General features: G+C 63.3%; 1 protein-coding gene across 5 annotated transcripts; it reads left to right on the top strand.

Moving 5' to 3' along the window:
* Positions 1–20,940: 20,940 nt before the first annotated feature.
* Positions 20,941–47,584, top strand: CTBP1 (C-terminal binding protein 1). Of its 5 annotated transcripts, XM_030314403.1 has the most exons (11): positions 27,671–29,436; positions 29,932–30,077; positions 30,225–30,392; positions 31,834–31,988; positions 39,586–39,730; positions 40,861–41,067; positions 42,759–42,973; positions 44,753–44,883; positions 45,521–45,648; positions 46,175–46,292; positions 46,657–47,584. In XM_030314403.1, exons 3-11 carry the CDS (start codon positions 30,386–30,388, stop codon positions 46,841–46,843), a joined length of 1,293 nt encoding a protein of 430 aa, XP_030170263.1. In that variant the 5' UTR covers positions 27,671–29,436; positions 29,932–30,077; positions 30,225–30,385; the 3' UTR covers positions 46,844–47,584. The 5 variants fall into 5 exon arrangements, with proteins under 5 accessions (XP_030170258.1, XP_030170259.1, XP_030170261.1 ...); XM_030314401.1 differs by lacking the exons at positions 27,671–29,436; positions 29,932–30,077 and adding an exon at positions 20,957–21,045; XM_030314402.1 differs by lacking the exon at positions 27,671–29,436 and having other exon boundaries at positions 29,847–30,077.
* Positions 47,585–54,785: the final 7,201 nt, after the last annotated feature.

The raw sequence follows: 54,785 nt of genomic DNA on the forward strand, positions 1-54,785 counted from the left end.
GCTCAAAGCTTCCCCACGGGTCCAAGGGCTCTGACCTGCTGGTGCCGAGCAACAGTGGAGGAAGCAGGAGAGGTCTGGTGCTGTGGCCCGTGACCCGCGAGCCATGACCAAGAAGGCAGAGGAGGCCCCCGGGAGCCGGTGCGGAGGCTGGTGGAGTGAGACACCAGCCGTGTGAGACAAAGGCAGCACCCGGGGTGCTCTCCTCCCAGAGCTGTTGCTCCGGCTTCAGCAAGGAAGGGCCGGGACCCTCCCTCCGTGTCTCCTTCCTCGGGTCTCCATCTGTGTCCTGCCCCTGCCAATCCCCTCCCACCTCCGCCATCTCCTGCCTCCCGCCCACCCCATCCAGAGTTGTTTGCATTTTACAGATGAAGGAACTGGGGACTCACCGGGTGAACAGCTCTGGATCACACCCCCAAGGTGAGGTGCCGGCCCCCGCCCCAGGACCCGGGGTAGGGTGAGCAGGGTCAGATCAGCTGAGCAGAGGAGACCCCCAGCCCTGGGATCACACAAACGTTCCACTGTCCTCTCAGGCTGGAGCGATCTGGACTCCACCAGCCTCCCCACCGGCTCCCGAGAACAGCCGCCCTCGAATCAGCTCAGACACCATCCATCCTGGAGGCAAGCCTCCCTCGTCCCACGTCCATCTCGAGTTCGCCTCACCCCCAAAAAGCCAGCTTCCTCATGGCTCCCACCAGTTCGTGCCCAGGTCCCCTAAGCGTGCTGCCTCCAGCTCTGCCTAGGGGCCCCAGCGCTGGGCTGTCCTCCTCCTCCTCGGCTGCAGCCACAGGCGGCCCTGGCTCTCAGGGACCCGCACGTCCTCTCAGCTCCCACCACACATCCCTGGAGCTAAGAGGACATCGTCCACGTCCACAGGCACCCTACAGTCTCTGAGATGCACCCATTCCCACCTGTCCCCTGTTCCGCCTTACTCCGCCCACCCACCCCTGCACCTAGAGCAGCTGGCATAAATCCCACATGTCTCCTCCAATCCCACAGTGCTTCCTTGTCAGGGCAGAGCCACCCTCCAGCCCCTCACTCCCATGTCTGCCTGCTGCCCTGAGCCCACAACCCCTGGCCCAGAGGCAGGGAGGGCCCCAGGCCTGCAGCTGAGATGCTCCTACTCTTGTGGCCAGAGTTTGGAACTGTAACGTCTGGGTCCAAACCCAAGTTTTACCACGATCCAGCTGGGAGGTCTCGGGCAAGAAATGGTTCATGCAGAAACACCTGCTTCCCTTCCCTTCCCTTCCCTTCCCTTCCCTTCCCTTCCCTTCCCTTCCCTTCCCTTCCCTTTCCTATCCTATCCTATCCTATCCTATCCTATCCTAACAGGATGGTGCTGACCTCAGCGGTGGCCTGTGTTCTACAGGAGTCAATGGGCGTGAAAGGGCTGACGGGACAGACAGGTCGTGCTCAATGTCAGCTCCCCACACTTTCTCAGAGCCACGGAGGCCCCTGTCCCCCATCTGGAGGAGGCTGGGACACATGAGGTGTGGTGGGGACCTCAGTCCTGGGCTACCCCAGGACCGTTTATCTTAAATTATTTTGAAATGATTATGTGAAATTCTTTATTTAAAAGTCATATACATCCCAGAGGTGGCCCTCACCCAGCCCCGGCTCCCCCTCTACGCCCTCCTGGTTGGGGGTGTGCAGGTCTCACCCCTCTGAGAACTTTCCCTGAAAGGCAGACTTCCAGGAAAGCCCTGTGTGTTGCCAAGGAAGCCGTCCATCTCCCGGCACGGGGCCTGCCTCTGCCCGTGCTGCCGGGCCCATTCTTCTAAGACCTCATCCTCTCCTCCAGGAGGAGCTTAGCCAGGACTCCTCCCCCAAGCTCAGGGCCTGGGTCTCCACAGCTCGCTCCCAGTCCCTTTCCTCATCTCGTGCTGCGTCCGGGGAGGCCTGGGTCTCTGGCAAGGCCTTTAAACTGTGTCCCCCTTGTGACACCAAGTGACAAAGCAGATTTCTCAACTTGATTTTCTTCTTCACACATGAGAAGTGAAACCTCTAGCTTAGACTCCTTCTGAAAGAGACATCAATTCCTTTCCCTGCTTGCATTAAAAGCCGCTTTCTGGGGCGCCTGGGTGGCTCAGTCGGCGAAGCGTCCGACTTTGGCTCAGGTCATGATCTCACGGTTCGTGAGTTCAAGCCCCACATCTGGCTCCGTGCTGACGGCTCGGAGCCCGGAGCCTGCTTCGGATCCTGTGTCTCCCTCTCTCTCTGCCCTGGCTCCCTGGCTCACTCTCTGTCTCTGTCTCTGTCTTTCAAAATAAACGAACATTAAAAAAAATTTTTAAAAAGCTGTTTTCATAAATTCAAGCTTTCTGCCAAAATTGGTCAGAGATGTATCAACGAGTTTCATTCCCGTGGACGGCTCTTCCAACTTCTGCTCTGTCTCTTAGTTTATGGCTGGTACCCTTTGCTTCCTCTGAAGACAACTCCCCAAAAGATAAAGGCTCCCAAAATGGCATGGCACCGGGACACCAGATTGAAGTCGGTCCCAGGCCGAGGACTACTGGCCATGTGCCCACCAGCAAGTCCACACAGCAACCCAACAGGACTGCGCTTGAAAGGGCTCCAACAGCCAGGCTTTGGCATCCAGCCATGACTGAGTGACACACAGGAGCCAGACTCCAACAGAGGAAGGGACCTCTGCCTTCATAGACGGCGCCTGACCTGGCTCCTCCACGGGAACACAGATGTTCACGGGACTCCTATGCCCTGCACTAAGCTGTGTTGAAGGGCTCCTGGTTGGCCAAGTGTCCAGGAGGATCTTTGGCCCTGTGCTATGCTGGGTCAAATTCCTGATCAGTAGAGGGTCTGGGAGACACATTCACTCCATGTTGAGCTGCCTCAGAGGGCTCTCAGACAGCCACGTGTCCTGTGCATGCATTCGCCCTGTGCTGAGTTGGGTCGGAGGGTTCCCTGTCAGCCATGTTTCCTGGGGACTCGTTCAACCTGTACTGAGCCGGGTCAGAGGGCTCAGTCTGGCCAGGTGTCCTGTGAATGCATTCTACCCGTGCTGGGCTGGGTCCACCCCCTGGGCTGCGTTTCCAGGGACTCGTTCACCCTGTGCTGAGCTGGGTTGCAGGGTGCCTGGTCTGGGAGTCCTTGAGACTCACTTTCCCTGAACTGAGTTGTGTTGGAGGCTCCTGGCCAGCTGGGGGTCCTGGAGACTTGTTCTCCTTGGGCTGGGCTGGGTCAGAGGGCTCCCAGCCAGAGGATTCCTGATTAGCTGGACGTCAGTGGGACTCTTCACCCTGTGCTGATCTGGGTGGTAGGTGTCGAGTCCCCTAGGGGACTCGTTCACCCTGTGCCGAGCCAGGTTGTGGCCTTGGAAGTCAAGAAGGGCTCTCCCTGGATGGGTGAGGGTCCCTTGTACTCTGATTTTCAGTGCCCTACTCCCAACTGCTGAATGACAACACATAACTGAGCAATCTGGCCAGCCCCTTGTTGGGCTTGGGTCCAGGAGGTGCCAGGTGTAGGTATGTGGGACTGCAAGGCGGCATGAAGGTGGGCACCAGCCTTGAGGTGGAGCACAGAGTCCGCGAGAAGCCGGGGGGGGGGGGGGGGGGGGGCAGGACGAGTGGGCGGGGCCTCGCCATCAGCAGGGACAGGAACGGAGAAGCAAGGAGGAGCTAAGAGAAGCTGCAGGAAACGTGCCATCTCTCTATTCAGTGCGGCTCTGCAGGTGACTGGCTTTTCTAACAGCCAGGGTTTCACAACGCCTCCTCCTGATGTCGCCACAGCACCCTCCACAATCACCAGGGGTCTCTCACTGGGTCTTGTCTGGGAGGCCCAATTGCCAGGCAGTTTTCACCCAGGCCCTCCTTCCCTCATCACCTGGACGCCATCCTGGGTCCCCTACCAGCTGGACCAGCGCCCACGCTGGCCTTTTCTCCGGGCAGCACCACCCCCGGGTACGGGGTGTAGCAGGGACTTGCCCACGTGAAAATTAGTGAGAGGAAACCTCATTTAGAATGGAGTCGGGTGGCCAGCAGGGGGAGCTCTCAGCCCTACCGCTCCCGGTCAATTGCAGACGCACCTTGCAGGTGGATTCCACTGTAGCCACCACTTTACAAGCTCAGCAGGAGGATGGAAGGTTTCCTCCTCCCCCAGCAACAATCCAGCCAATGAGAGACTGCCACAGCCCAGCCAATGAGAGACAGCCACAGCCCAGCCAGTGAGAGATCATCACAGCTCAGCCAATGAGAGACTGCCACAGCCCAGCCAATGAGAAGGCACCACACTTCCAGCTCAGAGTTTGCTCCAATGAACTTTCTGTTTACAACAGCCCTCCCGCCCACTCCACCCTCCCTTCCTTATAAACGAGCCTCCTGAACCGTATCGTCGTGGCCGGTCTAGGGTTTTCCCTCCTAGAGTTGCTTGGCCTGTGTTGGCCTCTGCTGTTCCCGAATAAAGCCAGTCTTGCTGGGGAAATAACTGGCAGTTTTGTTTTTGAAGTTAACGCCCAGGCGGGGCAGCTCGGGAGTGCGGAGAAGGGGCTGGGCTGAGGTCCTCCCAGTTCTGGCCAAGGGGACCTGAAGGACACCTGCTGGTGGGGGCAGGCGGGGTCCGCGGAAGTCTTCTTCACCCAGGGAAGGCGGCCGGTAGGAGGCGGTCCAAGCTCTTGCCCCGGCTGGGTGATTTCGTGATGCCTTCCCAGAGGAGCTGCTGCAAAGGCCTGCCCTGTGACCGGATGCGCTCCGCACCCCTGCAGCCTTGTGACCTCCGACCCCTGTGGGCGAGGCACCTGCACTGAAGCCACTTCGGGCAGAGATTCCGTCACAGGAAGCCGAAGTCACCCTCGCGGGTCCGTTTCGGAACAACCTAAATATCTCACCCGAGTATGTCCCGTGCCTCCCCTCCCGTGGAGCCACGCACCCGTCCCACGGGGACCGGTTTTTGGCTTCCGCGGCCGCTGTGTTCCTGTGACTCCGGGCTGGGAAGAAGGGCCTCGTGGGATTTCTGAAGGGGTCGGGAGGTGATGCAGCAGCGCCTTGGCCGATGTGGAGGCCACATGTGATGGCCGGATCCCTCCGCCGCACCTCCAGGATGGAAACCTCCGGAAGGCCAGGGAGCAGAAAGGGGGACACAAAGCCCTAATCTTGTGGAGAATCCGGGCTTGTTTACATGAGAGAATTTCATTTTCCTTTTTCCCAGTCCCTACGGTGGCATTTTGTTCGTAGCGGATTCACCGATCCCCACCTGATCGGGGGTACACGCCGGCTGCACAGCTGCCTGGGGAGGGGGTCCCGGACACTTGTTCCCCCCGCCCCCGACAGCTGCCGACCTAGGAGTGGGGCCCCTCACGTGCCCACGCTGACCCCTTCTCCGGCTCCCTCCGCGTCGACTGCGCAGACTCCCCAGTTCCCAGAGCTGGTCAGTGTCCTCAGGCCCCGGGGCCTCTGCCCGTGCCCCTCCGTCCCGGAGTGTCGGCTGCCGGGCGTCGCTTCCTCCGGGGTGCCCTCCCGCCCGCTAGCCGAGACCCCCTGACTTCACTGTCCCCCACGGTTGCCGTCGCGTCTGGGCCCGGTCGCCCTTCCCCGTGACGCTGAGCTGCCCGAAGCGAGCGGCCGCGTTCGTGCTCCCGCCACCGGCAGCGCCGAGCAGAGGCCCTTTCCGCTGTGTGATCTCAGGCGGGCGCCGCGGCCACCACCAAAGCGGGGGAGACGGGACATGCAGCTGGCAGAGCCGCAGGGGACCCTCCTGAAGAGCACGGAGCCCGCGCGTGGCCTCCTCATTGTCACCGCCCCGAGGTGGGTACACCAGTAACACCGGACTCTCTCCGCCTCTGTCCTCGCCGGCGGCTGGAGGACGTTCTCCCGCTTGGGACGTTCTCGGAGGTGGCGGGTGACAGAGCTTGCGGCTGGTGCCCCAGCCCGTCCGGTGTCCAGCGGGGGCTCGGGACGCGCCCCCCCCGGCCGCCCCCCTCCCTGGCCGCTGGCTGGAGAAGCCCTTTCCCCCCGGAGAGGAACGGGTGGGGGTCCTGTGCGGCTGGAGCCCACGGGTGAGGTTGTCCGGAAGGCCGCAGGGGGAGGGGGCGGTGGTCAGGGTGGCTCAGTGGACGGACTGTGGGCACAGTCTGAGATGTACCTCAGGGGTCTGGGCCCGGCCCCCGAGGTCTTTTCCACAGCAAGGGGGACGGACCTCAGGGGTTGGTGGGTGGTTCCCAGATGCTGCTGGTGTGGGTAGACCCCGAGAGAGACACGGGGTCACTGGGAAGACTGGAGGCGCAGAGCGGGAGCCCTGGGGCACAGCCGGGACTGACCAGAAGGCAGAAGAGGGGCCGCCCGGGGCCGGCCGCGTGAGGGTGTAGGCGGGGTTCTCCTTGGCATTACAGGCCACCCTGTGTCTGGCCCGGAGGACGCCTGCTGCTCTTTGGGACCCCGCGGCCCTCCCAGCCGGGCACGCTCCGGGTGCGTCACTGCCCTGTTCGGACGCCCCTCGGGGCCTCGCACGGTGACGAGAACACGTCTTCTCACGGGGGCCACTCCCTGGCCTCGAGCACCCGGCTGGTGAGCCCGGCGTGGGGACCCCCAGCCTCCCGGGAGTTCTGCGCGGGGCACTCGAGGAATGGGCGCGGATGTGCTGCCGGAAATGCCCGATAATCATCCGGAGAAGAAGGTGGGAAATTATCCGAGCAAACCTCGGAGCTGGGGGCGGGAGCAGAAAGGGGAGGTAACCTGTTTCCAAGGACCTCACGGTGGCATGGGGACACCCAGAGGACAGAACGCTCCGGGGACGCCGTCTGGACACAGGCTCGGGTGAGGGAGGCTGTGTCATCTGCTGACGTCATCTGCTGGCTGTGCCCCGCCCCCCCCCTCGCGTTGACAAGGTGAAGGAAGGACCCTCTGCCTGAAGAAAGGGGGTGGGCACAGGTCCCACCCACACGGTGCCGCAGCCCCGGCCTTCCTCTTCCTCCGCTGGTGCCAGGCCCCGTGTTCCTGTGATCCGGGGCCCTTCCCCTGTCGCTGCGTCCCTTCCAGCACCTTCCCTCGTGTCTCCGGGTGGCGGTCACCGCCTGGCGCTGCTCGGTAGTCGGTTTGGCTCCTTTGTCTGTGCCCCTGGCTGGTCAGGTCGGGGAGCAGGGCTTTGCCCGCCCTGTTCACGGCTACGTGCTCAGCGCCTGGAGCCGTCCATACGATGGAGGCCAAAAAGTAATTTCTAATGAATGAATTGTCGCTTCACGTTCAGCCTAAGAAGCTGCTAGAGACCGGAGTTTCACGGCCCGCAAAGGAACGCCGATCCCGCCGACCACAGGCTTCCGACCGACGCTGGCCGCGGCGTGAGAGCGGTGTTCCCACGTGCTGGGGGCCGGACCGCTGTGGCCGGCCACGTGGCCATCCAGGGGACACCTGGTCCCCGCACGCACGGATTCTGGCAGATTATCCACATGCTCTCTGAAAGGTCGAGAAAGGGGCGGTCGGACAGAAGGAAACCGAACCCGGGCCCACGAAGCCGTGGTGAGCAGAGAAGTCACTGAAGTTTGCGGTCGAGTTTAGGGCACGTGGGTGACTTGGAGGGTTTTAAAAGTAAGGTTTTCCAACAGCCATCTATAACTTTAACGGTCACGATTTTGGTTTAACCACTATCCTGAGGGATCCCACACAGAAGGGGCCCGACGGCGGCGGAGCCCTTTCTTGACCCCTGCGGTGGCGAGGTGCCCGGAGGTCGGGGTGCCCACCAGCGTGCCCCCTAGACCTCTCCACACCCCTGTCCGCCAGCCCTGACGGGAGCTCTGGGGGGAGACGGGCGAGCTGTGGAAACTAGAAACGCCTGGCACGTCTCACCTCAAGCCGAGGGTGCGGGACTGGACTCTGTCCCGCAGTCTGTGGACATTATAACTCCCGGGGTCTCAGCGACCTTATGGGAGACAGGGTCATCGCAGCTGTAATTAGTTAAGGTAGGGTCCCGCTGGTACAGGGAGGGCCGTGACCCAGCGTGGCTGGTGTCCTTATGAGAAGGTGAGACGCAGGAGGCCCGGCCCTGGGCCTCAGATCCGGGCCCGGGGGGCACTCTGCCTCCAGCGGGGTCTGAGGGGACCCTTGGGTGCTTGTGGTGGGGCGGGGACTGGGGGGGGGCGCACTTTGAAAGGCAGAGCACCAGAAACTCGCCAGGCTCTGGGAAGAGGTCCTCCCCACCTCGGGCTGCCGTGGCCCGATGTCCTGTGTGCGGTTTTCCTTGTGTAGACTGCCCCAAACATCTCCGCTGAGCTGTTTCGATTTGTCCTGCTGGGGGAGACAGCAAATCGTTGTCGTGGTTCACGGTTCACGGTCACAGTCTGTCTGCCCCCCGGGGGTCTGCCACACTTTGACCCCCACCCTGCGGGTGCCCGCCAAATTGTGTTTCCAGAGACCGTGCTGGGGAGCTCTTACCTCTGAAACTCCTGCCACGGGGCAGTGGGGGGAGGAGGAAGAGGAGGAAGGGGTGGGGGACGGGCCGGGGGCGGGGGAGCGGTGACCCTGGGGGCTTGGCTCTGTCCTCCATCCATTTCTTGCTGGGCTGTCTGTCCTGGACTCCAGCGACCCTTCGTGGGTCAAGATTCGATGCGCAATGACTGAGGGGTGCCGCCAGAGGTCCCCCGTGCTCCCCTCCCCCACGTTGCCCGCGGCCCCGGGGGACCCTGGGGGAGCTGGACCCAGAGGACCCCCACAGGCACCGGGCGAGGCGAAGGCATCCAGTGCCCTGCCCTTGCTGCTGGGTCCCGCTGGGTCACCTTGGGTGGCTGGTTCTCATCCTCCGACAAAGGCCTGAGCCTCTCTCTGTCCAGGCAGCCGTCCCTCCAGCCATGGGCCCCCCCCCCCCCCCCCCCATTGCTGGCCCTGTAAGCTGTGCGTTGAAGGTCATTTATCATTGGAAAGTGATCAGTGATAATAGTTAGGCCAGGTTACGTTGTGGTCACCAAAGCCCCGGCGGCCGCGGCTCAAAACCACAGGCCGGGCGTCTTGCTGTTATGGCCGAATGCCCTCACCACCATGCCCCGTGGGCCAGCGTCCTGTCTGTCACTACTGTACGTACGTACTTACAGCGTGTGACAGTATTGCCACAGACTCAGGGACCTGAAACAACACCTATTTTGGCACGTGATTCTGACGGTTTCTGTGGGTCAGGAGTGGCCCGGCCGCGTCCTCCTCGGAGGACAGACTGGAAAGGACCCACTTCCAAGCCCACCTGGTGGTCGTGACAGCATCCTGCCCCGGCTAGAGCGAGGGCCTGTCCCTTGCTGGCCGTCGTCTGGAGGCCACCCTTAGCGACCGGCCACATGCAGGGGGGGAGAGTCGCTTCGCTAGGTGGGCATTAAAATCTCATCATGATAATTGTGGAAATGGCATCCCATCGAGTTTGCGTGTTCTGCTGGTTCACGCACATCGCAAGCTCCCCCTCGTGCTCAGGGAGGGGGGCGTGTGTGGGGACGGGAGGTGGGGACGTGCGGTGTGGCAGCCCCGGTCTGGCACCGCCACAGCGAGTGGCCCCGGGACCGCCTCGGTGGAAGAGGGCGCTGGGACAGCTGCGCGGGCAGCTCTGTGTTGTGCCTCCGAAGCGACGTGTCACCCGCGTCCAGCTCTTCGGCCAGGACTCCTCTCTCGGGCCGGCCCGGACACAAGGAGTTTGGGGAAGCGTCATCCTCCGTGCGATGGAAAGCAGGGAGAGATGGAAAGCAAATTTGTGGTTGTCAGGGTCTGAGGGGAGGGGAAAAGGGGAGGGGCTGCCATATAGGATGGGGTTTCTTCTGGGGGTGACGGAGATGGTCTAGAATTACCTAGTGGTGACGGCTGCACGACACAGTGGATATGTACGTCCACGTCTATATCTGATTCTGTGCCTATGTTTGTATCTATATTGCCTACATCTACATCTGGATATCTATCTGTATCTGTATCTGTATCTGTATCTGTATCTGTATTTGTATCTGTATCTATATCTGTATACTGGAAGCCACCGAATTGTACGCTTTAAAATGGTTAAATTTGATGTTATGTCCATTTTACCTCAATGAAAAAACAGCGTGCCAAGGAAAAGTGAGAATTTCCAGCAAGAAGAGGAGGGGAGACCATAGCCCCGCACATACCTTCATTTAGACTTCTAGCCTCCAAACGAGTGAGGACCCATTCTGTTGCTTCGAGCCATCTAGTCTGTGGTACTTTGTTTGCAGTGGCCTTAGTAAACAAATACATGTATAACCCTAATTTAAAATAAAAAAAATAGTGTGCACTAGATTTTATCAAGTAATGTTTCTTGTATATGTGGTGATGATTCTGTGGACAAGTTCCGCCGATAATGTGTTAAATGCTCATTTGTCTTCCTTTTTTCTTTTTTTAAATGTTTATTATTCTTGAGAGAGAGAGAGAGAGAGAGAGAGAGAGAGAGAGAGAGAGAGCGCGCATGAGCAGAAAGGGGCAGAGAGAGAGGAGGACGATCTGAAGCAGGCTCTGTGTGGACAGCAGTGAGCCCACCACGGGGCTTGAACTCACGAACCGTGCGATCATAACCTGAGCTAAAATCAGACGCTCAACCGGCTGAGCCCCCCAGGTGTCCCGAATCATGGGTTTTCTGATGATTCCTGGAATAAACCTAATTTGGCATAATTACTATTTTTGTGCATGTTGATGGATTCCGTTGCTCATATTTTATAACTTTGTATTTCTGTTTCTAAATGTATTAGGCTATACATTAAAAAAAATTTTTTTTAATGTTTACTTATTTTTGAGACAGAGAGAGACAGAGCATGAATGGGGGAGGATCAGAGAGAGGGAGACACAGAATCTGAAACAGGCTCCAGGCTCGGAGCTGTCGGCACAGAGCCCGACGCGGGGCTCGAACTCACGGACCGCGAGATCGTGACCTGAGCCGAAGTCGGCCGCTTAACCGACTGAGCCACCCAGGCGCCCCTAGGCTATACATTTTTTAAATTTCATTTTGGCATTCTCTGGGTTTGATCTCTCAAGATTACCTAGGTAGCTTTCCTACTTCTTACTCATATAAAACACTTTTTATTAGATTTGGATTTCCTGTTCTTTAAATAGTTGGTGGAACTTTTCTTTAAACCATCTGCATCCGTTTTGGGGGTAGGGGACTTCTGTAAACTACTGATTCATTTTCTTCGTGGTTATCGAGCTGTTTGGGTATTCTATTTTTTTCTTGAGTGATTTGGTAAGTTTAATTTCTAAAAATTCTTTTTAATGTTTATTTTTGAGAGAGAGGGAGAGAGAGAGAGAGAGAGAGAGCACAAGCAGGGGAGGGGCAGAGAGAGAGGAAGACACAGAATCCGAAGCAGGCTCCAGGCTCCGAGCTGTCAGCACAGAGCCCGATGCGGGGCTCGAACTCACAAACCACGAGGTCATGACCGGAGCCGAAGTCCGACACTTCACCGATGGAGCCACCCAGGCGCCCCGATAAGTTTAATTTTTAATAAAATATTGCTTATTTTACTTAAGCTTTGAATTTATTGACAAAAATTGTTATAATCTCTTTTTTTAATTTAAAATCTCTGTTCCATCTGTGGTTGTGTCACCGATACTGTTCAGTGGCGAGTTCTTCCCCCGAGTCTCCTTCAGTCTTGGACGTCGTGACCCTTCTAGTTTATTTGTGACGATTACCTGCTGCTGTGCAGCACAGGACATCACAGCCCAGCGGCCCGAACGGCGAACACGTGTTAGCTGGCCCTTTCTGCGCAGCCTGATCCGGTGTCCCTTTCTTGGGTCTTCGAGGCCGTGCAGCGGTGGCTGGGATGCGGCGTCGGGCCGGCCGGGGCGGGGTCCGCCTCCAAGCTCATTCACACGGCCAGCCCCCCCCCCCCCCCCCCCCGGTTCAGCCACGCGGGCTTCTGCACGGGGCAGCTTACCGCGTGCCAGCCGGTGTCCCCAGAGCAGGGGGGGACGCAGAAGCCACAGTGACCTTCTTGTCGCCCACTCTCGGCAGGGGCGTCCCGTCACTTCTGCCGTGTCTTGTTCTTTGGAAGGGCCGGCCAGCCCCGCGCTGGCTCTGGAAGGGCCGTCCTGGCGAGCGGGCGCCCGCAGGCGGGGTTAGACGCTTCCTGCCGCACGGTCATTGCAGGGAGCCAGCTGGGACTCTGTTCGATCCGCCTCACGTCCGCTCTTGTTTCCGGTTCTCGGTCCCACAGGTCACTGCTTTATCGTTCGCCGTGCTCCCCGGGTCTCCCTTTAGCCCTTCTCCGCCTTGGCTTCCTCGTGCCCACGCCTTCCGGATAGGGACTGCCTCCGAGGTCGAGGGGAGCTGCGCCCTAAAAAGGCTTGCACGTGGTCTTGCTTCGTGGCGGGGTTCTCCCTGTCTTAAGGCCCCACTCTGATTCGTTCCCGAGCCATCAGTCACATGTTATTTTACGGTTTTACGTTTCCAAATGTTTGGTGATTGTTTCTCTGTACTATTGTCGTTGCGTCCCCGTGGGTGTTCTGTTGAGATTTGGTTTTGTGGCCCTGCGGCGCGTCCCTTGCTGGCAAACATGCCACGTGCGCTTGAAGGTAAGGGATCTTATGGTGGCGCGTCTTGCTGGTGACCGTGTCCCCCGAGTGTTTGTGAGCGGGTTAATTCCAGGCCTGGTCTGTCGTCACCGTCCCTTCTGACCGCAGAGCCGATCGTTCTGGGGCTCTGCCGATGTCCGCCTTACGTATTCTCAAGCCGTGTGTGTGCTGCCTGCGAGTTCAGAGTCATTCAGCCTCCCCAGCGACCCGCTGCAGCGTTCCTGGCGTGCTCTCCGCGCATGACCGCGGTCTTCGGGTGGATTCCAGCTGCGCCGACAACGTGGTAACGGTTTTCTCGTGGTTCACACTTGCGGATACGTTTCCTTCCTTACTGCTTTGACTCTGCCCTTGGAATCAGGACACAGCTGCATTTTGTTTCTTCACCCAGTCTGATAAGCGATCGTTAAAAACTGGCTAGTTTAAATCCGTGGAACTTTATTGGGATGATGGTTACGGTTTGAGCTTTTCCCCATTTTAGTTTTTCTCTTTACCATACTTCATCCTTGCCTTTTTTCTCTCTTCCCGACTCCTATGAGACCGATCAGTGTTTTCCTTGCCCCCCACCACGGACTTGGAAGCTCTCAGTATTATTTTAGTGGCTGACTTCACTCTTCGAACACACATATCTGGGGGCACCTGGGGGGCTCAGTCGGTTGAGCCTCCAACTTCAGCTCGGAGATCATGATCTCACAGCTCGTGGGTTCAAGGCCCCAATCGGGCTCTGTGCTCACACCTCAGGGCCTGGAGCCTGCTTCCGATTCTGTGTCTCCCTCTCCTCTGCCCTCCCCCGCTCACACTCTCTGTCTCTCAAAAATGAATAGGGGCGCCTGGGTGGCGCAGTCGGTTAAGCGTCCGACTTCAGCCAGGTCACGATCTCACGGTCTGTGAGTTCGAGCCCCGCGTCAGGCTCTGGGCTGATGGCTCAGAGCCTGGAGCCTGTTTCCGATTCTGTGTCTCCCTCTCTCTCTGCCCCTCCCCTGTTCATGCTCTGTCTCTCTCTGTCCCAAAAATAAATAAACGTTGGAAAAAAAAAAATTAAAAAAAAAAATGAATAAAACGTCAACAGATTTTTTTTAAACGCACGTACTTAAGGGCAGGGATGTACCCGGCACCGCTGGCCTCCGCCGAGTAGCGCAAGGCCCCGCACCACTCTGCCTTCCTGCTGCCTCGTCTGCCCGCTACCGCGGCTCCGCTGGCTTTGTTCCTCGACCGCCTGTGTCACTGTTACTATTTAACACGGGCAGTCCTCTTCGTTGCTTCTTGCTCGCACCTTCTCCCTCAGCCCCTTATTTCCTCCTGAAGCGCTTCCTCAAGGAGAGACTTCAACGCGGACGTGATGCTGATGACGTTTAGTCTCGTGTGTTCGAAGGTGGTTTTGTTACAGCCCCCACTGGGGAGTGACAGTGTGTGGGGTCGGGCGGATGCCCGACCCTCCCTCCTCGTGTGAGCCCCCGGTGCCTGCCCGGGAGCGGGACCTACACCCGCCACTTCCCCGACCGCGCCTCCCGTCTTGCTAGAAGATTCCCTGTAGCCTTTCTGGCTCGTGTCCTCTGATGAGGCCATTTGCCGCCTGGGAGAGGCCCACGAGGCACCGGAGCACGGGACCTCCGCCTCGCGGTCGGGAAAACCGAGACCCCCCGGGCGAGCCTTCGGATGAGGACGCAGACCCAGCGCCGTGACTGCAGCCGTGTGACAGACAGTGGGGCAGAGGGCCCGGCTGAGCCACGCCTGGGTCCTGACCCGCAGAAGCTGTGAGTTGGTCCTCACACTTTGGTCAGTGTTTTGTTTCGAACTGCTGAGTCTTGGGGTAACTTTTTACACCAAAACAGATAATAAGGTCCTAAGGTAATAGTTATTTTATCTTGAGACTTCGAAAAAAAGCAGAGCTACCACTATTGTTTGACTTTTACCACCGTCACCGACAAGTCAGCTGTCGTCATAACTGCTTTCGAGGTGATTCGGGGCTCTTTTTTCCTCTTAAGTTTTATGTCTTGTGTATTCTATGGTTTCACCCTCAAATGTAGACATGTAGATTTGGGTTTTTTCCGGCTTAACACTCATAGTATTCCTGAATCTGAGGACTCGAGTTGTTCTCGTGACCACTGCTTTCTCCTCCGAATGTCGGTCCCCTCCCCTGGAATCCCACCTGCCGTCATTCCCCTGTCCTCTCACTCCATCGGCCCGTTCACCGTGTTAACCGTGGTAGCCGATGCCCGCTTGTCGGACTCACTCTGGGTCATTCTTTGCCGGGCGGCCTGCTGTTTGTGTATCTGATGCCCCCGTGGTGGCTCCTTCTTGCTGTGATTCGCACTCCCGAAGGTGAACTCGTCTTTTACCGGCAGGAACCACGTGGGGCTGGGTCAAGAGCTTGTCCCCCGTGGCGATCGTGCATTTCTTCTGCCCTGGTCCCCGTGGGCATCACTGGCCCCGGTCCAGGTTTCATGTCCCTTCATCCGCTGTGGGGGTGACGGGGCCTGGACTGTGACGGCTCCACAGGGCAGGATCTACACTGCGTGAGGCTCTGGGCCCTGGCTGTGTCACAGCTGCCCGGGCCCGCAGGCCTCCTTAGTGCCCTGTCCCTGCGAGCGAGTTCTCCTTGTTCACGTCCCTCCCAAGAGGGGGAGTGTGCTGTGCATCCCTGGCCTTGGATGGGCCCGGGAGGCCTCCCTCTCCTCCCCTGGGTGGGTGTTGAACCCCTCCCGGGCCTCCGCCCTTCAGCGCCTTGCTGTGCTCTGTCCCCGTAACACTCCCAACCTTCTTGTGAGCTCAGCTCCACAGGAAAAGGCTGCTGTTTCGTTCTTTATTTTTTTTTAACGTTTATTTATTTTTGAAAGAGAGACACGGTGAGTGGGGGAGGGACAGAGAGAGAGGGAGACACAGAATCTGAAACAGGCTCCAGGCTGTGAGCTGTCGGCACAGAGCCCGACATGGGGCTCGGACCCACGAATTACGAGATCATGACCTGAGCCGAAGTCGGACGCTCCACCGACTGAGCCACCAGGCGCCGCAAGGCTGCTGTTTCCATCTCGTACTTGCAAGTTCTGGGGGGGCAGGGGGGGCGTCTTGGGTTATGCCAGAGGTGGAAGTCTACTTCCGAATATCTGCTCTTCCCCCTGCATCGGTCTTCCGTGGCTCCCGTGAAGACGCCCCACAAACCGGTGGCTTTATTAAAACAGAAACCTATCGCCTCCTGGTTCGCGATGCCAGAAGTCCGAGATCAATCTGCTGGCAAGGTGTTTCCTTTTGGAGCCTCTAAGGATCTGTTCCTGCCTCTCCCCTCGCACACGGGGCTTTGCTGACAATCTTTGGTGTCCTTTGGCTTGTAGATACGTCCGTCTGCAGGTGACACTGTCTACGTTTCTGTCTCAGGGCCTCTGTCCTCCTTAGAAGGACACCAGTCGTTGAAGTAGGCCACCCAAATGACCTCATTTTAACTCGACATCTGCAAAGACCCTGTTTCTAAATGAGGTCATGTTCCGAGATCCTGGGGGTTAGGCCTCCAATGAATGCGTTTGAGGGGGACACAATTTAGCCCATTGACATCCTCTCTTCCCTAAAACTCAGTGAATGACTCATAAGGTGTGACCTGTCTCAGGAGGGGCTCTGGACCGGCTGGGACACTTTCTCCCTGAACATCTGAGGCCAAACCCTGTGCTAACTGGTGGGGTGAGCCGGGTGCAGGGGGCTTTCTGTGGCCAGGACCTCCGTGCCTTCCTCGGTCCGGCACACCGGGCAAGGAGGCAGCCTTCAGTTACCGTGACTTGTCTCGCCAGGTCCTCGCGAGCCTGCCAGACAGGTGACCCTTCGTTCCCACTTGCCGACGGAGGAGGCTGGGACCCGAGTGGTAGAGCAGCAGGGTGGACAGGCGAGCCCCAGTGCCTCTCGCCCTCCTTAACCCGCTGCAGGCGGACACTCGCGTCCCCCCGTCTTGCGGCTGAAAACCAAGTCTCTCAGAAGTGCCGTGACTCGCGTGGCGGCTGCGGTGTCCGGGTGGCGGGTGCTGCAGGTTTCACCCGCTGGCGGTTTCTTTACCCACCGCCTGACCCGTGCGCACTGGCCAGCGGCCCGGCCCCGCTTCGTTCCAACTTTGCCAGGTGTCTGTAGACCAGAACGCGGTGCTCCGGTGTTATCGGCGAGCACACGGGCCCTGGGGGAGGCGTGGCTGCCCCTCGGCCTCCACGCCGGGGTCGCGGATGCCAGCGGGAGCAGCGGACGCCCCGGCCTTCCCGGTCACGGCAGGTGTGGACGCCTGAAGTGGGGTTTTGCCTCCGCACGTGGCTGCCACGAGAGGCTGTCGCGGGTGTTTAAGTGGAACTCAAGGCCGTGAACACGGAGCCTCACGAAGCAGCAGTTACTCATTTAAATGTTAGCGGTGCTTCGTGGACGTGGTTTCCCCCAGTAGCGGGCCCTCCCATGGGGTCTGGGGCTGGCACTGTCACGCCCAGAGCCTGGGACCCAGGAGCTCCGGGGACACTTGGGTCCTTTGCAGAGCAGTGGGCACTGAGTGCCTGCCACGTGCAGGCCCAGGACGGGCCCCGGGCACACGAGCGGGCAAGCAGGCCCCAAGGCTCCGGCCGGAAGGTGGGGTGGAGGCAGAGGGAAGAGAGGCGGGCGGGCCCCCGTGGATCTAGTAACGGTGACAGGAGGCTCAGGGCCGGTGGGTCGGGGGTTGGGTCCACAGAGGAGCCAGGATAAGGCACCGAGAAGGCCTCCGCGGGGCGACCATGGAGGGGTGCCAGGGCAGATGCTGGAGCTCTGGGCAGCCCTCACTTTCAGCTGCAGCTGTGAAACTCCCTGACTTTCTGCTCCAGCTATAAAACGAAGGTGGGGGTGAAACAGACCCTAGACGGACGCCGTAATTCCGGCCCGAGACCCGCTGGCTTTCGGTAGCCCACTGCCGGGGTCCACGGTCCAGCTCCCGAGTTTCTCAGCCCTATCCCATTCGGCGAGTCCGAGCCAGGGCTGTGGTTGGCTCCCTGGCGACCCCGCCTGCCCTCACCGTCCCCGTCCCCGTCCCCGTCCCCGTCCCCGTAGAGGTCGGCCGACTCCCGCTGCGCAGGACGGGGTGGTCAGGACCGCTTCTGGCCCAGACCCTCAGCCCAGCCTCAAGTTCGTCAGGTTCCCGCCCCCACCCGCGTCACCCCTTCCACCATCAGGAATAGAACCCAAGGCCCCAACCCTCCCCCCACGTCAGGACTTCGCATTCGTTGCCCCCTTTCTGGACTATCCTTCGCCCAGATCTCCGTAGGACGGCCTCTTTCCCCACCAGGGCTCCACCCCTCTCCCCTCCACGACTCCACCCATGTGCCGCCTACAGGGCCTCCAGCCTTGCCGGCCGTGGAAACAGGAAGCCGGCAGGCACACCTTCGTGCCTTGAGAGCCCTCAGAGTCACTGGAAGGTGCATCCTAAGGCCTCTTCTCAACGCCCTCGGGAGAGGCTGCTCTTTCCCGGGTGGCCTGCGATGTGTTCTCAAGAACCACCGAGCAAATGCCGAGTGAGCGTCCCAGGGCAGGGGGTGGGAGTCGCAGACCTGCTTCACGTCCGCGCTGTTGTGTAAATCATGCAGGCAGGTGTCTGCGCAGTGTCTCAGAGGACCCAGAACAACTAAAAGACAAAGGGTCTTCTATTGTGCATCGAGACAAAAGCAAGATAGGAACTTCTGCTGTTAGGAACGTTCTCGAATTCCTAGGGAAAGAAGCCCGGGCCGCAAGGCTATTATCTCCAGTGACCCGGCCAGGCGGGTGTGCCCCCTTTCCCGAAGGAGAAACATCTCCGGTCTTCCTGGGCTCACGGCCGTCTTCCGCAGCTGGCCAAGTCTGGGTTGGCGTCCACAAGAGCAGAACTGACTTACCAGGTCACTTTGGGTGCCAGCCCAGCTCTGAAGAGCAAAGAGGCGGGGCCCCTCCTATCTTGTCCTTGCAGGTGGTGAGTTTTCCCGGGAGGGGCAGCTTCACCTGGAGGGGACAGTTGAGCTGGGCAAGGCAGCGTGGGCGGCACTGTCCTAAATGTCAGGGCCCACCCCGTGGGCCGTGGTGGACACACCCAGGGTGGGAATGAGCTTCTGTGGGGCCATCTCGCCTGCCCACCCCAGGCCCTTGTCTGCAGGCCAGTTCGGGGCCTTCAGGGCCACGTGCAAAGGTGGGGAGGGGATGGTGAGGGGGAGTGGAGGGCATCAGCGCGGTGGGCTCCCAGAGGCGGGAACCTGCGGCCTTGGTGCCTCTGGCCGGTCCTGAAGATGGGGGAGGCACGCATGGTGTAGGCAGGTTCAGAAGAGTGCATCAGTTTTTCCCGCATCTCCATTGAGCAGGTTCCCACCTCGAATACGTGGGAGGAGGTGAGCAGAAACCCTGTCCCCAGGGAGAAAGCCCAGACAGAAAGGCAACTTCTATAATAGGCATGAGGATAAAGACAGAAGAGCAGGGGAAGGCAGCAGAAATAGCACATGCAAAGGTCCTGTGGCCAATGGGAAGACATGTGGCTGGAACACGGTAGGCAGGGAGGGACTCCTGGCCGGAGGATAGAAGGGAGGTTAGAGGAAGGTTAGGTGGCCCAGGCCTCAGGCTCTCTGACTGTGGAGAGCAGCTTGCACCTCCTGTCGGTGCAACGAGAAGCCACAAAGAGACTTAAGTAGGGGGACGACAGCATCTGATTTACATGCTACGGTCACTCTCAGGGAAGAAGTCATGCCTGTGACCCCGTTTGGGGCGATTGGGAGGTGGAGGGGTGGGCCGTCAAGAGTACCTGAGTACATGTTACATGAGTAAGCACTGCGTGCGAGGGGGAGAGGTGTGGGGGTGAGACATGCACCCAGGTGTGCAGTTCTTATCTTTGCCTTGTGACTCAATTTGCATCTGCGTTTAGAAAAAGTTCTCTGAGACGTTTGCTAAATGTGCCCTTATATCCTGCTCTTTCATTTCCCCTGCACAATCTAATCCAATTTGGGAGGTATTTTCATAGGTGGGTACTAAGTGAGGGCTTAAAAGCATTTGTTTTGCAAATAGATACCCAGTTCCCTATTACTCTTTATTGAACCCACCCACACTTTCTCACCAGTTTGTGAATTTTGAAAACAACAGGATTCGTAACAGGATTTCAGGATTGCCCACCACGGCCCAGTGAGCTGTACCAAGAGCTCAGTGCTAGCTCTGTAGCTGTCGTGTTACTGTTTTGTACCTAAGAGGACAGTCATGTTGCCTGCCCTCACTGCCACCTGAGAACGTTCCAGCTCCCGGGACTAGGGGCTCCCAGGGGCTCTCAGGTCCTTTCCCATCACCTGATCACCTCACCCATGGGGCCTGGCCAAGCCCACCCCAGGGGAGCCCTGGTGACCCTCCCACCAGTGCCTCTCTGGAACTAAGCATAGGTTGCTCCGTCAGGGGCTGGGGACCCTGCTTCAGCCACGTGTGGCCACCTCCCAGGGACCACCAGGCTCAGGGAAGTGCCTGCTTAGGCTTCTCGATGCTGACTTCCGGTTGCTGCTTCTCTGCAGGTTCAGGAAACTATTCCCGGGTGCCTCCCACCCATGCTTCACCCCACCATGGGTGCACCTCCTCCTTGGTCCCAGGAACCCAAACGTAAGACCGAGTTTGCCCAGAGAAATCCTCGGGGATCCCTGCCACAGCCTCCTGCGACCCTTTAGCCACCCGGAGCCACTGCGCACCCGCGGTGCCTCCTTGCAGTAGCCCGAGAATATTTAAACGATCCCGGCTTAGGAGCGCTCGTGGTGTGGGGTAGGTGCAGGTCACACACTGCTCCCAGGGTGCGGGTGCAGGGCAGATGCGGCCTGGCACTCGGTTGGGTGCTGAGCAGGTGCGGCCTGCCAGTAAAGGTCCAGTGGGTGTGGAGCAGATGGCACACGGCGAACGTTGTGTGCGGAGAAAGTGTGTAGATGGGTGTTTGTGCGGGTGTGCCGGTGCGAGTCACGTGCCTGTGCGGGACAGGTGTGTGTATGTGTGCGCGCGCGGGTGCAGGGCAGGTGGGGGCCTGGTGGAGGCCTAGCAGGTGCACGTATGGGTGCGGGGCAGAGATGTGTGTGTGTGTGTGTGTGTGTGTGTGTGTGTGTGTGCGTGTGCGCGCGCGCGCGCGGCAGGTGGAGGCCTGGTGGGTGCGGGGCAGGTGCGTGTGTGTGCGCGCGGATACGGGGCGGCGGGGGAGGGGGTTGCCGGGTGCGGGGTAGGAGGGTGCGCGGATGCCGGTAGGTGCGGCCAGGCGCGGCCGGCGGGAGAGCCTCGCTGCCGGGGCGGGGCGGGCGGGGCGGGCGGGCGCGGCCTGCAGCCGCCCGCGTCTTGCTGCGCGGCGCTCGCGCCTGGAAACAGGAGACTGCTGGGCCGGAAGCCCCGCCCGCGCGCGCGCCGCCTGTCCCCGCCCGGTGGAGCGGCTGCTGGCGCGGCGCGGCGCGGCTCGGCACGGCGGCGCCCGGGCGCAGGCGAGCGGGCGGAGCAGCGGACGGCGCCCAGGCCGCCCCACGCGCCGGGCTCGCGGCGGAGCGCGCCGGACTCGTCGGGGCCCGCGGCCGCCCGCGCCTTTCAATGGGCAGCTCGCACTTGCTCAACAAGGGCCTGCCGCTCGGTAAGGCCGCGCGCGCGCATTTCCGGCCGCGGGGGCGGGGCGGCGGGCGGGGCGGGCGGGCGCGCGCGGGCCCCGGCTTTGTGTGCGAGTGCGCGTGCGTGCCGGTATCCCGCGCGCCGCCGGGGGCGGGGCCGCGGAGGGTCGTGCGCGTGCGCGAGCGGCTGCGTGCGAGTGCGCGTGCGCCGGCGCCGCCGTCACGCCAGCCCCCGCCCGCCGCCGCCCGCGCAGGTGACACAAAGGGGCGCCGCGCCCGGCCCCTGACCCCCAGTCCCGGCCCTACAGCGCCGGTGGTGCGCCCTGGCGTCTAGACCCGGCGGACTCACGGCCCCTCGCGGGCCGGGCCGCTGCGTCCCGGCCCGCGTCCGTCCTGCCGGGACCGGGCCGGCCTCCTGGCGGTCGCGTGGCCTTGTCCCCCTCTGGGCCCCCCGTGGCCTGGCCCTTGTCCCCGTTCCCCGACCTGGACGCGCCGGCGTGTGGAGCCGCCGTGGGTGGGCTCCCGGGGCGAGGCCGGGCGCGGACTGCGGCGCGGGGCTGCGTGTCTGCGTGTCTGCGGGCGCCGAGCTCCGGCCCTGCGCCCCGGGCGCGTTTGCTGGCCGCGTGCTGCCGCGGATGCCGGGCTCCTCCCTCGCTGCTGCTCATTCAGGCGGTTTTGGGGGCGCTTAGCTTTATGGCACGCTTCGTGCTGCCCTTTGAAGTTGTTTACTCGTTTTCTAAACGGGAATAAAATTAGAGCGCCCAGCTGGTGGGGAGGGCGGCTCTTCCTTCCCTGGGTGGCCCTCAGCCAGCAGCCTGGGGCGCGGGCTTCCCCAACCGAGCAGCCTGCGCGCTGCACTCGCTCCTCTGTGCCAGTCTGTTCCACCGTAGTACGTCAAGAGGTGTGGACCCCATTCAGTTTGTCATAGGCACCTCTTTTCCCCTTTGCACTTACAAAGGTGTCAGAAACCAGGATCCTAGCAGGTGCTCTAGACAACCCTGCAGGGCCTTGCGCCCCATTTTTCCCACTGGGGACCCTGGGTCTGGGGCTGTAGGGGAGCAGGGCAGCTTGGGGACACTCCTGGGTGGGTGCTGGTTTGGTCGCCGTCTCAGTGCCTGGTGCCCCCTGTTGAACCCAAGTGTAGGGGGCCATCTTGCAGTTCCCGGTCAACTCCAGCCTTCAGCCGCCGGGGCCTGGGGCCTTCTCGGGAGTGGGTCCAGCAGGGGAGGGGCCAGGCTGGGTGGGCCAGGGAGCTGCCCCTCCTCCTCCCCTCTGCCGTTGGAACCTTGGGGGCACTGGCTCCCTGAGGCCTGTGGGAGGGAGACTACAACCACACCTGAGCCAGGAGTTGGAGGCTAGATCTTTCTGTGGCTGGGTGCCCTGCCCGGCCCTCTGCCTGTGTGCGGAGAAATGAGGGCACCACCTCTGGGCATGCCCGGAAGGACAGCCTTGAAGCTGGCAGCGGCTTAAGCCGGGAACCTGGCCAGCGGCCAGACCCCTTTATGGTGATCATTTTCCCCGTGCTTTGTTTAGGACAGATTAACCTCTGGTTGGGGGAGGGGGGACCACTTGTCACCCAGAAGTGGAACAAGATTGGCTTTCTCTGGTTAGTCTGAATCGAGCAGTCAGAGGTGAAATCCTCACCCAGCTCCCACTTCTGGGGGTGGCTGGAGAATTAGGTCGCAAATGGGGGGATGGCCACATCCCCTTTTCCTACCTGGTTTCCCCTTTGCCAGGATCCGCCCTCTCCTTCAAGAGCAGCGACTTCATTTGTGTAAAAGTGTACACCAAAGAGTGCTCTGTAGCTGCTGGCCTCCAGCATGGCCGACATTTGAGGCACAGGGAGCGTTGCACACGCGCCCTGTGGGTCAGTGCAGGCCATCCACTCTTGGTGTGGGGTGGCATCCCCGAGGTTCTTAGGGGAGTGACCAGAGAGGACCAGGGCACAGACCTAGCCCGTCCCTGGGGGCATTCCGGCCGAGCTCCTGCCGGGTGTGTGGTCTTGAGCTTGTCGTGTGCTCTGCTCGTGTGCGTCTGTCAGGTGGGGATGGCGGTGTGAGGCCACGTGGGATCGTGAGTGAGCACCTGTTAAGTGTTGGGGACGGGTCTAGGAGACAGGATGGGGCCAGGGCCAGGGTGAGGGGCGGGGCAGGACAGGCCTGGGGACAGAGCAGGGTCCTGGGGCAGTGCCGCCTTGTGCTGTGTGCCCGCCCTGCTGTCCCTGCTGTCCCTGGATGTCAGCCTGGCGATGTGTGTGCTCTGGGGCTCACCTGTCCACCCTAGAGCTTCAGGACTGTGCCAAAGGGGGCCGTGGGGGGCCTGCTGGACCCCGGCTTTGGTCTGCTCCCCTCCTTGCGGCTCCCACTGGTGCCTGCTGTGTGTGCCGGCCCTGGAGCTCCACTTCCTGCAGGGGCCGGCCGTTGTGTTCCACGGTCGCTCCAGGGTTCTTCTCTGTCGGGTTTTGTCACCACCGCTGAGCACGGGGTTTGGTTTGGGTGTCTCTGCGAGGCCTCTTGAGGGACGCGCGCTTGGGGCTGCGTGTTTCCCGCCCCACGCACGTGTGTCCTGTTCAGCCTGTCTCGGGGTGTTGGTGCACCTCCAGCCTGTCCAGCTGTGGCGGGTTGCTCTCTCTTCTCTCCGTTTCTGAGAAATGGACTTGTGGCGGGGGTGGCCTGTCTCAGCCCCTGTCCGTCCTCTCCCCTGACTGCATTTGGGGTTTCCTTCCTGCCTCTTTTCTTCAGCTCGAGGACGCTTGGTGGGGGGCTGGGAGCACGGAGCTGGGCCTGGGGCTGGTGTCGCCTGCCCTGCTGAGGTCCCGCTGACTGTCCTGGGGCAGGGCCCGGTTCTTGGCGCTCGGCCCCGAGGGCCCCGTGTTCTGGGAAGCTGGAGCCACCCCTGTCTGGAACCTCAGGGCGGAGATGAACGACTGTCTGCAGGAGGAGGGTCCTTGGGTTCGGAGGCCGGTCTGGCCTTGGCTCCCCCCTAGCCCGGTGGAAGCTGAAGATGGGCGGGGGCTTCCTTTGGGCCAGCAGAACTGCCCGTGCCCGTGCCCTCGGGGCGTTGCCGGTCCAGTAGCCAGAGCACAGCTTGTGGCCGCCGCCCGGGGCTCCTGGGTGTGGAGGACCCGGGCAAAGGCTAGCGCGTCTCCTGGTTTCCCTCCGTTGGTGGCGTGAAGAAGGACCCGTGCGAGGCTCCGGGGGACGGGGGGGGGGGGGGGGGGAGGCGTCTGGCCCCGGCACCGCCGTCTGTGGGGTGGGGGGTGTCCACACCTCACTCGCCTCTGGTCCCCAGACGGGACTTCACATCTCCTGTCACTGCCGTCCCCGGAAGCTCAGCTGCGGACGGGTCACGGGCCGGCACTGGCGTGGCGCCCTGGGGGAAGGGGTCCCTTATGTCCCTGTCAGCCCTGGAGCCCGGCCGTAGACGGGCTGGACGGCCGCCGTGGTACAAGAGCACTGTGCTCGGCGAGGTCGGGGGCGGGGTGGGGGTGGTGACAGCGTGGTAGGACTGGGAGCTGGGACGGTTGAGAGGAAATCCCAGCAGGTCTGGCGGGCGGGGGGCCGGGGTGGGGGGCCGAGGCGGCGCTTTCTGGACCCTCCCCAGGCGTGGATTCTGGCCTGTACGGAGGCTGCGGTGCCATCGACTTCCGTCTTCCTGTGTCTGTGACGTCCGTGCCCTGCAGCTTGGCCGGGTCTTGAAGGTGGTGGCACCGCGTGGGGTGTCCCCAAAGCAGTTGTCGGATGCCACGTGCGGAGGGGAGGGAAGGCCACCTTCCCTCCACTGCCAGCCAGCACCCTCTCTGCGACGGCGACCAGGTTCTCGTTTGTGGGATCCTGAAGCATCACAAAGCCACATAAAAGCACGAGAGAGGAGTATGTGGGACCGAGGCTCTTGGGGACAGGAGCGTGCCTCTGCCACGGTTTTAGTCCGCACTTGGGTGGTGGTCAGTGCCCTCGTGGGTTACGGTAAGTTAAGGGGGTGGCACAGCGCGTGCAGCTGACAGAGAGTCTGGCCGCTGAGGTCTGCGAGGCCACTCTGCCCCACGGCCCCGCGTCGCCCGAGGGAGCACCCCGGCCTGGTCTGCACGGGCTCGGGTCCTGCCAGGCCAGACACAGTCCCGCTGTGGGAGCCGCCCTCCACTCAGCCCGCAGCCCTGCCCCGGGCAGCGTGGCCAGGCCTGGGGCCTCTGGACCAGGACAGCCCGAGGAGGCCGCCGTCCAGAGGGGGCTGTTCGCTGGCTGCGGGCAGCCTGCTGTGGCTGAGGGTCCGGCTCTGTGGAGGAGGAAGGAAGGGCTGGCGGGGGCTAGGCAGCACCGGAGGGTCTCGGGGGTCTGGGTCAGGGGCGCAGTGTCTCGGAGGCAGCATCTAGGACCAGGGGCCCGGCTGTGGCAGTGGGGAGACCTGGGGCCTGAGCGGGGGGGGGGGGGGCGGTATGGGAAGACGGCTTAGTCTCTGAGGCTGGAGAAGCAGCTGGAGTCCTGGGAGTGTGTTGTGGGTGTAGAGCAGGAAGTGCTTGTCAGAGTTGGCGGGGAGGATGGGGAGGGCCCGGGGTCCCAGCTCAGGTGTGCTGCGCCCAGAGTGGGCTAGGTTCTCCGGAAGCTGCTGTGGCTCGTCTGGAGAGGGCTGGACACCTCGGGTGTCCCCAGACCCCCGATCTCCCGAGAGTGACCCCCAGTGGAGAGCCGGGCCAAGGAGGCCAGGTCAAATCAAGCACAGCGGGGCTGGGGGTGGGGAGAGCAGGAGCGACTGCGGGGGGCGGGGGGAGGCGGGGAGATAGGCCCCCAGAGCTCCACGCAGACACCCGTGGGAGGGGGTCTGGGGTGGGGGGTGACAGGCTCCTGGAGCTCCACGCAGACACCTGTGGAAGGGGCCCCTGGGACCTGTGGTCCCTTCTCTTGCCCCGTTTTCTTTCAGATGAGCTTTGAGACCAGCTTCAGACTTCAGGGCGAGTACGAGGACAGGACAGGGAGCGTGTGCACCCCTGCACGCAGCTGCCCCGTGCCGGGTGGGGGTGTTCCCCCCGAGGTGCTGGTGTCACAGCTGGAGTCCTGCCCGCCCCCTCCCCCCCAACCATGCTTTGTGCTGCGGCCTTGCTTACTGGCAACCGGCCGGCCAGCCTAGAACCGTGTGCCGACGAGCGTCGCGGCACCTGTGCTGGTGCTCACGCGTGCCTCTCCGCGGGGCCTGTGCCGTGTGGCGGCCAGCAGAGGCATCTGCCGCAGCTCAGCGGGCCCTCCGCCCCCTTGTGCCCCCCGCTCCGGCCAGGGCTTTCTGAGTCACTAGCCGTGCCGACCGCTGCGTTTCCTCCGCCGCCTTGCTGAGTTGCAGGGATGCTGATGCGCACCTGCGATCGTGGGGCCCGGTGTGGGTGCCGTCACCTCCCACTGCGGGCACCCAGCCCCCCAGAGCCACCGCCTCGGAGAGCGTAGCTCGTCACGTGCAGAGTAAAGCGGACGTGTGTGTCGGGCGGGCGCCGGAATCCACTCCCTCCCCGTGGGCTCACCGCCCGCCTGGCGCCCGTTAGGTGCCGAGGTGGGTGCCCGCAGATGCCCCTCTCCTGCTGACGCTGTAAGCCAGCCCGCATGTCGTCGGGAGTGGGACGTCGGGGCCGGGCGGGGACAGAAGGGAGCCCGGCAGTGTCGAGTACGGGGTCGGGCGGGCGCGGAAGCCCTGTGTCCCACGCTCCCAGACCCCCGTCGGGGCTCTGGGCCCCACCCCCGGTAGTCAGGCCCCGTCCCCTGGCGAGGGGCTCTCGGTACAAGAGCTGTTGCTGCCGTCTTGGAGCAGGAGACTCTCAGGAGCCTCCTGTGGGTCATCGTGGGATGGGCACCGGGAGGAAGGGGGTGGGGCGGAGGGACACGGGCAGGGCACCCACGGGGACCCTGGGGTCCACCCTGCTGGCCGTACTCTCTCCAGCTGTCCCTCGCCCATGGGGGCAGGAGGCCTGGCCTGGGGCTGCCGCGTGTAGGTGCCGGACACGCGTGTTTGGGGAGCTTGGGGCAGCGCGAGGTGGTCCGCCACGTAACTAACTGGCCGGAAGGCGGTTTTGCTGCGGAAGAGCGAACGATAACCGTGGACCGTCCAGAGGTTTCCTTGACTGGTGGACGTTTGGTTTCATTTCCCTGTTGAGGGGGAACGCCCCTTTCGCTGTTACGAAAGCTCAGCCCTCCTGATGGTCTCCCAGCCCCGCGGGGTCTGAGCCACGGGGGGCGTGTGGTGGGCGTGTGGCGGGGCGCCTGGAATTAGCGGCGGCGGGGACGTGCCGGTGCGTGCCAGCTGGCGCCCCTTCCCGGCGCGCGGGCCACTCTTGGGGTCGAGCGCCTGTGGCACCAGCACCAGGCGAACCCGCACGTGCCAGTGCGCACGCGTGCTAACGTTTTTCCATTTTACGGTAAGGTCTTCCTAATTTCGTTGTTCATTTTTCGCGTTTTATTTTGTCTTTTTTTTTTTTTCAAGTTTATTTACTTGTTTTGAGAGACAGAGAGCTTGTGTGCATGGGGGAGGGGCAGGGAGAGAGGCAGAGAGAATCCCAGGCAGGGTCTGTGCTGCAGCCCAGAGGCCAGTGCTGAGCTCGAACTCCCAAACTGTGAGATCATGACCTGAGCCGAAATCAAGAGTTGGTGCTGAACCGACTGAGCCGTCCAGGCTCCCCGCGTTTTGTCTTTTTTAATGAGCATTTTTTAGTTTTTGTGATTTTTATCATTTATGGCAAAACCGAATTCTAGACAATTGATTACACGGCAAAACTGCTCGAGAAAAGGTACTTCAGCGAGGAGAGCAGACACAGTTCGGGACCCCAGTGACCCTGGCCCTGTCCTTACTGCCGGCCCGCAAGGAACCTCCCCCCACCGTGTGTCCTCCCCAGTCCTTTGCTGCACCCTCTCTCCCACCTCTGTGTCCTTGTGGCTCTCTGTAGTTGTTCTGAGCAGTGAGATCACTTAGGGGGGCTTCTCTCTGGCATTTTCTAGAAACCAGGTGGAGATGGTATTTTCACAACTCGAATGCCCCCCGGCACCAGCCTAGAAGCTTCCTGTAGTCGTACGGCCTTGTTATTCTCTCCCGCACTGGACTTGGCTTCTTCTGCTGCTGGACTTGGGTCACCCTCCCCGGCCCCAGGCACCAGGCACTGAGACCCGTGGGGCACCGGGGCAGGCGGGAGCCAGGTTGGCCTTCATGGGCGTGTGGCCCGAGCCTGAAGTCACCACCCATCTGCACGTGGGGCCTGACTCGGGCTGGCCTTTGAGCCCCACGCCGGCTGGTGCTTCCCTGGGTGGGGCTCACACCTCTGCCCATAGTGAGGTGGCCCGGAAACACACCCCGACCCCTTGAGGCTGCTCGAGGGTTTCTGAACCCAGGTCAGGTTTGGCAAAGCCACGCTTCCCTCTGAAATCATTTTCACAGCAGAGGTTAGCAGTGGGCACAGGAGAATCCAGGGCGTGACGCCAGAGTGCCTGAGGCGTCTGGCTCAGCTCCCCAGGGGTGCAAGGGCACTCCGGACCCGTGTGTACAGGGCGTATGGCCCTGGGCCCCTCGGAGGACGTGCAGGCGTGCGGAAACACCGTCTGCCGAGGGCCACGCCGACCAGGGAGGATCCGGCCGGAGACACCCTGGATGCTTTCAGGATTTAGGGGGAAGACTGAAGAAAGCCTAGTGACTGCACGGTTGGCTGTGGCCCGTTCCAGCCCCCCTTCCCCTGCACTCGCTGACTGTGCGGGGCGAGGCAGGGCAGACAGGGCGACCCCACTTGGCCGGGGAACGTGGGGATCCCGTGAGGCCTGGGAAGTGGCGCTTCATCTGGGGCCAGTCGGGGCACTCACCACCAGGGAGGCGCAGAAGTCCTGGGGAGGCCAGGCCAGCCAGACTCGAGGGCTCTGATTCAGCTGTCCTTGGTGGACACCTGTGTCCTTGGCAGCCAGCTTGCCGCCCCTGGCCCAGACACCTCAGGCCCGCTGCTGGCCCCCTGCTGGCCCCCTGCTCGCCTTCTGAAGGTCAAGGTCGAGGGTGAGGCTTGCCTCCCGGGGAGGTGGGGCGGGGCGGGGCTGGCCTGGGTCTGGCCTTGCTGCTACCTCCTGCACCAGCCCTAGACTCCCGCACACACAGGGCCGCCCCCGCTCCCCTGCCACCACGTGTCCCAGGGTTGCTGCAGGCTGGGTCCTGCCCGGTCGAGCCCGGTCGGCAAAGGTTCGGGTTGTAAGGCACATCCTCGCTCGGGGGCGGGGACAGAGGATATGGGTCAGAGGTCACACCTGCACAGACTAAAGGTGAGCAGACCCGGGAGGTGCTGTGGTCGAGCGTGGCCTTCTGGCACAGCCTAGGCTCGCGGGTCAGGACCACAGGGCACCCGCCTTGGTGCAGAAGTGGCGGTCACAGCTGGAGTCTGGCAAGGGTGAGAGCCACGTGGGTCCCGTGAGCCGCAGGTACGTCCCTGCTGTGGCCGGTCTGCCCGATATCCCTGTGGCCGGCATCGGGCGGGGGACGAGTGCATCCGGTCCCTGCTCCGTGCTGGCCTCCCGAGGTGCCATCTGATCCCAAGGTTGACACCGGTGGTGTCGCGGGTCCCGGCCACCATGGCTCCCAGCCAGGCCTCGGGGCCACCCTGGCACACTGTCCCCATGCTGAGAGCAGGGGTCCTGAGCATCCGTGCTCAGTCCCAGCTCTTGGCACGTCCTCAGCCCGTCCGCACAGGTGTGTGACCAGGAGTGTGTCCTCAGTGTCCTGTCGGGGGGTGGGGGGGCCGTGCCTGAGTCGATGCCGGTGCCCGGGATGTGGCCTGTGGGGACTGGCAGAGGGGGCCTGGGGGACAGCCCCCGCCTGGGTCCCGTGTGGTGCAGGACGGTGGTGTCTGTGTCCCGGTCTGCGTCCTGCGGTCCCCCTCTCGGTGGCCCCCTCAGAAGTCCACTCTCCCTGCACAGTCACAGAGGCCCAGGAGGCCGTTGGGAGCACGAGACAGAGGTTTGCAGGACTGGCGGCAGACCAGCCCCCAGGGCCCCGGCCTCGCACCTCGCGGACACTGGTAGCGCCTGGGGCGGGGTTCCCACGTGCCAGGAGGACCTTCAGGGTAAGCAGCGCGGCTCCTGGCTCTGGGCGGTCCCGGCCCGGCAGCCGCGGGCACAGAATCGAGGATGCAGTGTGGAATTTCCGGCGTCTGGGAGTCCTAGTTGGCTCTCGGCGGTGTTTTAACGTGTCTCTTGTGTTTAATTTTTAGTCAGACTTTGACCCCGGCGCAGGCTTCAGTGGTCGCTCGAGACAATTAAAGACGTGGGATGAGGATCCAGTGACAGGACGCGGTTCTGCCGGGGGATTCTGAAGATAAAACGCTTTGAAAAGTCGAATTCATGGTCGTGGAAGCTGAGCCCATATTAAGAAATGTCAGGTTGGTCGGGGCTCCCGGAGCGTGAAGCAGCTGGAAACCAGGCCCTCTGCGACCGCGGTCACCCTGTCCGTTCGGCACGTGCGGCGGGTCAGGACAGCCTCAGTGAGGCCCCGCGTGCGGTGGAGCGAGGGGGTTCCTCGGGGGGCCCAGCCCCCCCCCCCCGCCACGCCTCCCCAGGGCAGGTGGGCCAGGCCACAGGTCGATGCTGGGTTTGTTCTGGTCGTCCGCCCGCAAGCTCGGTCCCGGGTTGGGGAGTTGCCGCAGAAACCCAAGGCCTGTTCCGGCGCTGGCTGCGTGGTCGGGAGGCCGGGGCCTCCCTGGGTGAGGGGGCGTCGTCCGGTCGGTCGGGGGTCCCGACGCTGCGTCTGGGCAGCCCTGCGGACTGGGCCTGCTCTCCAGCAGGCGGCGCCCTGGCATCGGCGGTGTCCGGGCCCGCAGGGGGGCCTTACAGCCTCAGAGCTCAGCTCGCGGGGGTGACGCCGGTCCGTGCTCGTCAGGAGTTAGGGCTGAGGGACTCTGACGGCGGGCGTCTTCCAGGTCACTCGAGAACCGGCGGCGATAAGCCTCCGTTGGTAAAGTCAGCCTTCTAAGTGAGATCACCGTCCCAGCACGGCTGGAGACGTGAGCGCCGTCGGTGCGCGCAGCTCCGGGCCGTCTGGAAACCGCGCCTGTGCCGGGCCCCCCGGGGGCGGGAATCGCACCGCTCGCGGGGCAGGGAGGGAGGCAGCAGAGACGGGGTTCTGGCCCTGCAGACCCCGCTCTGAGCCACCCGCTGGGGCCGCCACGTCCAGGCGGCTCGCGTAGGCGGCGCACTGGCGCCGTGGGCCTTCCCCGGGGCGAGTCTTCGTGAGGCCGTGGGGTGCGCGGGGCTGGTCCCGTCGCCTGGGAGGCCCTCCTGGATGAGGCGTAGTCCCCTCCTGTGTGGAAGGAGCGTCTGGCGATTCTGAGTCCCCCGCCGGGCAAGGTGGGGGCTCTGACCGCATCACGGAGGTTTCACCCCCCCCCCCCCCCCCGCACGGTCCCTGCTCTTCAAATCTGCCAGTGGACGCGGTCCCTTCAGGGCTTCTGGGTAGCCACGCTGCCGCCAGAGGCGGAAAAGAACGGATGCCATCACGAGGCCTGTGGCGCTACGTCTGCGTGTCCCGGGGTCACAGTGGTGAAGACCGCGGCTGCCCCGGCGCCTCCTCGTGTGTCTGCAGCCCTGAGCCCCGTGGGGTGGTGACCGTCGGCGGGGTCCCTGCTCACTCGGGCGTCAGTGAGCTGTAGCAGACACTGGTTTGCTTCTCCCGGTGGCTCATAACCCTGGTTTGACGAAGTCCAGACGAGCACACGTGGGACCTCTCGGGGCCAGCGCCGGGCTGCGGATGGTGGCGGGTGGCAGGGGGCTCGAGGTCTCAGCCGGGGCCGCCGCTGTGCTGAGCGTCCACTCCTGTCTCCGCAGGCGTCCGACCCCCGATCATGAACGGGCCCATGCACCCCCGGCCCCTGGTAGCGCTGCTCGACGGCCGGGACTGCACGGTGGAGATGCCCATCCTGAAGGACGTGGCCACGGTGGCCTTCTGTGACGCACAGTCCACGCAGGAGATCCACGAGAAGGTAACGGCGCGGGGTGCTCGGGGGAGCGAGGAGGGCAGGAGGGTCCCTCAGGCGTGAGCCTCAGCGGCTCCCGGGCCACCAAGACACGTGCGGCCATCGTCACCCCACCCTGTCGGAGGCGGAGACGGCTACTGCTTGGCATCTCGAGCCGTTGCCATTGCGACCAGATGTTCCCAGAAAGCAGATCCGGGGGCCGCGGACATGGCAGACAGGACTGGGGGCCGGTGAGCTGCGTCATCCTGGTCCCACATTGGTCACCTGGGGCGTCCCGGGCTGGCGGCCAAGCATTTAGGCCTGGGGTGTCTGCTTCTGGACGTGGCTCCTGGAGGGCCTGCTGCGGGCAGCCCAGCCCCGGGTCTGGTTTGGGGCCCTGGTGACAGGATGGACGGGACGAAGCCGCCGTCCTCACGCCGCCCGCCACCCCCACATTGCCCCACGCGTCCGTGTCAAGCCTTGAGCTGGGCTGCCGGCGACCCCACGCGCCTTGGGGGCCCGGCAGAGGCAACGGACAGTCCCCTGTAGGGGATGGCCCCGTCGGCCAAGCCACATGTCCCTCCCAGCAGCCGTTTTCTGCTGCGTGTCCGTCACAGAACTCGAGGGCCCGGGCAGACAGCCCCCGCCCACACAGAGAGAGAACCCACGGCTGTGGAAGAAAACCCACAGGGGCCAGGACGCCGAGGGTGGGGCTGAGCGTGTGCGCTGCTGATAGAAACCTCAGGAACCTGGTGGGCCGGTGGGGGGGGGGGGCAGGAGCGCCGTGACCAAGTGATGGCCCGCCACCGTCCAGGGCTGGCGGAGTGCCGCCCGCTGTGGGGCGCTCGCGGAGCAGCCCCTCTGGAGGAGGCACATGCTGCGACACCCCCACAGTGACCACCACCCCCCCCCCCCCGGTGTTTATGCCAGAGGAGAGACCCTCCCGTCCCGATGGTCGGCGAGTTCGGCAGCGCCGGGGCAAGGCGCATGGGGGCTCGGGTGCCCAGGCGAGGAGCACGGGGCCGAGCGGGGCTCTGCCCGCGTGACGGTCTGGCCTGTGGCCCGCCCAGGTGCTGGCCACTTCAGTCACCACCGGGCGGAACCATGTGGCCGCGCACACCCGTGCGTGTGGAACGATGGAGCTGGGAGGGCGATTGTGAACCTTCTGCTGTTCCAGACTAAAACTTTTAGTTCATTTTTTTTACTTAAGAAATTTTTTTTCAGTTTTATTTTAGAGAGAGTGTGCACATGCAGGCGGGGAGGGGCAGAGAGAGACAGAGAGAGAGGGAGGGAGGGAGAATCCCAAGCAGGCTCCATGCTGTAAACACAGAGCCCGACGTGGGGCTCAAACACACAACCCTGAGGTCAAGGCCTGAGCCGAGTCGAGAGCCGGACGCTTAACTGACTGAGCCACCCAGGCGCCCCCAAAGCGTTTCGCTGAAAACTACAGCCCATATAGGGCATGAAAGAGACCTACAGATAGAAATGTTTAAAAACCATAAGCGATAGTAAAGCAAGTTCTACCAATAAATTTGAACACTAACCCAAAACGTGTTTTCTTTTAAAATTGTAATTTATCAAAACTATCTTGATAAGTTAACGTAAAACCCAGATAAGCAAGTCAGACACCCGGGGAGGGGCAGTGAGGGGCCTCAGCTCCATTCCGCCCCACGCCCAGCAGACAGACAGACGTTGCCAGACGGCTCGGGAAGACGGGACGACGGGTACTCGCAGAGAAAAACGGCCTGTGATTTACGCTTTGGGTAGAAGAGAGCGTTGGGACCCGGCCAGTCAGAGCCTCAGCGAGACCTACGGGGCACCTGCTTGTGCAGCCGGCGGCTCGCGGCGGGAAGGCGGCACCCGAGAACTCGAATGCGCGCTTGGAAATCAAACACACGAGTGGAAAAATTTAATTTTAACAGAAAGCTTGGAAGACACAGCCAAGGGGAGCCTGAAGGAGAGGTGGAAGAGGCGAGGCCAGAGGAGAGCCTTGCAGACCCAAGGGCTCTCGGCCGGGCGTGCCCGCCTAGCTGCCACCCTCGGGAGCCTCCCACTACCCGGCGGAAACACACCTCCTTCCCCAGGCTTTGCTGCTGGGCATAGCCCGGGGACTAAGTCCAACCAGGAAGAGGTGACAGGCCTTGTGTGCAGAGCCGCCTTCCTTCTCTGTGGGCCGGAAACCACGTGTGATGGCTGGAGCCTGGGCAGCCACCTGGGAGTGGCAGAGCCACCAGACGGGAGCCCTGGACCCTGATGGCTGTGGAGCTGACACAGGGCCCCTGGACCACCTATCTGAGGGCTTTGGCTTGGGAGGGAAACGGCTTCTCTTCCACATCGCCGTGGATCAGGGAGTTAGTTCTGCCTGCTTGTAACCAGCTGGATGTCGGATGTTACCTGAGTGTTACGGAGGAGAGACTGAACACGTCACCGGATGTGATGAAGAAACCTTCCAGAGCTAACTGGAGACTCTGGCTCTCCTGCCGCGAACCCAGGACAAGTGTTGGGGGCCCGCAGGATGCTTTGCTGTTCAAGTGGCAGATCCCGCCACCAGCCCAACTTTGGGTACCTTAAAGCTTCTGGGAAAACCAGTTTTCAACCCAGGGTTGCACGTTGTCAGACCGCAGAGGCAGGGGCATTTTCTCAGTTACTCTTGGAAGCTCCTTAAAGACCGGCACCTGCAAAGCAGAGGGGCAATCCGGGGGGGACGGGGTAGGGGGGCACGGCAGGTGGGAAGGTGCCATCAGCCGGCCTGGAGCAGGAAGTCCCTGAGGGGCATTTCTGGGAAAGTGGGGCACCTGTAGGCAATGTGGGGACACGTCAAGGAAGACGGCAAGGGCACAGGAAAAGTGTTTCGAGAGTCCTGGTCAAAAGTGAGGCTCCTGGTCCCCGGAGGGAGGTACCGGGGCCGCGCGAGAAGTGAGGGGGATGTCCAGGCAAATGCCGAGACGGTCTATGCAGCGAGTAGTGCGTGGCGGGAGGTGGCTTTCGGGCGGGAGTGTCCCAGCGACTCTGAGCAGACAGTAGGGCTGTGCTGGTGCCCACTGAGAGGCCCCGGGGAAGCGGGGAGCATTCGGGAAGTGAGCCCAGGTACCCCGGGGCAGCCTCCCAGGTGAACGGCCACGCGTGTGCACGTGTCCTGCCAAAAGTAGGGGGGCTTCTGGAGGGGCTGACCTTCCCGTCCTGAGGTCAGCACAGAAGTGGCCATGCTGAGTTCTGTGGAAGACGGGGCCGTGCAACAGAAAAGGTCGCTGCGTTGAAGAGCAGCGAAAACAGTCGTGTGGCGAAAGAAAAGACAGGAGTGACAAACGGGTGGGTGTTTGCCGTACCCGAGACGGCTCACGCTGCCCTCTGCCAAGCGACGGGGACAAGACAAGTCCCAGCAGATGGGGGGCGGCGGAGGGTGCGTTTGGGCAGAGACAGTGAGCGCCGGGAAGCAGGTGACACCGTCCCCGCCCCCACGTTAGCCCGGCTCTGGCCGCACCCGGGGAGCATCAGGAGGTGTGAGGCGCCACGCCTGCTCAGCGGTGGCTGTGGCCGTGGCCGGCTTCGATGGTGCTTTGGCAGTTCTGTGAAAACCTGTCCCCTCTGGGCCTGCACGTGGCCCTTTGTCACAGGGAAACATCCCGTGACGACCATATAAAAGTGTGCTGGGGGCACCGTGTCACTGGCCTGCTTTTCCGAGCCTCAGCCTCACAAAACGAGTCACACCTTTGTGTGGACGCAGAAAGTAAGTAAACCTGAAGACCCGGGAAGCTTGCGCATGGTGCACGTGTGTGTGTGTGTGTGTGTGTGTGTGTGTGTGTGTGTGTGTGTGTGTGTGTGTAAAGGAAGCGAGCGAGGCCTCCCCTCCGGGATGCAGGGAGGGGGCGTCGTGGACCCCGCCAGTGCCTCCCAGCACACACCTTCCCAGCCAGCCGTTTGCCGCTCCCCTTCTGCGTGGTGCCCAGCGAGTGCCCCTCAGACCCTGCTGCTGCTGTGAGCACCCCGGGGCCCCTGGGCTGAGTTCATCCTGCAAGGCGGGCCCCACGTACCCGTTCGGGGGCTAAAGACACGGTTCAGGCAGTAGCCTGGCCACACGGCTGGTGGAGGGGGATGTGAGTTGCCGGTGTCCGACTTACGGAGACAGACGTCCCCTCTGGGAGGTCGGTGTGGCACCTGGGGGTATCCCAGCCCCTTCGCGGTCACGAGAGGGAATGCGAGGGACCTCCAGGGCGCGTGGGCCTGGGGGCCGGGTGGAGCGGTGCGGTGGTCCCGGCCTGTGCCCGTCTGCACGGAGCTGCCGCGGCAGCGGGCTCTCCCCCCGCGGCTGGGCGGGGCCTCCCTGGCAGGGCCAGGGGCGGGTGGCCGCTGAGGACTGCAGCTTCCTGTTCTGAGAACTTCACCTGGTACTGCGTGGTTAAAATAGGCTCAGTGGAAAAAGGATTAAGACATGAAAAAATTTACCAAGAAACCTATGTGGGCAGGTCACGCCGAGAAGTGCAAATCAGGACTGAAACGACGGGTGTCCCTCCCACGTAGCATTTTACACCCCGGACTGCCCGGCGCTGCGGGCTCGGTGCCGGTGCGGGGGTCGTAACCGCCAGGTGCGGCCGGAGCGGCGCCCGGAGCCCGGAAGTGGCCTCTCCAGCGGACCCGCTGGTCTGCACTGCTAGCGACTTCTCTCAAGGCAGTCGTGGGTTTTACTGCAGCCAACAGTGGTCGTAACCCAGATGCCCCGACAGTAGGGAACGTCAGATCCTGGATCGTCGGTGTTGGGATGTAGCTCAGGACAGTGAAGGTCACGATTTGAAGACTTGCCTGCCGTGGTTAAATGCTCGAGATAGAAAGCCCGCCGCCTGCACGCACGCAAGCCTCTCCACCTGTCCGCAGCTGAGCCTCGCTCTTCTCTGCAAGAGGCCCGCACGTGTCCAGCTGCCCCGGCCGGAGACCCCATCTCCCTCGGGAGCTCCCGTCCACAGTCCGTGTGTCCCTGAGCCCAGGGCTGCTCCTCCTGGCGCTGGCTTGCACGCATCTGGATCCCCAGTTCCGCTGCACGCCCGTGTCTGCCCACAGTGGGCACCGGCAGATCTGCCCCCTCGCCCCCACCCCTGCTGCCATGGCCATCCACATCTCCGGTCGGTGCGGCACAGCAGCCAGAGGACTCTTCCCGGGGTCTCGTTGGCCAAGGTCTGCCCTCTTGCCTCCGCCCCACAGCCCCGCGTCCACTTCCCAGCCACCCTCCTCATGCGCTCCTGGTTAACCCTGTCACACATGGGTCCTCGCTTCCCTCTCACACCAGGGCCAGTCGAGGTGCCAGAAGTCTGTGCCTGTGCAGCCTGGACCTCCTTCCAGGAGTCCAGGGGCAGGAGTCAGGATGTGGGCAGTGACCCATCCCATTTGTTCACACGTCAGCCTGGCACATCCTTGCCTCTAGGAGCTGAAATTCCTAGATCTTCAGTGCAAGGAGCAGGAGCGGGGGCCCACAGCACCCTCAAGTCCGGGCCAGCCAGAGCTCACAGGACCAGGGACCCAGGCCGCCTCTGTCCTGCCTCTCCGTCATCTCTCCCTTGGCCCTTTTGGTGTGGTCCCCTACGGCCATGTCCCCCTGGCCACCTCAGCCGGCAGGAGAAGGGAGGCCATGCCAGCCTGAGGGAGTTGTCTGTATTTTGGGTTGCCATCTGTCCAGTGGAGGAAGGGACTGAGACAGGGCGGTTAGCAGCTTCCCTGTGCCCCGCACCCCACACGGGACACCTGCTCTACTCCACTGCCCACATCAGCCCGGAGTCTAGGCCGTCCTGGGTGCGGTCCCCCTCAGCTCATGCCTGGTGCCTTGCCGTCCAGCAGCCTGTGCACAGCCCACTGCTGGCCTCACTCGTCCTGGGGACTCCAGGTCAGCAGAGCCTGTGGTTGGCCTCCCTCCCCATGCAGGAGACCCAGAGTCAGCACAGGAAGCTCAGTCTGGGGGAGGACAGGGTGGCATGGTGCTGGAAGTCCCCAGTAGCCAGCGCATTTTTTTGAATTGGAGGTGTCTTGATTATAAAGCTCACGGCTATACCCTGTTAGGGTCCCTGAACTATGACATGCCCTGGATTACACCGTGTGTCTGGAGCATCGCCGGCCCAGAGATGGGACCTTGCGGCTCTTCCGCCGACGTCCGGCTCTTGCCACCACAGCCCTTTAAGGCCGTGCTCGCGGCCCTGGGGCGCGGTCCTGCTGCCCTCCTGGACCTGGGCCAAGCCCCCCAGAAACCAGGCGTCCCAGCCTCCTGTGTGGCTGCTGGGCACCCTGGGGGCTTCCAAGCGGGGTGCCGTGCACACTGGGGGCAACGCTACAGCGGCATGGGGTGTGGTCTGCACAGGCGCCGCTGAGTGAGGCGGGGCTTGGTCCGTAGGGAATAGGCCCCGCGTGGGGTGTGGGCGTGGTCCGCGCGGGCCTGCCCCCTCGTGGGGTGTGGGCGTGGTCTGCACGGGCGCCGCCGAGTGAGGCGGGGCTTGGTCGGCAGGGACCAGGCCCCTCGGGTGTGGGCGTGGCCTGCGCAGCGGCTCTGAGCGCTGTCTTCAGGGCTTATCCCCACCCGTGGAGAGCTCCACGCTTGCGCGGGCCCTGTGGGCGGGGCCGTGGGTGGAGCCCTAACTTTGGGGAGGGCCGCCCCCTTTGAGCGGTTTTGCAAGCGGAGTGGGGCATCAGCCCGTGTCATCTAAACTCTGGGGAGGGAGGACACCGATATGCACCTGGGGCCTCACGCAAGGCAGCCCAGGCCACACACAGACAGGAGGACCCCGCCAGGGCAGGCGTCCAGGGCTGTCCCGGAGAGCCGTGGCCATCTCCCCGGGAGGCCCGTGCTGGCTGCGGCTGCCCTGAATGCCCTGGGCCGCTCGCCGGCCAGCGGGAGCTGCAGGTACAGGGGCAGACCTCGCCCACCTGAGTACCTGGAGAGGCGGGGCCCGTGCTGCCTGCGTGCAGGGTGAGGGCGCGGCCCCCAGCGTCCCGTGCTGGCCCGGCAGCGGACGCCATCCGAGGGGCACGTCGCAGCCCCGCCGGCCCAGCCTTCCGCACAGCCGTCCTCCCTACGCGGGGGAAACGTCCTTTACCCGCAGTTGTTTATGGTCGTGGGGCCCCATGTGCGCCTCTGCCACGATGATTTGTAGCTTCCTCGTGGGGTCGCTCCGGTCCTGGTAGCAATTTGTCACGGCGGCCCTGCAGCTTTCCGCCACCCCCCACCCACCTCCGCGGGGTCTGGGGGTTTCGGATGCTCTGTGTCCTCCCAACGCCCAGCTTCCTCTGTTTTACTGTCTGGTGCCCACAGGTAAGGTCAGCCCGCTCCCCGTACAGTGCGTTCTCCTGGGCCTGCAGTTCATGGGGCGGGGCGGGCCCTGGACTCCCAGGTGAGACTGAGCAGAGTTAGCAGGGCCACACTGTGGTGACCTCAAATGTCACCGCAGCGGCTTCTGGCCTGAGAAGGCCGCAGTGCACAGAGGAGAGAACAGCGGGAAGCCCCTTGGACTGTCCCAGCCTGGGGCCAGGCTGGGGGTGGGGTGTTCCCCTCCCCCCACCCAGGGTGTCTGGGCCGGTTTGGGGGCAGCAGGCAGACCGGGGGCCCAGGTGGGGCCGGCATGTGACTGGCGGACGCCCTCCCTCTCGGCAGGTGCTGAATGAGGCGGTGGGGGCGCTGATGTACCACACCATCACGCTGACCAGGGAGGACCTGGAGAAGTTCAAAGCTCTTCGTATCATTGTTCGGATCGGCAGTGGTTTCGACAACATCGACATCAAGTCAGCTGGGGACTTAGGTAGGGCGCTTCCGGGCTCTTCCTTTGCAGCTTTCGTGTGTCCTTCCCTGGGCTGGATTTCGTCACATCTGGTTTTGTCTGTGGGTTTTGCTTTACGCCAAGAGCCCCCTGCAGCTGCCTGTTTGGCTGGAGGTGACTCATGAGCCTGCTTTTGGGGTGCAGAGCCCCGGCCACTGGTCAAAGCAGCTTCCTCAGAAAGCCACGCGAGAGCACGTGTCCTCTGGCTCGTGGCCAGTGTGCGTTCTGATCTTGCCTCCCCGTGTGTCTGCACCGGCCTCGTGGCCTCATCCAGCCAGGTCGTGCCTGGCCAGGGCCTGCGGTCAGAGGCAGTGCCCCCGGTGCCTGGTTGTGCCTGTCCTTTCCTCCGGGATGCAGCTGAAGGAACTTGTCAGAACGTTCCGGCATCTCTGCCTGCTGCAGAGTCGTGGTGGGGTTTGCGTCACGCGTCCTGGAGTTTACTGTGCTCCTGTGGGCACGCTCATGCCCACCACCGGCTCACCTGGCCGAGCCCTCCCGCCCTGTTGTCACCTGCCCCCAAGCAGCATGCCCAGGAGCGTCGCACCGTGGCCTGGGGGCTCCTTGGAGGCTCTGTCCCTGTGCACGGAGTCTGGCCTCACTCTGTTCCTCCGCCAGGGACAGTCAGAGCCGAGCCCTGTGCTTACCTTTCAAAGCCTGGCAGGTGGGCACTCGGAAGTCCCAGGACCTGGTCTGCTCTCCCAGGCAGCAGTTTTGTTCCCAGGTCTAGGGGACACTGTGGCTTGGGCCCCCCTGTCCTCCACCAGCTCTCGCATTTCATGGTGGGCTGAGTTGTTTCTGGAACCCACCCTGGGCCCGTCCTGCAGCCCTGCCGGTGTGTTTGGCATCATCCTGGCATTTGGGGGAGCTCGAGGAGCTGCTCATCCGTTCACCAGGCGCCTCTAGAAGGTCAGGTGGCCAGCAATCTGGGCGAGGTAGATGCCTGCCGTGTCCCGTCCCGTCTGCCGCTGGACCTACAGGCAGCTTCTCCACGTGGCACGTAACCAGGGTCTGCCTCCTAGCCTCCCAGGATGGCCCGGGGACGCTCCTCTGGCCTCGCGTGAGGGAAGGGCCACGACTGGCTTCGGTGACCGCGCGTGCGTATCTGTTCCCAGGCATCGCGGTCTGCAACGTGCCGGCGGCGTCTGTCGAGGAGACGGCCGACTCCACCCTGTGCCACATCCTCAACCTGTACCGCAGGACCACCTGGCTGCACCAGGCGCTGCGGGAAGGCACACGGGTCCAGAGTGTTGAGCAGATCCGGGAAGTGGCTTCCGGAGCAGCCAGGATCCGTGGGGAGACCTTGGGCATCATAGGACTAGGTGAGTTAGTCTGCGTCCTTGCTCCTTGTGTTGGCCCGGCTGACCACGAGGCCGGGGCTTGGCTGTGCTGCCGGCCGGTCCCCCCCAACGCTGGATGGTCCCCCCGACCTGAGGGCGACTTCCCCCATGCACGGCGGTTTCCAGGCTGGAGACAGCGTGGGGCTGATCCTCCCAGGAACAGCAGGTGTGGGTCACACGTACGCCAACGTGGTTGCCCATGGGGTCGCACACAAACGCACGCCCACCACACTCAGACACGCTCACCCTGTCCCCGCTCCGACCACGGCTAAGTGGACGTGGCCTTCAGGTGAGGGCCAGGTGGCCCTTAACCCTGCTGTGGGTGGAGGGAGGTGGTTTACCTGCCACTCAGGCAGCTGTCCGGGGTCCGTGATGTCCCTCTTCTCTTTCTTGTTTGCGACCCATTTCCCTACCCAAACTCGGGCTCCACCCACCTGGGAGGCCAGCATGGACGGGACCCCCTTGTCATGCTGCCTCCTGAGCTTCCTCTGGTTGGCCCGCATGGCCTCCCCGCCCCACAGAGGCAGCGCTGTGTGCAGTGTGGGGCAGTGCCACAGGGACGTCTGGGTATTGTCGATCGTGAGGACGCATCTGTGTTAGGGCAGGTCAGGGTCGTCCGTGAGACACAGGCCTGTCTCCTCCGGCACAAATCGCCGTCCTGCTGAGATGGGCACGTGGACACCAGGACTGGTCCCCATGAGTGTCTCCCCTCTGCTGCCCCCACTGTTGTGAAGGCAGGGACGGCACCCTTCACCTGGGGCCCCAGGCGTGGGGTTTGTTGAAGGAGGATGGATGGGCAGCCAGTGTGCCTGGCCAGGTCGATTTGGGGGCTGCGTGATCTCGTTCGGCAGTGCTGTCGAGAGACTGTGACCTGGTGGGGCCGGGTGGGCCGAGTCTGACTTGGCAGAGGTGACCCGAGCGGCCCTTGCCCCGGCCCCCACTCAGGGGACTGTCTAAATGGCTCTCCGGGTGTCTGGGTGTGTGTCCAGCCCCACCTACCAGGCAGCGGGTGCCCTGTGGCTGAGTTACCTGGCCTCGTGGCACCGTGGGCAGCTGTTTGGGTGCGGCCGGCAGGACTGTTCTGCCCTGGTCTCACCTGGGGTCCTGGGGGTCCCGTCCCTCGGGCAGTCACCCTTCAGCAGGCAGGTGCGGGACCCCGCCCCCCACCATGGTGGCCTCAGGGAGTGTGGGCTGTTTCTCCCCTGCTCGCTTTCCTCATGGGTGTCCCCCTGCCCTGGGCCGGCCGGGGACTCCAGAGGGGCCCTGCAGTGCCGTGCGGGGTGCCCCCTGGCCTGCGGCACCGCTCCCTGAGACGTTGGGACCGTGGCCGGGCTATCCTGGGCCTGGCTGCCCGGTGGCCCCACTGTGGCCAGGTCAGGGCTCCCTCCTGGGGTCCCGGAGTTAGTGGCTCCGAGCCCCTCTGGTCTCCCTCCTCCAGATGCAGGGGCCACCCCTCTGGTGCTGCGGCCCTCACCCTGTGCCTTCCCCAGGGACCCCCTCCAGCCCCTGCCCTCCTCTCTGAACGCCCCGTCTTTAGCGTCTGGGAGCAGATGCCTGGGGGCGGACAGGGCCGTGCTCCCCACAGCGAGCGGCCCCGGGCACAGGGGAGACTGAGGCGGTGTGGGGGGTCGCTCAGCCTGCGGCCCCGGTGACGCCGAGTCTCGCCCTGCCAGGTCGCGTGGGGCAGGCGGTGGCACTTCGGGCCAAGGCCTTCGGCTTCAACGTGCTGTTCTACGACCCCTACCTGTCAGACGGCACGGAGCGGGCGCTGGGGCTGCAGCGGGTGAGCACCCTACAGGACCTGCTGTTCCACAGCGACTGTGTCAGCCTGCACTGCGGCCTCAACGAGCACAACCACCACCTCATCAACGACTTCACCGTCAAGCAGGTGGGCGCCCGCCACCCTCGTGCCCGTGCTCCTGGGGGAAGGGGAGAGCGAGGGTCGGGGCCTGGGGGAGGGCGAGGGTCGGGCCTGGGTGCCAGGGGTAGGGCGAGGGTCGGGGCCCATGTTTCCAGGGTCCTGGGGGAGGGCAAGGATCGGGGCCTGGATGCCAGGGGCCTGGGGGAGCGCAAAGGTCGGGGCCCACGTTCCCAGGATCCTGAGGAAGGGCAAGTGTTGGGGCCCGGGGTCCTGGGGTCCTGGGGGAGGGCAAGGATCGGGGCCTGGGTGCCAGGGGCCTGGGGGAGGGGGAGGGTCAGGGCCCGTGTTCCCTGGATCCTGGGGAAGGGCGAGGGTCGGGGCCTGGGTGACGGGGGGAGGGCGAGGGTCGGGGCCTGGGTGCCCGGGGCCCGGGGGAGGGTGAGGGTCGGGGCCCGTGTTCCCAGGGTCCTGGGGAAGGGCAAGTGTTGGGGCTCTGGGTCCTGGGGTCGGGCGAGGGTCGGGGCCTGGGTGCCGGGGGCCCGGGGGAGGGGGAGGGTCAGGGCCCGTGTTCCCAGGATCCTGGGGAAGGGCGATGGTCGGGGCCTGGGGTCCTGGGGGAGGGCGAGGGTCGGGGCCTGGGTGCCGGGGGCCTGGGGGAGGGCGAGCGTCGGGGCCTGGGTTCCCGGTGGGTGGATTCCTGGCGGGAGACTCACTTGCTAGGGAGTCATCCACACAGGCAGGCCTGTCTTCTGAGTCCCTGGTCCTGTCATCCCCACGTGTAGGGCAGACGCCAAGCCCAGGGGTTTTGCGTTCTCCCGCGCCGTCTGCCTGTGCCACATGCCTCAGTACCGTGTCTGCAGGGCGAAGCGTCCCTGGGGGCCGGGGGTGCCCGGACAGTGGCCATGAGGCACACGGTGTCACCAGGGTTTCAGAACTGCCCTGGGTCAGGCCGGCGCTCGAGCTAGTGGCTGCCTCTCCCGGGCCAGGCCTTTAGAGTGCTTAGGCGCGTGCCTGTGTGTGCGTGCCTACGCGCACGTGCCTGTGTGTGGGATTTTCTGTGTCCACTGCTCTGCCCGCCTTGCAAGTGTGTGCATGTATTTTTTGGGGGGGGGGGTTCACCCCTGCTGCCTTCCCCAGGCCCTGCAGTCCTGTGGGGAAGGCCGGGCACCTGGGGCTCCTCTCTGTCTCCAGCTGGTGGGTTTGGAGGGGGGAGGGAGGGGGCACAGGCATGGCCCTGGGGTACGTCCCCGAGAACCAGGTGAGAAGCCGGGCCAGAGCCCCCCTGACCTGACGGCTGGCCGTGCGAGCTTGGCGGGGCTGGTTTAGTTGGTGTGAACTCAGGGTCGTGGGAACCCTTCACCTCAGAGCAGGGTGGAGCCCCTCACCTTGGAGCAGTGGAGGGGGGCGTCTTCAGGGCACCACAAGGTCCTGAAACCCCATCTTCCAGGTGTGTGCAGGGCTAGGAGCTCGGGCCACACCGTGTCCTGGATGCATCAGGTCCTTGCCAGGCACCACATGCAACCGGGGGGCTGGGCCAGGACACCCCACTGCTGTGGCAGGAGGCCAGCTGCGCGTTCCCCGGTCCTCCAGGTGGGGCGGGGCCCACACAGACCCCAAGCCCTCTGCCGGCCCGAGAGAGCTCCTGCTGGCCTGGGTGGGAAGAGGCCAAGTGCGAGGTCCCAGAGCCGGCCCCTCTGTGCCCCCTGGTCCTTGAGGCCCTTCCCCTGGGTGGGCGGGGCAAGGCAAGTGGAGAGGCCTCCGTGTTGATCATGTCGATTTGCTCCTGCTGTCCTTTGTGTCCCCCAGATGCGACAAGGCGCCTTCCTGGTGAACACAGCCCGGGGCGGGCTGGTCGACGAGAAGGCGCTGGCCCAGGCCCTGAAGGAGGGGCGGATCCGGGGCGCAGCCCTGGACGTGCACGAGTCGGAGCCGTTCAGGTGCCTCCTGGCGACACCCTGGGTGGTCCTTGGACAGCACGTCTCCCAACCGGGCCCCCACCCAGCCTCACGCCCCACGCTGGCTGGCCGCTGGCCGGAGTGGGGCTGGGCCTGCCGCCACGCGTAGTCTCCAGGCCCCAGCCGAGGGTCCAAGGACACGGCGTCCTTGGGCTTGGTGTCCAGCCTGAGCTACTTCTCCAGGCGGGCTTGCCCCTGGGGCCCGGCCGGGTCTCAGTGGGCGTGTGACTGGTGCTGTAGGTGGGGAAGGGGAGGGCTCGGACCCGCGCTCCATGCCGAGCGCTTCGGGGTGCCACGTCAGTGGGTTTGCCCAGGTGCACGAGGCAGCTGACCCTCGTGTGGCCGCGTCTGTAGAGGCCCCGCACCGAGAAGCCGTTCTGGGTCGGCAGCCAGCCCCTGGTTTGTCAGCTTTGCCGGGAGGGCCTGGAGGCCCTGCGGCTCTGGGGACCAGCGCCCTCGCCTGCAGGGAGGGCGGGGGCAGCGTCCCCGCTGCTGTCAGGGGCCCGTGGGCAGGTTTGACCATCCTCGGGTGCCCTGGTCTGACACAGGGGTGAAGTGTGGGTCTAGGCAGGGTCAGGCACCCCCCACACTACCCTGACCTGCTCTGTGCCATTCGTAGCTTTAGCCAGGGCCCCCTGAAGGATGCGCCTAACCTGATCTGCACCCCCCACGCGGCCTGGTACAGCGAACAGGCCTCCATCGAGATGCGGGAGGAGGCGGCCCGGGAGATCCGGAGAGCCATCACAGGTGAGGGCTGCGGGCAGACCCTGGTGCGGCCCCTTCGGAGGCCTGAACCGCTGGGCCGCCAGAGGGACCTCTGCTCCCCGCCACTCGGGGCCGCGGAGCTGAGACGGACCTGCGCCAGGGCGGGTCCACACCCTTCCGCACAGGCCCCCAAGTACAGAAGTCGGCACTCGGCTTCCGCACGGTGCTCCCCACACAGCCCTCGGGTCCTCCTCGCACAGCACGTTGACGATGCCCGGTCTCTGTCGCCCGTGTGGGAATTCGGCACGCGTGTCCTCCCTCACCCCGCGTTTAAAAGTCTGGCTGTGCTTGTGAACCTGGGCTGGGCCTTTGCTGCCCTCCAAAATCCCTAGCCCCGGCAGAGAGCTAAGGGCACCGCTCGGTGCTGGGGGCTCCCTGAGCTGCGAGGTGACCCTACCCAGGACCGGCGCCTGCTGGGCCTGAGGGGAGGGAGGGACCCCGAGCCCCTGGGTCCTCGCTGCAGCCGCCGCACACGCACTGCCCTTCCTCCTTCCGCCGCATTTCCCAGGCCGGATCCCCGACAGCCTGAAGAACTGTGTCAATAAGGATCACCTGACAGCGGCCACCCACTGGGCCAGCATGGACCCGGCTGTGGTGCACCCCGAGCTCAACGGGGCCGCCTACAGGTGAGCGGGGGGCGGGGACACAACACTTCCGTGATGACTGCGGGTGGGGCAGGGGCGTGGGGGGCCCCCAGGCCTGGACGTGCATGCTGGCCTGGGCCCCAGTGGAGCAGAAGGGCAGGGCGCGGGAGACCGAGCTGGATGGCCTTTCTGGCCTGGAGGCGCCAGACACGTGGGCAGAGACCACCCTGGAATCGGGAGCGAGGGGAGGAGTCGGGGCGGGGAGGGGTCCTGCTAGGCGGGGCCTTTGGGAGCCGCCCCCGCTTCGCTGGCCCCGCGCGGTGCGATCTGCAGCCGAGGGAGGGACCTCGCCCAGGCCCCGCCCCCCATCCCTGCTGCGAGCTTCACCTGCGGTCCTCCCCCCCAGCAGGTACCCGCCGGGCGTGGTGGGCGTGGCCCCCAGCGGCATCCCAACCGCCGTCGAAGGCATCGTCCCCAGCGCCATGTCCCTGTCCCACGGCCTGCCCCCCGTGTCCCACCCGCCCCACGCCCCTTCTCCCGGCCAAACCGTCAAGCCCGAGGCAGATAGAGACCACGCGAGTGACCAGTTGTAGCCCGGGCGGAGCTCTGCAGCCTTGGCGCCCTCGGACGGGTGGTGGCGGAGGCGGCGTCTGCGAGGCCACAGCGCTCCAGAGACTGTCCGGGCGCCGCGCGGGCGAGAGGCCGCTCCGCCCTCCCCGCGTCAGCCGTAGTCGTCCTTCCCCGAGGGCCAGCCGCTGTCCTGTGTTCTTTGCGTCCTCGTTAAGCAAAAGAAGTTTAGTAGTTAATTCTATCATGAATGTTCTTGTCCGTGTACAGTCTTTAGAACATCACAAAGGATCGGTTTGCTTAGCTGTCTACAGGAGAGAGCCCGAGGGGCCGTGCTCCGCAGGCCGGGCTGAGGCTGCGGCCCGAACACACCCGCGACCAGGCAGTTGGGCAAACTTCTCAGGACAACGACTCCTTCCCGTTTTTCTTTCTACGCCACACAGTGCATTGTTTTTTCTACCTGCTTGTCTTATTTTTAGAATAATTTAGAGAAACAAAACAGAGGCTGTTTTTCCTCATTTTGGCATGAACCCCCTTGTTCCAAACGAAGATGGCGTTGTAAGTGGCTCGGAGAGAAGAGGAGGGTGTGGCGCACAGCGCGCTCCGGCCGTCGGCACCGGTCCCGGGACGTGAGGGCGCAGCGCCCTGGCCTGCGCGGGTGCCGTCCTGCTGACGTGGTAGGCTAGCAATATTTTGGTTAAAATCATGTTTGTGACTGTAACCATTTGTATGAATTATTTTAAAGAAATAAAAACCCCAGAAAGAGCCGGCAGGCCCAGCGTCTGTTTTTGGTGGCTTTGCCTCGCGGGGACACCGGCGGGTCTCAGCCCTGGGGAGCCCCGGGGTGGGGGGGGGGGCGGTGGTCCTTGTTGGGGGGGCCGGGGGTGCAGGCGGACAAGGCCCCCTCCCTCCCACGTGCCCCTCCCCTGGGACAAGGGCAGACGCCGTGACCTCTGCAGACACAAATTGCACGGGCGTGGCAGGGACCTGTGGTTCCGTGCTCTCTCGGAAACGTGCAGAGCGGCGCTTTCCTGGCCGTAGCTCGGGGCAAACAGGGTCATCCACGTCGCAGCCGTGGGCTCTCGCCGGCTCCCCTGGGAGCTTGCGGGCACCCACGGCCCTCGGCCCCCCACACCCCTGCCCTGCACCGGCCGCCGGTCTGCTAGACGGGGGCCCCGGGAGCGGGAATGGGGCCTCCCCCAGCCTGGCATCCCCCTCCCGACCCGAGCCACCACGGCAGCACCCAGGGTCACGTCACGATTCGGTTTTGTGCCTCCTGGAGCTCATCCTTCAGCGGTCTTTCCAGCGTGGATCTTCGGAGGGGACACGGTCTGCGGGTGCCTGTGCGGAACTTCTGGGGAAACGCTTTGGCTTTGCCCACACTTGATGAGGTGCTGGCTGCGACAGGGTTCCGGGTTGGGAGCTGCGCGCCCCCGCCTGCACACACGCCCTTCCGTGGTCTTCCGGCCTCCGGCCTGGACAGCTGGTGTCCTAGCCGGGCCCCTCCACAGTGGGGCGTGATCTGCCCAACCAGAGCTCATCACGCTTCCCAAACTGGTGCATTTACATCTTCAGTCGGTTCTGGGACGTTCTCGGCCTTTCTGTCTTCAGGTGCCTGCCTTTATTCGGTTTCTCCTTCAGGGATCCCGAGTGGCAGTGAAAACCCGTGCAGAGCGATGGACCGAGAAGAAAGCACAGACTTGAGGACACGTTAGAAAGAGTCACGGCCAAAAGTAACATTAACACGTGTGTGTCCCAAGCAACTAGAAGAAGAATGATGAGGAAAAGTTTAAAGTCATAGAGGAGCAGGAAGAAGCTCAAGACAGGAATCATCACGTGCAAGAGCACCGACAAATATAACAGCTGGTCCTTTGAGAAACTGAATAGAATCGACCAGTCTGCCAGACGAAGGCGGTGAGGCTGCGTGTGAGTGTAGGCGCGCAGCCCCCAGGGTCACTCACGACAGGATCCGACGAGCAGCTTCACGCTGAAAACGCAGAAGAGATGAAAAGCCACTTGCCCAAACCGACACGGGATGTGAACGGTCCGGATAGCTCTGTGACCTTGAAGAAATTGCATCGTAGGTACTTCCTCGAAGAAAGTTACAAATCTAGGTAGATGGCTTCCTTTGTTAGCGTCGAGAAGTAACTGCTCTCACACAGACTTGCCAGGACGTTGGGGACGCCCCTCCCAACGCAGTTGATGAGGTTGGCTCTCACTCCAAAGACCCCGCCTGGAATCGCCCCGAAGAGTGCTCCCCACTGGGGTGAACTTGCTCAGCAGGGCGGCGTGCGGTGTCGTCCCCCCGGGACCGCGTCCCCCTGGGACCGGGGCGCGGCTGTGTCTGCTCCGAGGCCCGGTCGCCATTCCCCAGCCGCAGAAGTAATGTCTGCTCAGGGCTCGAGCCGGGTACTCTCTGGGCGTTGTCCCCGGCCCTGGAGAGCGGACTGTCCCAGGGAAGCTTCCCTGCTGACGTCGTGGTACAAAGATCTGACCTTTTAGCTCCAGGAGACAGTTTTGAAGGTCTGTGCCAGCTCTGAGCGCCCGTGGGCCCGCTGTGCGGAAACGCCCGTTTCCCAGGAAGGCCGAGTCGGACGCTGAGCCAGCGTTCCTGCCCCGGGGGCGTCCCCAGCGCAGACGCGGATGTGCGGTGACCGACGACGTGAGCAGGAGCGTGTGCAGTGGCTTCCGTCGGGATCGTGACGACCAGAGACTGGAGACGTCCTCTCCTCGGACGCTCTTTCACAACGAAACACGCCGCAGCAATGGAAGGGACCAGAATACGAGCCCCCAACAGCACGAGGAGGGGCCAGCCGCGGCGTGTGTGCTCACGGTGCCCTCATGCGGAGCGCACGTGGGCAAGACCGCTCTGTGGTGTTTGCATCCGGACGAGGGGTCTAGTCACCGGCCTTTAAAGTGAGCCCCCTGTCCCCATCTCCTTGCCTCTAGCCCTGTCCCTGGTCACAGGAGGGTGTAGGTGCCAGCCCCTGAGGACAGCACCCCACCTCTGCACAGGTCACTGGAGGTGTGGCCAGTGGCCCAGGCTCTCAGGGCCAACCCTGTGGGTGGTCCCTGCCTCGCTGTGCTTGGGTCCACTGCCCCTGGCCTCGCCCAGCAGGTGGACGCTGCCCAGCCCATCTCTGTCCCAAGGGCCCGTCCTGTGAGGCCTCCTCGGGCCGCCTCGGAAGAGGCACACTGCTGCCTTACCTAGCTGTCCCCCCCCTCATTGGCTCCAGGGCCCAGACCAGGAGCCCAAGGTCCCCAGACCCCACGTTCCCCACACCCCCACCAGGTCCTGTGGATCCCTTGCCCGAGCCCACGGCATCCGCTCAGGGCCCCCCCCCCCCCCCAGCCGCCAGAGGAGCCTTGGCCCCGCGGGCGCACAGGTGGCCCAGCCCTCGGCGGGAAGTGGGGGGGCCTTCTGGATGCGTTTGGAGGAAACAGCTGCCAGTTAGCTGGTGCCGGGCTGTGCGTGTGGGCGGAGGGGCAGTGAGGATGACTCCCTGGCAGGGTCTGGGGTGCAGGCCCGAGGAGGGGTTCTGCGGGGGCTGCAGAAGGCACGGGCCTGGGGCGGGCACGGCGGCCCTGGGGCAGGGCCTGGCCTGGGGGCGGGAGGCAGAGGGCACGTGCCCCGGATGGTCAGTTCCGGGCCCTTCCGTTCCGTTTCCGTGAGGTGCAGCACGTGGCCTGCCCCGACCAGAACCGGGACGCCTGCTGCGCTCGCCGGCCACAAGCCTGAAGCACAGGCACACCGGCCTCCCCGGCGAACCCCGAAACCCCGAACCACCACAGGTCGTGTCGTGGGGGTGGGGGGAGATTAACAGCATAAAGTAGGCCTTCTCCAAATTAGCGCAGAAGTTCATTACGGTTCCGGCCAAAATTCCACCTACTTGTTTTGTTGTTTAGGGAGAAAGTGGGTGCCAGCAGGGGCGGGGCAGAGGGAGAGGGAGAGAGCGAATCCCAGGCGAGCTCCGCACTCAGCACAGAGCCTGACACGGGGCTCAAACCCACGACCCTGGGGCCCTGACCTGAGCCAAAATCAAGAGCCAGATGTTCAACCGACTGAGCCACCCGGGTGCCCCTCCTCCTGTTTATTTTTGACAAATTTAACCACCTTATCCCCAAACGTCTGTGGGACAGCAGTGATCTGGGGTTTGGGATTGTAACACTGCCTTCCAAAAGTTCGTGTCCACCATTTCTTTTGGGAAAACTCCCTTAATCCAGTGAAGGCCTTTTTCGTAAACACGGAGAGCCCTCTCTGCATTTCTTTCTGCTAGCGAGAACAGGCGCTGACGAGGCCTTTTGTAAAGTGGCACAACGGGAACTTTCGGAGAGTGGGGGACGCGCCTCACTCTGTGTGGCCTCAGCGTACAGGGGTCTTCTCGGGGACGCTGTGACAGCAGAGCGCGAGCTGCCGTGACCTCGGATGGGTCTGCAAGGAAGAGAGAGCCCAGAGCGGGTGTGGCGGCTGTGTGCACACACGTGGGCGTGCACACTCGAGATGTGATCCGGGGGCCCAAGTCCGTGCAGAAGGACGGACCTGTAGCGGGTGAAACGGCGCGGCTCCCGGGGCAGAAGGGCAGCTCCCCGTGGCCAGGGCGCGGAGAGCGGCGTCTCCGTTAGGACCGCTGAGGACAAACCACGCAGCAGAAAACCCAGATTTCCGGACCCCGGGACGGGCTCCCGTCTAGGAAGGGCTGAGGGACAGGGCACACGCCGCTAGAGGTGAGCTCTGCCGCCAGAGGGTAGAGGTGGCCGGCGGGGTGGGGGAGGTGGGGTGGGGGGACGGCGGGGGAGGGGTCAGACCACAGGTCGGCTCCATCCAGACCGCGGGCCACAGCTGCCGTCTGGTGCGGCTGGAAGGGGAGGGTTGGGGTGCTGCCCTGGGGGCTCAAGACGGTGGGTGGGCACCCCGCGAGGGGTCTGTGGATGCCGGCTGGGCCCCTGGCAGGACGTGGGGCACGTCGTCCTGGGGGTGGCCTGCGCCAGGGCCAGGGCAGGGGGTGATCTCAGGCCTCACGCGGGCCGCCCACCCCTGCCCCTGCCTCCCCTCGCTTCAGGCCCAGAGGAGGCAGGAAGGGGAGGGCCGGGTCCACATCTGCCGCGGTGTCGGCCGCGCTGCCCCCAGCTGCTCCCGGCCAGCGCCAGCTGGGTTTGCAGAATTGATTTTTTAGCAAAAAACAACATGAAGGAGAAAAGCTGAGACTGGGGCCAGCTGCGGGGCTGTTCCGGGCTCTGTGCCCTGGCGGCCGGTGCTCTCTGCATGAGGAGAGGCATGTGGCCCTCGGGGCCAGGGCTCGTGCCAAACACCCGGAGGAGGACCCGGGGTCGCCGTGACCGGCGCCCCATGCCCGTGCCCCTGCAGACTCCCCGCGGCACAGAGCGTGCAGACAAGCCTGGGCCGCGGGCACGGAGTCCCTGCCACCCCACGGGGCAGCCCCGGCAGGCCCACTCCGGCCCGGCCAGCTTGCCCACCCGCTGCCACTACGGTCCGCCGTCCGGGGGCAGCCGAGGGGCTTCGTGCGCCCAACTGAGACGTCTCTGACAGTCACCCCCACCTCGGCACGGAAATGCCGCAGGGGTGACGTCTCGAGACCCCCGGGCAGCCGCCGCCAGCAGCCGACGGCCCCTGGTCTCCTCTCCACGTGCTCTTACGCACAGGAGCCTGGGCTTCCGGCACCCTCCCCGCCCCCAAGGGCAGCACTGGGGGGTCTGTGCAGGATCCCACTATGGGGACCGGTCACTGCTCATTCACCCAGGCCCTCCTCGCCCCTTCCGCGGCCCAGCCTGTGGCCTGTCCTTGGGCGGGGGTCTTGGGGGAGCAGATTCTTTCTCAAGTGGATTCCCGGGAGTGGAACTGCTAAGTCAAGATGTGAACATGTGTAATCGGGGGAGACGGTCCCAAATTGCATGCTGTACAGATTAACCAGCTCCCCACAGTGTATAAGAATGCCTGTTTCGGGGTGCCCGGGTGGCTCAGTTGGTTGAGTGTCCAACTTTGGCTCAGGTCATGGTCTCTCGGTTCATGAGTTCGAGCCCTACTTTGGGCTCTATGCTGACAGCTCAGCAGGCTGGAACCTGCTTCCGATTCTGGGTCTCCCTCTCTCTCTTCTTGTGCTCTCTCTCTCTCTCTCTCTCTCTCTCAAAAATAAATAGACGTTAAAACTGATAAGGGGCACCTCAGCCGCTTGGTTAAGTGTCTCACTTCGGCTCGGGTCATGATCTCATGGTTCGTGGGTTTGAGCCCATGTTGGGCTCTGTGCTGACAGCCTGGAGCCTGCTTAGGATTCTCTCTCTCCCTCTCTTCCTGTCCCTCCCCCACCTGCACACACACTCATTCTCTCTCTCTCTCTCTCTCAAAATAAATAAACACTTAACAAAGTGCTGTTTCCCCAAAGCTACCCAGGCACTATGAGTTCTTACACTTCATAATCCACGGCAAGTGAGATATCATGCCTTTGTACAATTGTATTTGCTTTTCTCCTAGTACTCGTGAGATTGCACACTGCTCGTGTCTGCACGTCCTATGAATTATCTGTTCAAACTCTATTTTCCATTTGGAAAGTTACAACTGGTCTTTTTCTTATCGATTTGCAAGAGCTCTTTATATATTGAGGAAATTAGACTTTTATCTATAACACGAGTTGTAAATACAGTTTCCTCATTTATTGATTATTTAATTGTTCACATGCACATTTATGATCTTTCTTTGCCACTAGATGGACAGCCGCCAGGAGGGCAAGGAATGTCCAATTGCCCCAGCGCAGGGTCTCCTTCACCCAGGAGCCTGCCCTGGGCTCTCACCTAATTCTGTGTCTCCAGGGCATAGGCACTTCCATGGCAGCCAGGTCAACTCTGGGCTCCTGTCCAGCCAGTGCCCCCTCCCCCAGGTAGACAGTACTACCCGGCTGTCCCAGGGTGTCCTCCCCAAACCCACATACACGCGGTGTCCCCATGTGAAAGGAACTATCCCCCCCCACCCCCGCCCCCTGTCGCTTGTCTCCTCATGGCCCTGTTCCAGGAGGTGGTCCCTCCCCACTCCTCCTCCTCACCTGCCTCTGGCGCGGGGCTGACCACGCACCCAGTGCCACAGCTCAGTGGGAGCCAGAACAGGAGCTGGTCCTGCCCCCTCCCGCCCTCCCGCCCAGGCACAGGAAGGCCGGGGCTGGGTGGGCAGGGGGCAAGCAGAGGGGGTCCCGTGGTGGGGGCCGGGCTCAGCCCTTGAGGAGGGAGAGACTCCATCCTGTTGGTGGGACTCAAGGGTTCCGGGAGCTAGACCCCGAAGCATCTATCCCTGCCTTCTGCAAGTTTCCAGCCTTGGTGTCCCCATCAAGGAAGGGAGCAGTCATTGCCCCCAGGGCCACTGCCGTCTGCTCCGTGCACCAGCCCCTGTCGCTGCCCTGGGGGCCTGGTAACCGGTTGCGGGGGCGTCAGCAGCAGCCCATGCTCTGGACCAGGGGCCAGCTTTCCAATAAAAGTGGAGTGTTTTTAACAGATGGGAGATTCTGGAAATTGCTAAGGAAAAAATAGTCCTTGGGCCCAGCCAGGCTTGGCCAGGAAGACCAGCGAGGGGGAAGTAGCCCTCAGCTCCCTCGGCTCACCAGCGAAGGGGGGCAGGCCCTGGTGGCCTCGGAGGGGAGAGAGGTGGCCAGGCCCCTGGCCGAGGCCACTTTGTGGGCACTGGCTTTCTTTGGAGTGGAATGCTGGTCCTGGAAGCTGCAGTCCCTGGCCCCCGGCCCCACCAGGGCTGGTGGGGGTGGGGCGGGGCCGTGCCCCGAGGCCGCGGGGGCCGCTCACGTCGCTGGCCCCACGGGCCTCGTTAGGAGAGCCCGAGGTAGCAGGTCTGGTCCACTCTCCGATGTGCTTACGGCTCAGGGCCCACCCACCCCAGCTCTGTGGCCACTCAGGCCACGGCAGCCTCTGCCGTCATCCTCGCTGCCCGCCAGGCACCTCTCTGCCCCTCACCTG

Source organism: Lynx canadensis, chromosome B1 (genome assembly GCF_007474595.2).
Source record: "Lynx canadensis isolate LIC74 chromosome B1, mLynCan4.pri.v2, whole genome shotgun sequence".
NCBI lineage: Eukaryota > Metazoa > Chordata > Mammalia > Carnivora > Felidae > Lynx > Lynx canadensis.

Coding starts and splice junctions, on each gene's coding strand:
- CTBP1 (XM_030314398.1), top strand. CDS start 21,006: ATGGGCAGCTCGCACTTGCTCAACAAGGGCCTGCCGCTCG. Junction 21,046..31,833: donor CAACAAGGGCCTGCCGCTCG/GTAAGGCCGCGC, acceptor CTGTCTCCGCAG/GCGTCCGACCCCCGATCATG. Junction 46,293..46,656: donor CTCAACGGGGCCGCCTACAG/GTGAGCGGGGGG, acceptor CCTCCCCCCCAG/CAGGTACCCGCCGGGCGTGG.